This window comes from Rhamphochromis longiceps, linkage group LG7, assembly GCF_057381845.1.
Source record: "Rhamphochromis longiceps isolate RC_006_pf linkage group LG7, R_longiceps_female_GT1.1, whole genome shotgun sequence".
In the NCBI taxonomy this organism is placed as follows: domain Eukaryota; kingdom Metazoa; phylum Chordata; class Actinopteri; order Cichliformes; family Cichlidae; genus Rhamphochromis; species Rhamphochromis longiceps.
The window spans coordinates 33,988,553-34,060,641 of record NC_140563.1 but is presented as its reverse complement, the minus strand read 5'-3'; the positions used below and the strand labels follow the sequence as shown (position 1 = coordinate 34,060,641).

At 37.6% G+C, this 72,089-nt stretch overlaps 3 protein-coding genes and 1 long non-coding RNA gene across 20 annotated transcripts; 3 read left to right on the top strand and 1 right to left on the bottom strand.

The window, feature by feature from the left end:
* Positions 1–23,264: 23,264 nt before the first annotated feature.
* On the top strand, positions 23,265–29,771 carry LOC146665711 (uncharacterized). The gene is made up of 3 exons (XR_014912648.1): positions 23,265–26,049; positions 27,204–27,230; positions 28,735–29,771. It is a non-coding gene; the product is annotated as an uncharacterized LOC146665711 (long non-coding RNA).
* An 89-nt stretch (positions 29,772–29,860) lies between these two features.
* Positions 29,861–41,708, top strand: LOC146665710 (uncharacterized). Of its 13 annotated transcripts, XM_085413449.1 has the most exons (7): positions 29,861–36,908; positions 36,996–37,084; positions 37,277–37,375; positions 38,322–38,690; positions 38,875–39,011; positions 39,098–39,320; positions 39,405–41,708. In XM_085413449.1, exons 1-3 carry the CDS (start codon positions 29,978–29,980, stop codon positions 37,364–37,366), a joined length of 7,110 nt encoding a protein of 2,369 aa, XP_085269575.1. In that variant the 5' UTR covers positions 29,861–29,977; the 3' UTR covers positions 37,367–37,375; positions 38,322–38,690; positions 38,875–39,011; positions 39,098–39,320; positions 39,405–41,708. The 13 variants fall into 13 exon arrangements, with proteins under 13 accessions (XP_085269575.1, XP_085269571.1, XP_085269573.1 ...); XM_085413445.1 differs by having other exon boundaries at positions 36,996–37,375; XM_085413447.1 differs by having other exon boundaries at positions 29,861–37,084; positions 38,337–38,690.
* Positions 41,709–42,091: 383 nt separating this feature from the next.
* On the bottom strand, positions 42,092–47,581 carry LOC146665709 (uncharacterized). 2 transcript variants are annotated; one of them, XM_085413438.1, is made up of 5 exons: positions 47,488–47,581; positions 44,192–44,651; positions 43,416–43,484; positions 43,102–43,248; positions 42,092–42,437 (listed from the first exon to the last, which is right to left on the bottom strand). In XM_085413438.1, exons 2-5 carry the CDS (start codon positions 44,648–44,650, stop codon positions 42,219–42,221), a joined length of 894 nt encoding a protein of 297 aa, XP_085269564.1. In that variant the 5' UTR covers position 44,651; positions 47,488–47,581; the 3' UTR covers positions 42,092–42,218. The 2 variants fall into 2 exon arrangements, with proteins under 2 accessions (XP_085269564.1, XP_085269563.1); XM_085413437.1 differs by lacking the exon at positions 47,488–47,581 and adding an exon at positions 46,129–46,456.
* LOC146665708 (uncharacterized) lies at positions 45,161–51,920 on the top strand. Of its 4 annotated transcripts, none has more exons than XM_085413440.1 (3): positions 45,161–45,577; positions 50,831–50,906; positions 51,244–51,867. In XM_085413440.1, the coding sequence occupies exons 1-3, from the start codon at positions 45,200–45,202 to the stop codon at positions 51,285–51,287; spliced, it is 498 nt and encodes a 165-aa protein (XP_085269566.1). In that variant the 5' UTR covers positions 45,161–45,199; the 3' UTR covers positions 51,288–51,867. The 4 variants fall into 4 exon arrangements, 2 of the variants coding, with proteins under 2 accessions (XP_085269566.1, XP_085269565.1); XM_085413439.1 differs by having other exon boundaries at positions 51,300–51,862; XR_014912646.1 differs by lacking the exon at positions 45,161–45,577 and adding an exon at positions 47,607–48,190 and having other exon boundaries at positions 51,300–51,920.
* The last annotated feature ends 20,169 nt before the right edge of the window (positions 51,921–72,089 follow it).

Sequence of the window (72,089 nt, the reverse complement as noted above, 5' to 3'; positions counted from 1 at the left end):
TGTATTTTTGAGGAATAATTTTATTATTGAACAACAACCATGTTCTCAATGAACCCAAAAAACTCATTAATATCAAAGCTGAATGTTTTTGGAAGTAGTTTTTAGTTTTAGCTATTTTAGGGGGATATCTGTGTGTGCAGGTGACTATTACTGTGCATAATTATTAGGCAACTTAACAAAAAACAAATATATACCCATTTCAATTATTTATTTTTACCAGTGAAACCAATATAACATCTCCACATTCACAGATATATATTTCTGACATTCAAAAACAAAACAAAAACAAATCAGCGACCAATATAGCCACCTTTCTTTGCAAGGACACTCAAAAGCCTGCCATCCATGGATTCTGTCAGTGTTTTGATCTGTTCACCATCAACATTGCGTGCAGCAGCAACCACAGCCTCCCAGACACTGTTCAGAGAGGTGGATTGTTTTCCCTCCGGATGATGTGGACAAAATACTCATTTGCCTAATAATTCTGCACTCCCTGTAAAGTGATATAGTACAAATGTTTCTATATCCACAAAACACAAATAAAAACAAGATGTGATTAAATAAAAGCATAATTGTGGTTTCTGTTTTAGATTCATGGTCTTACTTAAAACCTCCTCCAACTTCACTGCCTTGGACTACAATTACTGACTTTAGCCTTTGCTCTGCACTGCTGATAGTGAGTTCAGTGTAGGGGTACCTGAACCCTGTGCTGCTTAAAGAGGCCACATAGCTTGCAGTGAACATCCAGAGCAGAACAGCTGGAGTTGGAGTCCATCAGACTACAGCTTTGACTCTGGAGAGCAGCTGATATCATGGATCATAACAGCAACCAGGTCAGGAGGAAACACGTGAAAACTAAATGATGGGAGCTTTGTTTGCAGACCATATGCATGAGGCCCTGAATTGTTGCTGATAAAACCATCAAATGATCTTTTAAGAGACATGTGACTATTTTAAAATATCGATGCATTTATTTTGAAATGGCATTTTATAAAAAGAAGAGGTGAACATAAATGACAGCAGTTTAAAGAGATCTTTCATTAAATGCTAAAGAGAGAGAGAGAACGTATCAAAGGCTTCGCTTAAAAACCTGTTTTTCAGACTCCCCTAAATAGTGAGACCTCATGAACTATAGGCTTCATCCCCAGTTTGTTTGTTTTTGTTAGTTTAAACAAATACAGTGTAAACAATGTCTGAATTTACAAAGACCCTTTTGGTGCAGAAAATGTGCATTACTCACCTCGATACGGCCAGAAGTCCCTGGAGTGGGAGCTCATCAAAAACCAAAAAGTAGGTGTACCTGAAATGTGTTCATCATGTCCTGTACTGGTACTCATTTTATTTTGATGGCTTTTAATCGCCTTTAAGAAGCATTTTCACAGGACTTTTTCTTTTTTTTTTAAATCCAAGAACTTCTTAGGCACTCCAAACTTTGCATGGCTGAATGTGTATTTTAGGATCTGCTTTCACGCCTCGTAATTCAAAGTGGACATTAGTGTCAGTATTGTTTGTCTTGAATGTGAAGATGAGATGTGGGTTAAACGGCTTTTATTAGTGTCCAACCAAACGCTTTACAAAAGCTTCACGCTTATCAAGCGATGGCTCATTGGACTGAATAATTTCCAGGCTTATTTGCATATTCATGTTGGTGACAGAGGTCAGAGTTTGAATTACTGTCAAGGTGCCTTACAACAAGTTTTATGGCGAGGACTGTCTGATTCAGTATTTCTTTCTGTGGACAGTCAAAGTTAATTTGTGACCTTGGAAGACAGCGAAAAGGCAAAACAAAAGCAACTGAGCAACAATCAGACTCAAAGTTACTTTGAATTCCTTTTTGTATGACTCACATATGAGCTTATTCCACAGCTTTATAATCTGGATCACATGGGCTCAAGAGGTTAAGCATACACAAGTGGAACACTTAAAGTTTTCAGAAAAATTCAGTGTTGTGACAAACTCCATTCACTGAGTGAGACAATGTAACACAAGTAAAAACAACAACTAGAGTTCTGAATATGAAGTACGACCAGCAGATTGCCCCGGTTGCCTGTAGTTTGTTGCCTGAACCCCATAAGCATGCTCTGCCTTTGCCCATCCATCCATCCATATGCTCTCAGTGCACTGTGTGGGGGCAGGTACACAGCAAATCCAGCATGTCCAAATTAACACTGTCGGATTTGATTTCAACACTATTAAAGTGTCTATATGGGTCCACACCAGAGAGTGTTAATTTAACTCTTTTTGGAGGGTTGGTACGTTAACTCTGATTTAGTGTTAAACACCAAATCTGTCTGGAGTTGATAATTTAACACTTGGTGTTAAGAGTTTATATATAAACTCTCAAAGAGTATTTTAGTTTAACTACGTAAGAGTTATCTTCTAATTCATTCTAAAAAGCGGGAATTTTACTGTTCTGAACTTCTAGAAATTTCTTTTGGAAATAAACATTTACTAAAAAGACGCAATGTTTTTTGAAAAACATTTATTCTGAACTGTGCGCCACAATTTCAAAACATTTTCTGAAAGATGTAACAGTGTACATATTCTCACTTTCATTAGAATTTTGTTTATCAAAAGGTCTGACATGGTAAATGCAAATAACAGCATTCTCATCACTTATTTCTTCAATACAATATGCATGTCCTTCAATCATCCTTTGTGGAACTTCAACGCACTTCTGCTCTCCCCCATATTCCATCTTTACAGGCATATCCTGTGCGGAGATTGAATAACAATTAGTTGACACTAATTAATGGCACAAATAATCCAGTAAACAATTGCAGCACAGTAAAAAAAAAAAAAAAGGAATCCTCTTTGAGCCATTACTTGTGTAAAGTATTTTTCCCAAAAGACAAGGACACAGGCAACAGGTAATACTGAACTAAATGTAAAACCTCAACCTTTTTAATTTTTACCTAAACCGTGTGCACAAAACTCTGGAGGGATCTATGCTAACGTAGAATCCAGTCAGGATGCCTGCTACTGCTGTTTGCTCGTTTTTTTTTTTATGGGAGATCGTTTTCAGGCTTCAAGCAGCACCATTATACCAACATTTCACATTCTAGACATTGTTTTAGGTGTATTTGACCAAAAGTTTGACTGAAAATTCACATCCAAGCTTTTTTTCAAGGCTGTGGTATTTGCCCGCAAACAATACCTTTCAGCTAGCTAAAACAGAATATTATGCTATCACCGAGCAACATGGCTAATGCCTTTCACACAGCTTTGTCTCAACTCCAAAGAGCCACAGAAGTAAAAGCTAATAATAATAATTGAAACAATCTTTGAAAAAATGACTTACCAAGCATGGCAAACAACTCAAATATGTAGAGCAAAATGTTCTGAAACGGCTTCACTTCAGCTTCGATTGGAGCCGTGCTGGGGGCGGAGTCTGTCAATTTACTCTATTGGTGTCATAGCCTCTGTAGGAGTTCAGAGTTAAGAGGTCAAGAGTTAATGTTTCCATTGTAACACCTCCAGATTTGACAGAGAAACGCTCATTTTTAACACTCGATTTTAATTACTATCATTTTACACCTCAGAGTTACATTAAAAGAATGTGACTCTACTTAGAGTAAAATTAACTCTACTTTTGCAAGAAGACTCTTAACACCAAAACATTTAACACTTTTGAATTTGCTGTGTATGCCTCTGTATATTCCAGTAAACATTTATACCAACTGTAGGGACTCTATTGCAGTTGAAATTATACAATTTGCAATACAAAAAAAAAAACACTTCTAAGAAGTTTCTGCTGTATAGCTCTATCACGTTGAGGTGGAGTGCCTACCTGCCTTCGATCACCTCAGGAAACACAATTAATTATGCTCTTATTCCCAGCCAGACGGCTCCATCTTTCTGATTTATCTGAAATGCTCTGAATAAGTTGTCACTCAGCCCTCTGACTCATGACTTTCACAAAGCAGCAGGTACAGATTCCCGATGGTTATGCCGGCTGTTAAGTACCCTTTTAGTCAGACAGGTGACCGAGCAACTGCCAAGAAAAAACGACTTTGCTCATTGTTTTTTAAATACATCTTTACATCTTAAAATTTATGAAAGAAATACCATGCTTGAAAAAAAATAGTATACAGTTTTTGTATTCAATATATCATATACTAGCCCTGTGTTTCACAAACCATACAAACTCTTTAAAAACTTTAAGACATAAAAAACAAACAGTTTCTTTTCTGATATGTCAATCAAAAAATGTCTGAATTACTTTGGGAGGCTGGAAAACCACGAAGAAGACTGAAATGTACACAGTCTAGGAGAGAGATCTGAGCTTATATCAGCCACAGAAGTTATTTTAAGTGATGACAGAGCAGCATTGTTTCTAATGCCTTTGATTAGGCCCATATCTTTTTCATATACCGAGAATAGACATGAGTCCCCCTCCCCAAAAAATATTGAATGATCATTACAGCTTTTTGTTAGCACTATCTCCGCATAGTACGACACCAGCCAGTTTAACCAACTGCTTGACTCAATAAAAGAAGAGCGCTTGTTTATTTTCTAATGCTGCTGTTTATTTTCTGGATAACAACAGAATATGCACCAGACAGGCAGATTGGCTCATTACAGAAGGCCCAAACACTCCACGCTGAGATTTGTGCTTCAGTTTTAGTGACTGACAGTATTTTATTAGTCTGTTGCTTAGCACTGATTAGTGGGTATTTGTCTCTTTCTCTGTCATAACTAACCAAATGCTTGGACTCAAAGGAGCTGAACCCAGAGACAGACTGCAGTTTAAAAAGGCTTCATTGCAGGAATTACTAGGAAAGAACTTGGAGTCGTTACAGGTAATTGTGCAGGTAAGTGTCTCTTTTACAGGAGCGAGACAGAGAGGAAACAAGAGGAGGTTTCGGCCCGAAGTGATTGCTTCAGAATTGATTTTGATAACGAGTGAATTTTGGTTAGAGTTCTCACTTGGATATTTCTTTGTTTGTGTGGAGGAGAGGTTAAGAATGGGCTGGGGAAGCAGAGAAGGACAGCAGTGGAGAAGTGTGCAGGAAGGTGAGTTAACATTTACATATTTTATAGGGCTTTGGAGTGTGATGCCACGGATTTTTGGTTGAGGCGCCATCTTCCTGGGCAAAACAAAGCTCAAGCGAAAGCACACACATCAGCCATGGTTCGTATTTGCTGTGTGGTCGGCTGTAATGTTTGATCGCACGACCGGCAAGGAAATAAGCTTGAGAATGGTATATCTTTTTATTCTTTCCCAACCTGGAAGCAACATGAGGGAGCTTGTATAGCGGACCTTACCAAAAGAAGGCGTCTAGCCTGGATAGCCGCCGTGAGACGAGCTGATATCCAGTTCTCTTCCATCTCCAAATATCGGTTGGTGTGCTCCAGACATTTTCATTCCGGTAAGTTCAATATATGTTCATATCACTCTTTATAGCTTAATAATTTTATTGTTGATGCGCTCGGAGGTTATAGAAATTGCGAACAAACATCGTATTGAGTGACTTTGCAGACATATGTGCTATGTAGAGATTTGCTAATTCTTTCGCACAACTGTAGGGAAGCTTGCCTATAAAATGGATCAAACAAATCCTGACTGGGTACCAACGCTACACATGGGGCAATCTGAAATTTGAACTTCACATTCTGACCGTCACAGACGGCGAACGCAACGACAGCAACAAAGAGCACTAGTCGGAGGTAAACACCACCCCCACCCCAACCAAAGGGTTTTAAGTAATATCTAACCGGATTATCAATGTAGTAGTTTGCATCTACTTTGCAATTATGGACACATAATATGACAACGAGATTTTTGCAATTCATTGATAAATATATAACATTAATTGTGGTGGGGGGTGGACAATGGCTATTATACTCGACGCACTCCAGCTGACTTAGCTTGGTTTGAATGACGACGTTCTCACAGGTTGGCAGCTTGAAAATAGCCAAATCTTGCATCCAGCCTTTAGTAAACTGGATGTGCGCCTCCAGCGATATGTAATTACGAAACTGGTTTGCCGTGTATGTGCTGACTCCACAAACAAGGTACGTAAAGATATCGGGGTAGGACAATGGCAGTAAGTTGTCTGGGTCTCTACTCCACTGGCGTATTTCATACGGGTCCACATTTGCGACGCACTCATTTTATGTGCATACATTTTTTGCAAGTACCGTCGCTTCGCCTCCGGACGCAATCGGTCTCTATACCGTCCTTTTTCTTTTGAGCTGCTTTTAAGCATGTTTCTTGCAGTCGTCCTTCCGACACAGTGTGTTTGTTTTGATTCGTGGCCCAGGAAAATGGCACCACGCTCCCACATTACCTTGCGGCGTGACATCAACTCCAAAGCCCTATTGTGAAAACTGTTGGCGGAACCACACTGAATTTAACCGGATGAATATTTTACATGGTGAGAGAGAGAGAGAGTATTCAAAGGGCTAATGCCCCTCTCCTCCCTGTGCAGCAAGCAGCAGACGCACCTCGTAAATGGAGGTCGCCCTTACTCCTCACAAATGGGCAATAGAAAACCTTTCGGTGCCCGTGCAGTCCCCAAAATCCGCTGGCATGATGTCGGGGCAGCATGGATGCAAGCAACTTTTTTTGCCAATGCCATGATGCCCCCCCTCCACGATGCTGCCCAGGGCAACCGCCCATGTCGCCCATATCAAAAACCGCCACTAGTCACTTGTGCATTGGTTCCCATTCCAATTGGCCTTCCAGGATCAGAACAGAGAGAGTAATGTGTTCCTCTACATGCTGCACAAGATCAACACATACCTGCAAGATCTATGATGCCTGTAGGAATCTTTTTTGAATATATTCCAGCACCTCATACTGAGAGATCCTGGGTAACAGATTTCCTGATAGAATATTCTCAGTTTGTTAGGTTGGGGAAAAGTTATAATACTGTAGATGGAGGCCCTCACAGGGCTGCAGAGCTGAGCAGTTCAGAAGGTCCTTTGTCCCCACTTAAATTCATTTTTATCCTTGTTCTTAATGCTATTTAAATATACAAATCGGATAGTGTAAATATAGATGTTTCTATATGAATGTTTACAGCACTTTGGCAAACCAATGTGATGAGGAATTAAGGTCACTCTGAAGGCAAAAGGAGGTCCAGCTAGAAAGAGGTACGTACTAAAGTTTAGGTGAAAAATAACCAAAGCTGAAACTTTCTGTGAAAAATACAGATTTTTCTGATCATTGAGAGCAGTTCCAAGAACTTCATGCTGATGTAAACATGTCCCCCAACCACACACTTATTACCGTGAATTAGTTTGAACAGCACTATATATACCTTAAACAAAGGTTTGATCATTTTTAAATGTTAACCAGGTTCTTGTTCATCATTCAAAGCTCATCACTCTCTAATAAGAATTGTAAAATCAGTCCTCATTATGTTAAAATGTTCTGCTCACTTGGCGAAAGAGGAGGGTTGGATCCAATCAAAATAAATATTTGGTAACTTTTTATCTGTGAATGCAAGGATGACTGGTTTTAAAGCTGTAACATGGGGAGTAAAACACCTTACTTATGGTTTTTATGAGATTATTTTTCTTTCAACATCTTAAATGATCATTTTATTGAAAATTGATAATCGCCTTTTTTTAGATGTCCCTAGTATTAACATCCTGCTGTGTTCTTGCAGCTGCGTTTCTAAAGACCGTTTGGTTACCCTCCTGTCTGAAAAGGCTGGAGATTTATACAACCTGTAATGATCAGGAATTTTCCAAGAAATACTAAATATTATATGGAAAGCTGCAAATTGGGGCCAGCAGGCCTCATTAGTTGAATCTCTCAAAACATCGTGAAGGCCAGTCATTTGAATTCTGGCTTCTCACACGTGTACCCACCATGTATGCTAAGTATTTCTGTGAAAACCAACCAACAGCAACAGTGAACTGCTGTTTATAGAGGATGATTGCAAAATGATTTAAAAAAAAAGATGATAATGTCAATGTGTTTGGTAAAATGCTGAGATTCTCAGCATCAATAATTAAGAAGGGTCGCCCCTGCTTCTGCTGGTTAGAATAATGGAGCCCTCCTCACGCGGTGAGTTTTTCATAAATCTTCAACAGTCTGCTTTATTTACCTGATATTTTATTCATATTGCCATGTGATTTAACTTCTCCTCCAAACCACACAATATCATCTGGAAATGTTGTAGTCCACAGAGACTCCTGTTTGACTTCACTTGTCAACCTGTCCATCACCACTGCAAACAAGAAGGAGCTCAGAGCAAATCCCTGATATTATTTCACCCCTACCTTGAACCATCTGTATCCCTGCACACCTCACCACAGGCTCTCTGTGTTTGAACATGTCCTGAACCACCTTTACGTACTTTTCTGCCACACTTTTGACTTTAGTACCATAGTTTTTCTCTTGACCTAACTTATGCTTTTACCAAAATATGAGCTCATATTTTAAACAGCATATATTTGGTTTGTTTGCTCAATGTCTTTATTTGTAAGTTCGTTGGTTGTTTTTGCAGAATTAGCCAAACGCAGGATTTAAAGCAGACAGTACAATGAAGAAAAAGCAAACAAACCTTTCGTTCAGGTTCAACATTCAATTTAAAATAAAGTCCAGCACAGGAACGAAGAGAAATCCAGAGCGTTCATGTGACAGATGAGGATGCCAGAGATGGAGGTAGATGATCCACTATATCAACCCCTAAAGGCAGCAGCCAAAAGAAGAAGAAGGAAGAGACCATAAACAACCACACTCAATCATTTAAAGGTTGTAAACACTTTCTTAAGCAACTTTCTTGGCTGTGTCCCTGCATGGGATGACCATATTAGGCCATAGCTGCTCTCTCTAACATCATAATGAGTAGGAAAAAGTATGACAGGCTTTTAAGGGAGCTGTCTCAACTACAGAAGGGTCAGCATAATGATGGTTATTGTCATTACCCTCAGGTTTTAAAAATCACTGTGCTTTGTAACACCCACTGAGGCGTAACACTGACTGCAATTATCTGTCCTCATCAGACACAACGTCTTGCTCTCAAACACAGACAGTGCTGTGCTCTCATGCACCTTTTTCCCAGCACATTTTGAATTTGCACACAGTACAACCTGAATAGAAATGTGACCAATCTGACAAATACCTGAACATTAAAAATGTACATATGACAGTATGTACATATTTATTTATGGTCACTAACTGAAAATTTGTTTAAAAAACTTTACGAAGCAAAGCGAGTTGCAAAGCAAAAAACGAACTGTTCATATGAACAGAGTTCCAATCAGGAACAGTGTAGATGGTAATTTTTGAATGGATTACATGTGATCATTCAAATTTTCTTCCATTCATCAGGTCATGCAGGCTCATCACATATTGTTTGCCCTGGTAGACAAAGTTGCCATATTTGCTGTATGCCAGAACAATTTTTCAGCGCTCAATTCCTGATTTTTTTTTTTGTTTTATTACAAACTAAACAGACTTTCTTTTTCTTGGATTATTTTTTTTTCTACTTTAACCAGACACAAACCAGAAAGATCACCTTTATCCTCACACACACATTCAACTGTCTAGTCTGCACGCGAGAAATCACTTAGGTATTTAAAGATGAAACTGCCATGGTCAATTAGATCAATTATTTGCGCGCAATGACTGACACAATCTCAGTCACGCATATCAGGTGTCTTTGATGAATCAGATACGCTTGAAATTTGCTTCACCTGACTGCTTAACGGCACTTGCACAACATCTTGGCATGTCTTGATGCATGCTCATTATTCCAGGTAAAGCTGATTCTGTTCATCTGGAAGTCGTTTTCAGTGGGACAAACGACTCATCAGTCTTCTGTCTCGGCTGATTTACTCCAGCCCTATAAAAGGACAACACACCAATAAAACAAACTTCAGGAGGCCTACCGGGCTGGTAAAACACACACGGATTATTATAAAAAGGTGAATAATTTAAAAATGAAGAAGCAAATAATTATTAGAGTGCAAGTATTCAAGTTACTAGAGCTGCAGCTGAGCAGTCAAAAGGGGGTTAGATCTTTTCTGAGTCACTTTTTCTTGACCTTGAAAGAAAACATCATGAGGTCAAGAAAGGGTCAGAGAGGTTTCATAATAACATTTGAAATGGAACTGCAGTGCTGAGAGGATCACTGCATAATAATACGATGGAATACAGTGAGTCTGCAAAGTTTAAACTATAAGTCAACAATGGACTACAAAAAGCAGATCTCTGACACTTTGGCCTGTGTGCTCTGATCATGCTTGACTTCATGCAGGCTGCATAAACATGGAGAATCTACTGAAAAATATCCCTCAGAAGACAGGAAACAGAAGATCATTTCTCTTCCTGATAAACCCTTCCTTTTTTTAAGACTTTTTTCTGAAGTTAATTAATGATAATTATAAAGAGACTCCAACACATAATATACCAAAACGAGGCCATAACCAGCACAAGCGGAATTTCACTTTAATAATTTGAATATTGCTAATTCTCCATGTACAGAATATTTTTTTAAACCCACCGACAAAACATGTTGTTGAATGTTCATAATGTATCTGCAGTGTATCCTGTGCATAGCCTATTATGCACAGGATGAAAGCGCGCGAAGATCAGAGTCACTAGTTTTTGAGGCTGGCATATATCCTAATATGGAGGTGAATGAGATTTTTGTAATTACATTAAGAAGCCTGCCCCATGAGATTTATATCTAGCTTCCTTTAATTCTCATTGTATTCAGTTAGTCAGGGAATTAGGAAGGTCACATTCAAATAAAACATGTCCTTTACATAATAAATGCCTATCTTCATTAGTAACACAAACATGCTCTGTGTTCCATATTTAGTTTGTTGGGTTCTGGTCACTCTAGTTTCAACTCACTGTTACAACCTGTCACTGAGCAAGAGCAAAAAGCAATGAAAAGAATTTTACTGAGCTCAACATTTGAGAACTTCTATTCTATTTTTCTTTAACACAGCCTGAACTCGCTCATGCATGGCTTCTTTAAGTAGTCTTCAGGAATAGTTCTCCAGGCTTCGTGAAGGACATTTAAAGCTATTCTTTGGATGTTGGCTGCCTTTTATTCTGTTTTCTGCCATGATGATCCCACTGCCATGCTGAAAAATGAAGCTGTTGTAATCGGCTCACTGTCGTACATCTCTCCCAAGCTCCTCTGTACACACTGATAAAGGTGAAGCAAACTTTTCAGCTGATTCATGACTTGTTCCACCGATTTTCAGTCCAACCCTTGTGTAATTTGGAACACCCCATCCTTTTTCTCTGTTTCCCTTCCTTAAGAGATTTTTAAAGATATGACTTTCAGATACTGTTCATCTGCTGTAGATTATTTTTTAGGCCTGCCACTTGTTCAGTTTCCTCAAATGTTTTTAAGGAGACTTTGCAAACCATGTCAATACATGCCTGATTTTTAGCTCACAGCTCTTTAAGAATCACCTTGCTGGTACAAAAATATTCTTTCATGTTTGTAAAACTTTATCATTTTTGTGATTTTTTTTCATAGATTCAGTGAAAGAGAGATTATGGGGTTTTCTGACAGGCTGCTACTAACAAAGAGCCCCTAGATACAATGTAAAATGAGTTCTTTGCTATATTGTCTGATGTGTGCAGACCCAACACTGGTTCATCCTTTGATTTCAAACCTTTTCATGCTGATTGATTCATAGAACAGGGACTTAACAAACATGTCTGAAGAAAGCCTGGAGAACTATTGCTCAAGATCACTTTAGAAATAATAAGAAAGGCTGACTACTTGGAAGCAAAATGACTCAATACTTTTGATCATTAATGTAACTTCTTGCTTTTTACCACCAAACACCATAAATGTATAAGGCTAAATAACATCCGTAATACAAACAGTCTTTTAACCTCTTAAGCCCCAAGCCTAACTGATCTCCTGCCTTTTGCCCCTGTATCAGGGGGCATTGGGGCTTAAGAGGTTAAAGTGTTGCATATGGTGATGCAAGAAGATAAAGAAAACAAACCAACTTCTCTGCACTTAGCTAATGACATCCATTCATTAAGAGCACTGCATTTAACATTCAGCCTTTTGCGCGTGCACACCATGTGGTGTTGTGCAGTGACACGTTCGGGCGACATCATCTCTGTGAGCATAAACATGAAAGACAGGCTCATTGAAGAGAAGATAGTTATCAGGCAGCATCGCACCCACACGGCCACTGATAGCTGCAATCAGCAGAAGAAGGAAGAAGGGGACTCGAGAGGGCAGCTCGTCAGCTCTGATAAGGCCTTTTGTATCACCTCTGATTGAGTTGGAATACTTAGAAGATGCACTGTAATGACAGTCATCTCGGCTAGTGCCTGTGCGGGCGTGTTGTCTGAAGATCTGAAGCCATTTTATATTCATACGTGAGCGAGGGAGAGAAACTGAAGATGCAGGGGCGTTTGTGTAAGTCAAGAGCTCGAGTGGGAAAATGTAAACACGACCAGGCCAGTCGTCCTCCATCAAGAAATTCAATCTGATGTCACGTTGGATAAAATGTGAATGCAATATAAAGACACTTACAGTGAGAACATTTCACTAAATAAACTAATATTGAGCATGACAGTAACTCCATTTGTGCAGTAAATGTAGTTCTCTGGCTGTCTTCTACTGACAGTTACTGGGAAATTACCTGGGAACCTTAAGTGATGAATATCTCTGTTGTTGAAGCCAATAAATGGAAAAAAGATGCTTCTCAGCAGGGACAGTAGAGTGATTTCCACATTTACAGCCGACAAGTAATTTTACCCCAAACATGGTGCACGTTCTTCTCCATTTCCCCCACTAATAATTACTACTTGAAATACTTCCAGTGCAAAAAAAAATTATGTTAATCAATAAGGCGACTAAAGCGACATCTGGAGTGATTCTAATGAAACACTGTAAGGAAGAGGACTCCCTTACTGCATTTATTTATATTGTATTGTCTGTATAGCACTTTAGAGCACACCTTTCACTTTATTAAAAGCACCTTATCAAGCACTTTATGAGCATTGCACTTTAAGCATGGATTTGCACACAAGAAGTTTAAATATTTATTGACTATTTATTGGGAATTTTAAAATCAGTTGGTGGCCTTGTTTCAGATCCTGCACAGCTGCTCCTCATCAAGGAATGTGGTGGTTGTCTGTCAGGAGAGAAGAATGGTGATTGAGATTGTGATTAAAGTTTACCAATAAGGAAAACTAATGCAAATGTGTGTGTGAAATCTAGGGATAAAAGTGGTGCAAATAAGTGTTTGTAAGTTAATGATTACTCACCTTTCTTGCCTGTGTCCTCTTCAAGGTGTTTGGGCAAATGTTTCCCCAGGGGTCCAGACACCATTTAAAGGTTCCGGGAGAGACCATTGGTAAAGAGAGTGTGGTGAATCTTTTTGTGCTTGGGTTTCTGGGTTTTTATAATATTGGGTTTTGTGTAACATTAAAGTGTGAAATATTTATTAATATGTAAATGTGAAGATGTATTTATGTATTTATTTATTCTTATTGATATATTGTATACTGTGGTGGAAGGTTGGGATTTAAGAATTTACCTGAGAGTGGAATAATGGTTAAGTCTGTGACAGCTGAACATATTTAAGGCTGCCAGTTGTCATTAGAGGATGGATTTTTGTGCTGTGAAGAAGCTCGACAAGTTAATTGTTTTAAGGAGAGCCATATAGCAAATAAATACTTTGTTCCACTACACTTGCCTTGGTCTGTCTCACTGTGTTTCCAGCCGCTAAGGGCTGCACTGTTACAAACACTGAAATTATTATGTTTTTAAATGTGGCAAAAAAATCTGTTTAAATATTTCCTATATAAGTCAGTTTTCTATATAAGAATCACCAAGCGATTCTATCTATACTGTGCACAAAGCAGAAACTAAAATATCACTGGGTAACATGAGTTACATTCACAGCCATATAGACTCAAAGATTAAACAGCAAAATCGTCTGTAGAATTAATTGTGTGGATGCTTTAAGCATCCACACTATTGAGTTCCTGTTTCTCTTTATTGTGTGGATGCTTTAAGCATCCACACTATTGAGTTCCTGTTTCTCTTTATTCTTTATTATTGTGTGGATGCTTTAAGCATCCACACTATTGAGTTCCTGTTTCTCTTTATTCTTTATTATTCTTAGGACTTCCGTACACTTTTCGCCGTGGAACTACTTCCACAATTTTTGTGCTATTTTCACCGTTCAAACTTTAAACTATTCTCCTATTTTTGCTCTTTCCGGCTATGACTTTTGGTATTTTATACTATTATACTTTTTAAAATATTCCACTTTTTTCCTTTAATTTGTCCCATTGAAATGAATGGGAAACTTCTGCAATTCTGCTAAAATTTGCTTGTTTTTGAAACTTAACTACTTCCTCATATTTTCACCTAGAACAACCATTCAAACTTTAAAATGTTCACAAATTATTGGGCTATTCAGGTATGATTCAGCTTTTTCAAATCTTTTACTGTTTTACTTTTATGCCTCTTAAAGTTTTGAGTTGCAAAATTGTGATTTTTCACAAAATACATGCGTTGTTATGGTTGCTATGCTCTTGGCTTCCAGTGTGACACTGAAGCTTTTGCAGTCTTCTCTTCATGTCCGAACAACTGTTTGCTACTTGCTCAATTTTCACTCAACTTCCACAAATTATACATCAAAACGTAGGTATTTTTGCTGGCTTTCAGAAAACGTCACTATCATTGTTGTGGTATTCATAGAACTTTCGCAAATCTCCTCAGACCAACACAATGTCAGAAAACTCTCCATATAAAGTCAATGGAGAGTTTGTTCAAAATCACCGCTGCATTTCTGTAATGAGAGGCATATTCGAATCGTCATATCTCCTTAACGAAGCAAAGTTAAGACATGAGGCTTGTCCCCGAATATCTTCAGACACCCCTGACGCTCACAATTCAAGAATTTCTTTCTCACCTATTACCGTTCTGAAATGAGTTGGACTTGTTTGAGGGTAGGAAATTTGTCCTTCGCTCAGATTTCTTCAGATTTCAAACCCTGGAAATGAACCACTTTTTTCTCTCGTCATAACTTTTTTTTGGATTTCCACAGAGACCTGAACATTTCCATGACTGTTCACCAAAGCCTGCTGTCTCTTACGGTGAAAGAATGATATCGATACTCCAAATAGATTTCGAGTTACAAAGCGTTGTTTGAGGGCAAGTCAAGGCAGTTTTTGCTTCGCTCTACTCAGTTATGGTGCATTAGAAGTCAAATATCTTTAATAATTCATATTTTAATGATAAATTGTTAACACTGGAAGATTCTCCCATCTCTTCTGAACAAAACGGTGTAAGAATGACCGTTCTAGCCCCTACGGTTAGGAAATTATGGTCATTTGTTTGAGGGGAGTCGTCACTATGAGAAATAGACTGCAATAATCCTGTGCCTCTCTGTGCTGCGTGTGTAAAAAGATGCACCTTTTTTGGCGGGAAAACATAAACAGCCACTCTGATTGGTGGATTCAAATTTAGCAGCTCCCAGGCTGACCTAGAAACTTACTTCTCTCTCCCTGTGTGTGTGTGTGTGTGTGTGTGTGTGTGTGTGTGTGTGTGTGTGTGTGTGTGTCTGTGTGTGTGTGTGTGTGTGTGTGTATTTAGTGGGAGAGAGAGAACCCTGCCCATATTTGGCAGCATGTCATTGTAGGATTTAAATTGAACATAGTTAGACTGGTTGACTGGATTAGAGCCTGTGTTTGTGTGTCCCTCTGTGCATTTGTGTTTCAATAAGTTATTACTATTCTGCTAAATCATAGTATTTCTGGTACTTTTCGGTACTTGTGCTAAATACAGTATTTCTGCTAAATCATACTATTTCTGCTTTTCATAAGATTTGTGCCTAATATAGTATTTCTGCTAAATTATAGTATTTCTGCTTTTTATAGGATTTGTGCCTAACATAGTATTTCTGCTAAATTATACTATTTCTGCTTTTTATACTATTTGTGCCTAAAATAGTATTTCTGCTTTTTATAGGATTTGTGCTTAATATAGTATTTCTGCTAAATTATAGTATTTCTGCTTTTTATAGGATTTGTGCCTAACATAGTATTTCTACTAAATGTAGTATTTATGCTTAATCATACTATTTCTATATATTTCTGCCAGGTCCCCAGGCAGCCAATCCTCTGTGAGGACTGAGACATTCAAATTTTCAAATCAGGGCCTGCACGGCTTCCCAGCCAATCATATATGTGTCCTGAGGCATTCAAATTTGCATATTGGGGCCTTCATGGCTTCTAAGCCAGCCAATCATATCTGAGGGCTGAGGAATTCAAATCCACAAATCAGGGCCTGCACAGCTTCCCAGCCAGCCAATCATATATGTGGCCTCAGGCATTCAAATTTGCATATTGGGGAATTCGTGGCTTCTAAGTCAACAAGTCATCCATGTCATATATCTCTAAAAATTCATATTTTAATGATAAATTGTCAACACTTGAAGATTCCCCCATCTCTTCTGAACAAAACCGTGTAAGAATGACCGTTCTAGCCCCTACGGTTAGGAAATTATGGTCATTTGTTTGAGGTGAGTCGTCATTATGAGAAATAGACTGCAATAATCCTGTGTCTCTGTGCTGCGTGTGTAAACAGAAGCACCTGTTTTGGAGGGAAAAAGTGCACAGGCTCTCTGATTGGTGGATTCAAATTCAGCAGCTCCCAGGCTGACCTAGAAACTTACTTCTCTCTCCCTGTGTGTGTGTGAGTGTGCGTGTGTGTGTGTGTGTGTGTGTGTGTGTGTGAGAGAGAGAGAGAGAGAGAGAGAGACAGAGAGAGAGAGAGAGAGAGACTTTTAATGGGATGATCTCATTGTAAGATTCAAATTCAATATATTTAGACTGGTTGACTGAATTTGATCTTGTGTGTGGGTCTCTCTGTGCATGTGTGTTTCCTCATGTGTACATATTTGTAATTGTGTGGCTGTCATAAATTTTTTTGCAGATTTTTGTCATTTAACAAGTATATTTGAGGGACCCTCAGCATGTTCATCATTTTTTCAGCTGTCCATTTTGCTTTTCCAATTTTTCTGTTTAAGTTATTACTATTGTGCTAAATCATACTATTTCTGCTTTTTTATAGGATTTGTGCTTAATATACTATTTCTGCTTTTTATAGGATTTATGCTTAATCATACTATTTCTATATATTTCTGCCAGGTCCCCAGGCAGCCAATCCTCTGTGAGGACTCAGACATTCAAGTATACAGATCACAGCCTGCACGGCTTCCCAGCCAGCCAATCATATCTGAGGTCTCCCGTTTCCTCTCTCGTCATATCTCAGCGACAGATGTACAGAGAGCAATGAAAATCGCAGTCAAAGTACACCAAAGTCCGCTGATTCAGCCAGTAGAAGAATTATGCTTCTAGTCCACCTAGTTTTTGAGTTACACACTGTTTTGTAACTCCAAAAATGGCATTTTTCGCCTCTCACCGCGATCTAATTCTGACTCCTCATCAGCCTGTTTTTCAAAACGCCTGCTCTCTTTCCCAGTGGCGCAGTTGGTAATGACACGGGTCTGCAAGCCAAAGATCGTGGGTTCGATTCCACCTTGGTCAACATGTTTTTTTTTCCCTACAAATTAATACACTGTCACAGACCAGTAATTCATATTCATCATTTATTACAATTCTGCAAACTTTTATGATTTTACCAGCTTTTCTAATATAGACCTCACATTCTTGTTAACACTCCATGGCACAAATACTCTTCCCTTTACGCTTTGTGTATGTGTGTGTGTGTGTATCAATATTTCTCCCATTTTAAAGTATTACTCCTCCATAATTGTATTTCTGTTAAATCAAAGTACTTTTATTACATCTTAGTACTTCTGCTCAATCATAGTATTTCTGCTACTTTGTGGTACTTGTGCTAAACACAGTATTTCTGCTAAATCATACTATTTCTACTATATTATATTTTTCTTTCTAAATATAGCATTTCTGCTATATAATAGTATTTCTGCTATGTTATAATATTTGTGCTAAACCAGAGTATTTGTGCTGAAACATAGTATTTCTGCCAAATGATAGTATTTCTGTCAAATTATAGTATTTGTGCTAAAAAATAGTATTAATTTAAAATTACAATATTCATAGTTCATCACAGTGTCTCTGGTAAATCACAGTATTTGTGCTATGTTGTACTATTTTTCTAAATCATAGTGTTTCTGTAATGTTTAAGTATTTTTGGCTAAATATATTCTTTCTGTTATCTTATACTATTTCTCCTAAATTCTTGTATTTTTGAGAAGTTATGTTTCTGGCAAGTTACAATATTTCTGCTAAATTCTGCTATGCTATTGCATTTCTGCCAAGTATTATGTTTCCTCTAAGATATTGCAGTTCTGCTAAGTTATTCCATTTTAGCAAAGTTGTTTTGCTTCTGCAAAGTTTTTACAATTTCTGCAACTTTTCAGCTTTTTCAGCTACTTTTTGCATTCAGCTTTAAGCATCCACACTGCATTTTCGCAGGAAATGCAAATTTTTCTAGTTGTGTGGATGCTTTAAGCATCCACACTATTGAGTTCCTGTTTCTCTTTATTCTTTATTATTATTCTTCAAGTTGCTTCCGTACACTTTTCGCCGTAGAACTACTTCCACAATTTTCAGCCGATTTTCACCGTTCAAATTTTAAACTATTCAGCTATTTTTGCTCTTTCCGGCTATGACTTTTGCTATTTTTTGCTATTATACTTTTTAAAATATTAAGCTTTTTTCCTTTAATTTGTCCCATTGAAATGAATGGGAAACTTCAGCAATTCTGCTAAAATTTGCTTGTTTTTGAAACTTAACTACTTCCTCATACTTTCACCTAGAACAACCATTCAAATTTTAAAATGTTCACAAATTATTGGGCTATTCAGGTATGATTCAGCTTTTTCAAATCTTTTACTGTTTTACTTTTATGCCTCTTAAAGTTTTGAGTTGCAAAATTGTGATTTTTCACAAAATACATGTGTTGTTATGGTTGCTATGCTCTTGGCTTCCAGTGTGCCACTGAAGGTTTTGCAATTTTCACTTCATGTCCGAACAACTTCCTGCTACTTGCTCAATTTTCACTCAACTTCCACAAATTATACATCAAAACGTAGGTATTTTTGCTGGCTTTCAGAAAATGTCACCATCATTGTTGTGGGATTTATATAATTTTGGCAAATCTCCTCAGACTAACACAAGGTCAGAAAACTCTCCATATAAAGTCAATGGAGAGTTTGTTCAAAATCACCGCTGCATTTCTGTAATGAGAGGCATATTCGAATCGTCATATCTCCTTAACGAAGCAAAGTTAAGACATGAGGCTTGTCCCCGAATATCTTCAGACACCCCTGACGCTCACAATTCAAGAATTATTTTCTCACCTATTACCGTTCTGAAATGAGTTGGACTTGTTTGAGGGTAGGAAATTTGTCCTTCGCTCAGATTTCTTCAGATTTCAAACTGTGGAAATGAACCACTTTTTTCTCTCGTCATAACTTTTTGTTGGATTTCCACAGAGACCTGAAAATTTCCATGATTGTTCACCAAACCCTGCTGTCTCTTACGGTGAAAGAATGATATCGATACTCCAAATAGATTTAGAGTTAGAAAGCGTTGTTTGAGGGCAAGTCAAGGCAGTTTTTGCTTCGCTCTACTCAGTTATGGTGCATTAGAAGTCAAATATCTTTAATAATTCATATTTTAATGATAAATTGTTAACACTGGAAGATTCCCCCATCTCTTCTGAACAAAACGGTGTAAGAATGACCGCTCTAGCCCCTACGGTTAGGAAATTATGGTCATTTGTTTGAGGGGAGTCCTCACTATGAGAAAAAGGCTGCAATAATCCTGTGCCTCTCTGTGCTGCGTGTGTAAAAAGAAGCACCTGTTTTGGCGGGAAAACGTAAACAGCCACTCTGATTGGTGGATTTAAATTCGGCAGCTCTCTCCCTCTGTGTGTGTGTGTGTGTGTGTGTGTGTGTGTGTGTGTGTGTGTGTGTGTGTGTGTGTGTGTTTAGTGGGAGAGAGAGGACCCTGCCCTTATTTGGCAGCATGTCATTGTAGGATTTAAATTGAATATAGTTAGACTGGCTGACTGGATTAGAGCCTGTGTTTGTGTGTCCCTCTGTGCATTTGTGTTTCAATATGCCTCCATATTTGTAATTTTGTAAGTTATTACTATTCTGCTAAATCATAGTATTTCTGGTACTTTTCGGTACTTGTGCTAAATACAGTATTTCTGCTAAATCATACTATTTCTGCTTTTCATAAGATTTGTGCCTAACATAGTATTTCTGCTAAATTATAGTATTTATTCTTTTTATACGATTTGTGCCTAACATAATATTTCTGCTAAATTATAGTATTTCTGATTTTTATACTATTTGTGCCTAATATAGTATTTCTGCTTTTTATAGGATTTGTGCCTAATATAGTATTTCTGCTTTTTATAGGATTTGTGCTTAATATAGTATTTCTGCTAAATTATAGTATTTCTGCTTTTTATAGTATTTGTGCTAAAACATAGTATTTCTACTAAATGTAGTATTTATGCTTAATCATAGTATTTCTATATATTTCTGCCAGGTCCCCAGGCAGCCAATCCTCTGTGAGGACTGAGAAATTCAAATTTTCAAATCAGGGCCTGCACGGCTTCCCAGCCAATCATATATGTGTCCTGAGGCATTCAAATTTGCATATTGGGGCCTTCATGGCTTCTAAGCCAGCCAATCATATCTGAGGGCTGAGGAATTCAAATCCACAAATCAGGGCCTGCACAGCTTCCCAGCCAGCCAATCATGTATGTGGGCTCCAGGTATTCAAATTTGCATATTGGGGAATTCGTGGCTTCTAAGTCAACAAGTCATCCATGTCATATATCTCTAAAAATTCATATTTTAATGATAAATTGTCAACACTTGAAGATTCCCCCATCTCTTCTGAACAAAACGGTGTAAGAATGACCGCTCTAGCCCCTATGGTTAGGAAATTATGGTCATTTGTTTGAGGGGAATCCTCACTATGTGAAATAAACTGAAAGAAGCAGGTCTATGTCTCTGTGCTGCGTGTGTAAAAAGATGCACCTGTTTTGGCGGGAAAACGTAAACAGCCTCTCTGATTGGTGGATTCAAATTCAGCAGCTCCCAGGCTGACCTAGAAACTTAGTCCTCTCTCCCTGTGTGTGTGTGTGTGTGTGTGTGTGTGTGTGTGTGTGTGTGTGTGTGTGTGTGTGTGTGTTTAGTGGGAGAGAGAGGACCCTGCCCTTATTTGACAGCATGTCATTGTAGGATTTAAATTGAACATAGTTAGACTGGTTGACTGGATTAGAGCCTGTGTTTGTGTGTCCCTCTGTGCATTTGTGTTTCAATAAGTTATTACTATTCTGCTAAATCATAGTATTTCTGGTACTTTTCGGTACTTGTGCTAAATACAGTATTTCTGCTAAATCATACTATTTCTGCTTTTTATAGGATTTGTGCCTAACATAGTATTTCTGCTAAATTATAGTATTTCTGCTTTTTATAGGATTTGTGCCTAACATAGTATTTCTGCTAAATTATAGTATTTCTGCTTTTTATACTATTTGTTCTAAATTATAGTATTTCTGCTTTTTATAGGATTTGTGCTTAATATAGTATTTCTGCTAAATTATAGTTTTTCTTCTTTTTATAATATTTGTGCTAAAACATAGTATTTCTACTAAATGTAGTATTTATGCTTAATAATAGTATTTCTATATATTTCTGCCAGGTCCCCAGGCAGCCAATCCTCTGTGAGGACTGAGACATTCAAATTTTAAAATCAGGGCCTGCACAGTTTCCCAGCCAATCAAATAAGTGTCCTGAGGCATTCAAATTTGCATATTGGGGCCTTCGTGGCTTCTAAGCCAGCCAATCATATCTGAGGGCTGAGGAATTCAAATCCACAAATCAGGGCCTGCACGGCTTCCCAGCCAGCCAATCACATATGTGGGCTCCAGGCATTCAAATTTGCATATTGGGGAATTCGTTGCTTCTAAGTCAACAAGTCATCCATGTCATATATCTCTAAAAATTCATATTTTAATATTAAATTGTCAACACTTGAAGATTCCCTCATCTCTTCTGAACAAAACGGTGTAAGAATGACCGTTCTAGCCCCTACGGTTAGGAAATTACGGTCATTTGTTTGAGGGGAGTCGTCACTATGAGAAATAGACTGCAATAATCCTGTGCCTCTCTGTGCTGCGTGTGTAAACAGAAGCACCTGTTTTGGCGGGAAAAAGTCCACAGGCTCTCTGATTGGTGGATTCAAATTCAGCAGCTCCCAGGCTGACCTAGAAACTTACTTCTCTCTCCCTGTGTGTTGCGTGTGTGTGTGTGTGTGTGTTTAGTGGGAGAGAGAGGACCCTGCCCTTATTTGGCAGCATGTCATTGTAGGATTTAAATTGAATATAGTTAGACTGGTTGACTGGATTAGAGCCTGTGTTTGTGTGTCCCTCTGTGCATTTGTGTTTCAATAAGTTATTACTATTCTGCTAAATCTGGTACTTTTTGTTACTTGTGCTAAATACAGTATTTCTGCTAAATCATACTATTTCTGCTTTTCATAGAATTTATGCCTAATATAGTATTTCTGCTAAATTATAGTATTTCTGCTTTTTATAGGATTTGTGCCTAACATAGTATTTCTGCTAAATTATAGTATTTCTGCTTTTTATAAGATTTTTGCCTAATATAGTTTTTCTTCTAAATTATAGTATTTCTGCTTTTTATAGTATTTGTGCTAAAACATAGTATTTCTACTAAATGTAGTATTTATGCTTAATAATAGTATTTCTATATATTTCTGCCAGGTCCCCAGGCAGCCAATCCTCTGTGAGGACTTAGACATTCAAATTTTCAAATCAGGGCCTGCACGGTTTCCCAGCCAATCACATATGTGTCCTGAGGCATTCAAATTTGCATATTGGGGCCTTCATGGCTTCTAAGCCAGCCAATCATATCTGAGGGTTGAGGAATTCAAATCCACAAATCAGGGCCTGCACAGCTTCCCAGCCAGCCAATCATGTATGTGGGCTCCAGGCATTCAAATTTGCATATTGGGGAATTCGTGGCTTCTAAGTCAACAAGTCATCCATGTCATATATCTCTAAAAATTCATATTTTAATGATAAATTGTCAACACTTGAAGATTCCCCCATCTCTTCTGAACAAAACGGTGTAAGAATGACCCTTCTAGCCCCTACAGTTAGGAAATTATGGTCATTTGTTTGAGGGGAGTCGTCACTATGAGAAATAGACTGCAATAATCCTGTGCCTCTCTGTGCTGCGTGTGTAAACAGAAGCACCTGTTTTGGCGGGAAAAAGTCCACAGGCTCTCTGATTGGTGGATTCAAATTCAGCAGCTCCCAGGCTGACCTAGAAACTTACTTCTCTCTCCCTGTGTGTGTGTGAGTGTGCGTGTGTGTGTGTGTGTGTGTGTGTGACAGAGAGAGAGAGAGAGAGAGAGAGAGAGAGAGAGTGAGAGTAAGCCTTTTAATGGGATGATCTCATTCTAAGATTCAAATTCAATATATTTAGACTGGGTGACTGAATTGGATGTTGTGTGTGTGTCTCTCTGTGCATGTGTGTTTCCTTATGTGTACATATTTGTGATTGTGTGGCTGTTATAGATTTTTTTGCTGATTTTTTTTCATTTAACAAGTATATTTGAGGGACCCTCAGCATGTTCAGCATTTTTTCACCTGTCCATTTTGCTTTTCCAATTTTTCTGTTTAAGTTATTACTATTGTGCTAAATCATACTATTTCTGCTATTTTATAAGATTTGTGCCAAATATAGTATTTCTGCCAAATATACACTCAACAAAAATATAAACGCAACACCTTTGTTACTGCTCCCATTCCTCATGGGATGGACGTAGAGACCTAAAATTCATTCCAGATACACAATATAACCATCCCTCCCAAACAGTGGTCACAAATCAGTCCAAATGTGTGGTAGTGGGCACATCTGCTATATTGAGGTAATCCATCCCACCTCACAGGTGTGCCACATCAGGATGCTGATCTGACATCATGAGTAGTGCACAGGTGTACCTCAGACTGCCCACAACAAAAGGCCACCCTTTTCTGCAACTTTTCAGCTTTTTCAGCTAGTTTTAGCAGACAGCTTCAGCTTTAAAGCAATTCAGAATTCATATGATTACAACCAATATGTATTGGAGTAAAAGAAACAAATGTGCAATGAACATGTCAGGAGTCGCTGTTAAAAAGTCTCATGGCAGTGGGGTTAAGGGACCTCCTGAACCTCTTGAGTCCTGCAGTGGAGTGAGATGAGCCTCTGCAGCTCCTACTGTGAGGATGCTTAGGCGATCACCAACACCAGCTCCTTGGTGTTGGTGTTCAGAAGAAGACTGTTCTTATTACTGCAGTCAGTTAAATAAATCTATCATAATAAAGTACATTTTAACATAATGACCTTGTGTTTATTTATGTCTTTTAACCATTATTTCAAATTCAAAGAATCCCATTTGAAACATTTATTAAACTTATAGAATTAAATTAAAAGTTGTTTTTTGTTGCAAAAAAATCTAGTATAATAATATTTAAATTTACATATATTTTCACGTTTTCCATGCCAATTTTGTGTAATTGCGGAGTTTCCCACTTTTCCCACTACTCGTGAATGCCTCCTTTTTTACGTCTCCGCCTGACTCCTGAATCTCCGTCCACTCTCAGCTCAATCCGTGCCGGTAAGTGCTGCTTCTCTGTCTCTCTTATCTGAAATGAAATGTCTATAAGCTGTATGAGGGATTTACCCAGTTGTTGTTAGTGACTTATGAAGCCAGTCGAAGTATAAGTCATGTTAAAGTAACACAATGGCTGCTTTTTTAGTGAAACGTTGTAATTTTACTATTTAAAAGGAGTGTTTGGTATGCTAGCCCTAAGTGCTAACGCCTAGCCTAGCTGCTATAGGCCCAGTGTGAAATTAATATGGTTCATTTGATTGTTTATTACAGTTATTGTGTTGTATTTGGTTCATTCGGTGTGTTAGTGTTTCTGAGTCTGTTAGGGAAGCTGAAGTTAGTTCTCTTCACAAATCAGTCAGTTAAAAACTGCCTCATTCTTTCGGTTGTGAGGTAATGAGCCGTCATTTTAGAACCACTGATTAGCTGCTGAAGCAGCAGGGTCGGCAACTTCAAAGGAGCCATTTTACCGCCATTAGCTGTGTCCCAAAACGTCGGCTGCATCTTTCGGAGGACCCAGCTTTCGCGGTCTACGTGGACCGAGAAGGCTGTGAAACTGGACGGTCTAGCCTTCAGATTTGCGTCACCGCTGTCTCGCTGGAGTTTAATAAACTCGGCCGTCTGCTCCTTGCTATTTAAAATATAACAGGACACTGGCGTAAATTCTCGACCGTTTAACGTTTATTGAGCTGTGTGAAAATCCCGGAGGACCCACCGGATGGATTAATAAAGCTTTATTTAATCTAATAATCTAATAACTTTGATCTTAGTTTTTCACTTTGTGAAAAACTAACGAAATATAAAAAAGTCCACCTTCAAATAAATAAAATGCAGCAGTGCACCATTAATATTATAAATATGATATGTAGATATTTAAAACAACAGCATATTAAATGATACTGTGTGCAGGTGATAATATTTTTAGGAAGCAGAATTTGAATGCAGAAGAACTCAAATGTTGAAGCCTACAAAAATAACATCCAAGCTTTCATTTATGATTGTTCATGCTTTGAAATTGTGATGTCAGAATTTGATAAAGTGTGCAGAGCTAGGTGTAGCAAATCATTGCTTATTAAATCTACTGTGTTATCTAATAGCACCAAACTAATAGAGCTATCACATAACTGAGAAACGTGTGTGGCTTATTACAAATGGATGAAACCACATTTTACCTTAATGAAGACGTAATCTTTAATAAGGTGTAGAAAAAAGAGGAGAGTTGTTTGTTGCTGTGGTAAACAAAGAAGTGTACTGAATCTTTTGGACTACACAGAGTGATGCAGTATTGACTGTGATGCTGATTTGAGTTGTCTCATTCTGTATTTTTGTGCTTTGTCTTTTGTTACACAGAGTGAAAGAGATCTTTGGTTTTGCCTTTGCTGGTAAGTAAACAGTGATTGTAACTGAAGCAGTATGAACCTGGCATTGCGTAGCACATGTGGCAACTTACATACAGTAGTTTGACTTTTTGTGATATGTTTCCATTTACTGATTGGCAAAAACACAAAGTCAGGATTTATTACACGTAGCAGCAAAGTCCTCACACGGGACCTCTGACTGTCCCTGAAAATGTCCCTGAAGTTTAATAGCCCATTTATGTATGATTTCAATTTCTTATGGCTTATCAAATCCAAACATACAGCTAAATGTCAGTTGTTCATTTTCTCCTTATGTTTGTGGATTTAAGTAGCAGACAAAACAATGAAAGTGTTTTAGGGGAGTCGGTATAAGTGGTTGCTCAAACACTTAAGAGCTGCACAGTGATTGATTCATATTGTCTCTCAAATTCTGCTGATGTGTTACATTAAAGTCAGAACACTGTAGAAGTGTTTTGTACAGTTAAGCAATAATGAAAAACTAAGAGAACCAGAGGTGTGAGTGGACATTGTTAGGTACATTACAGCCAGTGTGTCTAATTAGTTTATCACTTATTTGGTGAATATGTGTTTTAAAATTTAATAGAAAAGTTGCCAAAAAGGTGACTGCAAAATACATAAATATTCCTAGCAACAGGTATAATGAAAGGGCTTTTTAGTGTAAAAATTTAAGACATTTAATTTTAATTACAAAACATGGTGCACCTCTGCTATTGTAACATGTCAATATTTAAAGGTATATTCATATCAGACATGATGAGGTTTTCTGTTGCTTCTGATTTATATAATTACTTTGTATCTAACATTTTGAAAAGTTTTGGCTTTCACACTTTACTAGTACTGACCTGTTGTAGAAAATGTTGGAGCCACAAAGCTTCTGTTTAGGAAATATTTGGTATATCCTGCACTTGTGCCAACAAATATTGGTACCTATTCTTTTTACTTCTGTAGTAATGAATGCCTTTATTACACTTGCTACAGCCATGTGAGACGCTGCAGTTCATTTATCTCCTCTTTAGACTACAGTAAGCTCATAAAGCCTTAAATAAATTAAGAATTTTACTAGTTAATTTTTGTCACAGTAAATTGGATTGTGTGGGAAGAGGCTCAACAGTCTGAATCATCAAACAGTGATCTGATGAATTGTTTCCTTTCTCTAGACTGCTGATCTGATCGTCTCAAGTCTGGTAAGTAAAGGTGTCTGAGGTGCAATGGTGAGAAATGTTTCTCATTATAGGAGATTCAGTGTAGTGCTGTGAGTGAGCACAGCTATTGGTGATCATCAAAAGTCATCAAATCCTAGAAAAGTCTGTGTAAACATTTCCAGACCTACAGAGGTCGGTAGGTTATTGTAGCAGCGCATATTTTTTCACATTAGAGCAGCTCATGAACAGCAGTTTAGGTACAATTAAGTCTTCAAGTAGGGCCTTGTGGATTTCCAAAGCTTCTTTCTCTTCATTAAATTAAGTCACTGTCTGAAAACTGCTCTTTGAATTAGTCTTTTAATTAAAGATTTTGTTGATGACTGGAAAAAATCAAAAGCACAGATACAGCACTCATTTCTGTATTTTATGATTAAATGATCTACAAAGAAATTATCGTCATACTACATTTTTAATTAGGCCTTTAAATCGACCATTATAAGTGCGTCCTAGATTTAGTGGAGTGCTTATGGCTGTGCATTAAACATGTGACTGAAATATGTAGAAACTGCTTTGTAGGAACCATCCATCTCCAAATTTCTCATTTTGTCAAAAGTCATTCTGAGTAAAGTATTGTTTACTTTTATGTTAACGGATCTCAAATCCCTGTTTCTGTGTGCCCAGATATTATCATGTACTGTTGTCACAGGTACTTTGGGGATTAAATAACCTGTGATGTGGCATAAATTTTAAGCAGGTGGTCTGAAACTGTCTGCTCTAACCTCAATGTGTGGGTTTTGTTGGACCATATGATATTTACAGTAGGTTATTGTAGCAGCACATCTTGGTTTATAGACACTGTTTGTTTTTATTGTGTTAATAGAATGTAAAAATTTCTTTAGAACACTTCCACCACCATTTTTGAGCATTTTCAATCAGTTCAGTCCAATAATGTACTGTGGAACTCTTCAATATGTAAAGCCCTGTATGTACTGTATTTTTTGGATTATAAGGTGTATGCAGCTAACCAAATATTCAGACAACTCAAACTATTCAACTCATTCACAATAACTCTCAACATTTTTCACTGGTAACACAGAACAGTACACTCACTTTCTCTTTTCAGTCCTCTTCCACAAATCTATCAAATTCTTCATGGATTGATCGGTTTTGAAATCTGCTTCGTACGCATGTCTGTAAACAGATGCCAGGTCCTCATACACACACCATAATATTATGTTTAAGGACAATACGAATTACTCGGCGAGGCTCCTGACTACTGTAGCTGTAATGCTCCAACAATCCATCAAGCGCTGCAGCTTTGTAGCTTTCCAAAGTCATACCTAAAACATTTTGACAGATGTTTGAGCGCCGTGTAGCACATAAAATTGGGTTGAGGTCAGTAAGCACAGCCAGAATTAATACATAAGGTAAACTGTTGATTTTTGAGAAAACTAAAGGATTTCAAGTGTGACTTATAGTTTGAAAAATACTGGAAAGCCATGTTTATTGGAAATATGCCTAATTCCAGTCCCTTTTTGTCTTACAGGTGACCTGCTGCAGAAAACCCTCTCCCTCTATCTTTGACAAGCCATTAACAAGCAATTTCAGTCTGTCCTATCACTCTCCCTCTCCCTGCTCCATCTTTTTTGACAAGGGATTCTATCTTCTATCATTTCTCCGCCATGAACTCTATCTAATTTTGACAAGCATAAGCCCTAGTTTGACAAGAAACCAAGTTTGACAACAAACCAAGGTTGACAACAAACCAAGTTTTTGGAAATTGAAGTTACCGCAACTTCGACGATCTGTTTTCAGAAATCTGAGAGATCTCTGCTCTCACTGCTCCATCTTTCCTGTCGTTAAACTCTCTCATATCCACTCATTTTTTTGGAAATTACAAGTAAAAAGTTGAATATACAGTACAGTAGAACTCACTGTAGAAACTACTTACAGAGCCCTACATTTGTCATTTTAATTTTGCATTACACTTTGAAATAAACAGTGATAGTTTGGCTTACAGGTGCAATTACTTTGAGAAATTATATAAAATATACACCTCTTAAAGGTTTATTTGTAATAAGACAATCTGGTTATTTTGTAATATATACATTCAGACTGCTCTATTTAGATAAATATTAAATTAGATTCAAATACATTTTTCAAGTCTGTTTCACTGGCTATAACATTTGACTACAAGTTTAAACTATTATTATTTAAGGACAAACCCTTTTTTTGTCACTCAGTGTAAGTATTCAGTTACAATTGTCATCTAGAGGCTGCCCTGAGAACCCAGACTTCCTGTTTCCTGACTGCTGCAGAACATCCAGCTGAAGAATCCTCATCGCCTGTCATCTGATCACTACACCACCACAGCTCCTTATATTTGCTTTAGATTTTAGATATCTGAAAGATTTACACAAAGTCTACTTTAAAACTAAGAGTTTTATTATAGCCTGTTGATTGATTGTTGAGATTTATTCTGCATATTACTTCACAGAAGTATAGACCTATTCATTAACCAGTCTGGTTAAAAAAAAAAAGTATAATATACAGTTTTTGAAAAAGCTACAATAAAACTTTTTAAAGATCTTTCAATAACTTTTATATTGAGTTTGTATTTAAGTCAGCCTTTTACATCAATTAAACAGTTATAAGAACACTTTACCATTTGTATAGTTTTACATTTATCCATTTAATAGAAACTTGAGGAGTTTTTCAGTGTTTACAGGTTGATTTTTGTATACATTTGTGTATAAATACATATAAGGTCCAGTTTGTACTTGCACAAAATGCCAAGGAAAGGTCAAAGGTCACAGTCCCAGAAGCTTAGATGGCAAAAGCAGAAGGAACAGGTAAATCTTTCTCAGACCGGTGAGCAGGTAAAGGTGTCTGTTACAAGTATTCCCAGTCCAGAAGTGCAGCTCAGCGTTCAGACAGCCGCAGTGTCTTATGCAGATGTGGTAAAGAGAGGTGTTTGCTCATCATCGGTGCCAAATGCTAAAGTACAGCAGGTAATCCAGACTGAACCCCAGCTAACTGTGCAAACGCAGCATGATGGAGAAGCTCCAGGACCGTCTCATGTACAGGTTACAAACAGTGAAAGTCGTCCACGAGTGAGTAGCATCTGTGCATCCCGAAGCCAGGCCAATGCTAAGTATGGAAAGTACCGGAATCAGCAATGCATGGCGAACAGTTTGGTTTTCCTGTCATTCTTACACGAGGATGAATTCATTACCAGAGCAGATCTTAACCGTGTGTTGGACAAAGGCCATGCCGTGTATTCAGATGCCAGAAAGAGGTTTGTGAACAGCGTGTTTCTAGCCTGTGATGAACTTCCCACTGTGATCATCAGCCGCAGACACGAGTATCAAGTCGACATGTCTCAGTTTGCTCTTTATGGCACATTTGACGGTACAGATCATCTTCCGAGCCTTGAACAGGGACTACAGTGTTTGGCTTCAGACATTTGCTATGCTTTGCTAGTCATGGGAGGAACAGCCATTGCAGTTTCCAGGCTGACTTCAGGTGAATACGCATATTTTGATCCTCACCCACGTAAGTCTACAGGAATGCCATTGTCGCTGAATGTAAGTGGTGGAACTGCAGTGATGTTAAAATTCACACGTCTTAACGACATGATTGACAGGATCAAATGCTTGTACCGAAAGTTTAGCATCGCACCAACCTGTACCTATGAGCTACAGCCAATCGAGTTTCACAGTCAAAACGCTCCTTACCAAAGAGATGCTGATCAAACCACCGAATACAGACGAACCGCTGCAAGTGTTCCAGCCGCAGCTTTAAATGAACCTGTCCATGAATTAAATTCCCAAACAACCACTGAGCAGACACGGAAAACTGTTACGGAGACTGTAATCACTGAAGTGACATCATCCAGGGTGGATTCTTCAGATGAGACAGCTGCTACTGAAAACAAGAATCGTGCTTCTGATTATTTACAGAAAGAAACATCTGCATCTTCTGTGAGAGAAACTCAGGTAGTATCAGATGCTGTTCCTCAGAATGATTCAAACACTGCCTCCTGTTCAACTAAGGCAACACAGGAAGTGCCACATAAAATTTTGAAACGTAATAAACAGGAAGCACAAAAAATGAGGAGAAGGTCAGTGGCCCAACAGAAATTACCACAAAGAAAGGAAAATCAGAAAAGGAAGGAAAGGGAGATGTACACTTTTGATGAAAGCTTTAAGGCAAAGAAAAGAAATTCCAGTAGAAAGTCTAATGATCCAAATCACAGACAGAAAAAGAGAGTATACAAAAATAATCTGTATAAAGTAAATGCTACATATAGAGAGAAACAGACAGAACATTTGAGAAAGATCTATAAAGAAAGAGATGATTTTAAGGAAAAACAGAAGGAGCAAATGAAAAGGCTGTATAGAGAAAGTGCTAAAATTAGAGAGAGAAAAAGGGAATGTGTCATAAGGACATACAAAGACAATCCTATATTCCGAGAAAAGCAGAAAGAACGTATAAGAAGAACATATAGAGAGTCTTCTATATTCCGAGAAAAGCAGAAAGAACGTATAAGAAGAACATATAGAAGTTCTGTTGAATTCAGAGAGAAACATAAAGCCTGCATGAGGTCATATGTATATAAACTATATAAAGAAAGTGAAGAATTTAAAAAGAAAAAAATATCTTACATCACCAAACGTTATGGAGAAGAGAGACAATTTCAGCAACAACACAAAGAGAATATGAGAGAACGAATGAGAGTAAAATATTGGAACAGTTTTTCTTTCAGACAGATGCATAATATCAGATGTGCAATGAACATAAAACGAAAATATCGTCAGATGCATCGACCAGCTGAAAGTTTACAGTGTCATCCAGATAACAGTTTAATGAATGAGGCCATATCTCGTTTCAGATCAAACATTAAGTCAGCACCATCTTATGTTTGTACTGTTTGTCTAAAAGCTTCTTTTCCTAATCAGGTGAAAATCTGCAAAAGAGAAAATTACTCAAAACACCAGACTGTAGCTCAGCAGTGTCTAACTGGTAAATTTGTTCATGTGTGTGATGAAGCATGTCATGATCACTGCAGCTTTCCCGTTGAGAGAAAAAAGGAGTATATCTGTCACACGTGTCACAGTTCCCTCAAAAGTGGACGCATGCCAAGGCTTGCTGCTGTCAATGGTTTAGAACTGCAGGATATTCCAGCTGAACTTTGTGATCTCAACATTCTGGAGAGACATCTGATTGCCAAATGCATACCTTTTGCTAAGATTATTCCACTTCCAAAGGGCAGACAGAGACTCATACGTGGTAATGTGGTGTGTGTACCATCTGAAGTCCAACAAACAGTTGACTCTCTACCGAGGCTCAGAAACCATTCACAGATAATCAGGATAAAGCTGAAAAGACGACTGTGCTACAAAGGCCATCAGCTGTTCCAGACTGTCACCTGGTCTAAACTCATTGAAGCCCTGCGTAAACTGAAACAAATTCATCCACAGTACACAGATATTGTTATTAGAGATGATGCATTGCTTTGTGATCCAACGTTACCTGATGATGACAGCAGTGATGAAGCCAGCATGGCAAGTGATGATTATAATGAAGAAGATTTAATGGAAATTGACAACTATGAAAAAGATGCCCTTTTGTGCGAAAACGAGTCTGAAATAGAACAAGATATTAATATGGCATCCTGTGATGAACAACCAGAGGAACAAAATCCAGAGGAACCAGAAAGTGATTTGAACAATGGAGGTTTTGCTCTAGAAAGTTGTCTGCAGCCTGTAGACATTTCAGAAGAGATTCTCTGTTTCAGTGATAACACATATTGTGTGGCTCCTGCAGAAAGAAACAATCCTGTTAGCTTCTTCAGAACTCCTCATTTGGAAGCCATGGCATTTCCTGTGCAGTTTCCTACTGGTCAGAATACACTGGATGAAAAGAGACTTCTTAAACTCACACCAAGTGCTTACTTCAAGTCAAGGCTTTTCAACACTGATGCAAGATTTGCTAAAGACACAAATTACCTGTTTTTCTCACAGTTTGTCACTGAAATACATTTGGCTAATTCCAGCATGACAATACAGCTAAGGAAAGGTAAAACTATGACCAAAGATGGACGCAAAATCACATCAGGAATGTTACAAAGTAAGACAGAAGTAGAGAAGCTGGTAAGAAATAAAGATGCAATCAGATTTATGCAGCCACTCAGAGGAACTCCAGCTTACTGGCAGAAAACTACCAAAGATTTATTCAGTATGATTCGTCAAATAGGAACACCTCAGTTCTTTGTCACTTTCTCTGCTGCTGAGATGAGATGGCCTGAAGTGATTCAAGCAATAAAGAGACAGCAAGGTGAAGAGGTTGATTTTGAAGCCCTGGACTGGTCAGAAAAGTGTGAAATTCTAAGATCAAATCCAGTAACTACCATGCGAATGTTTGATAAACGTGTTGAGGCTTTGTTCAGAGATTTGCTTTTTTCTCCTGCACAGCCCCTTGGTGAGATCATTGATTACTTTTACAGAGTTGAGTTCCAGCACAGAGGTAGTCCGCATATACACATGTTGCTGTGGATTCAAGAAAAGGTAGAAGTAGATGTGGATGACGACCAAACTGTCTGTGACTTTGTGGACAGATACATCTCAGCTCAACTCCCTGATCCAGAAAAGCAACCTGAACTGCACAAAAAAGTCACTGAACTACAAAAGCACAGCAAAAACCACACAAAAACATGCTTTAAGAGTGTGAACTCTGGTTGTAGATTTGGGTTTCCCAAACCACCAGCCACAAGAACAATGATTGTGAGACAGGATGAGGATTCAGACACTGAAGCTGCAAAAGCCAAACTCAGACCTTTGATGAACCTGCTGAAGGAACCTGAAGCTGCTTTGCTCACCATAGAGCAGATTCTGTCACGATGCAACTTGACAATGAATGAGTATGAACAGTGCCTCCAGAACATAAACAAGAAAACAGCTCTGATTCTGAAACGTGACCCAAAGGACTGTTGGATCAACAATTACAACTCAGACCTGCTTGAAGCCTGGAACTCTAATTTAGATGTCTCATTCATTTTGAATGCCTATTCATGTGTAGAATACCTCTGTAAATATATAACGAAGAAAGAATCTGGCCTCTCTGAATACCTGAAGACAGTTATCGATAACTCTGATAAGAACACCGTCAATGAATGTGATGAAATGAGAGCTGTGATGCAGGCTTACTCAAAAAAGAGAGAGATCAGCGCACAGGAGTGTGTGACTCGAGTCTGTGGCCTAAAAATGAAAAAATGTTCCCGCAGTGTTGTATTTGTACCAACAGATGATAACCCAGTAAAAATGAGTCGGCCCATGAGCTTCCTGGAAAGCACAACACATGACAGCTGTAATATTTGGATGACAAGTTTGAGTGATAAATACAAATGCAGACCTGAGACCCCAGAATATGAGGAAATGTCGCTGGCTGATTTTGCTGCCCTGTGCCGGTTGGTGAGTGGTCCAAATGAAGGAAAAGATGTGCTTCCTCTTCTAAACCAGCTTGGATTTGTACAAAGGCGAAAGAATGATAAACCAGCTATAATCAGATATTACCACTGTTCACAGGAAAAAGATCCTGAGCAATATTATGGTCGACTGTTGAGACTTTACCTTCCACACAGATCAGAGCAGGAACTGAAACCACAAGGGTTCCAAACCTATCAGTCCTTCTACAACTCAGGTTTTGTACGACTTCCATGTTCAGACCACAGTGAGTCTGTGAAAAGGGTTGTGAAAAGAAATAAAGACAAGTATGAGAAGAACTCTGAGGATATTGAGAGTGCACTGGAAGAGTTTGAACAAAATAGGGATGTTGTGATTGATGAATGGTGTAATCTTGCTCCTGAATCTGAAGTTGTGAGGCTGCAATGTGATGAGAATCTTCCTGAGAGACATTCTGATGATGAGAACGAACAGGAAAATGTCCCTGACTACAGTCGTCAGTCTGATGCTGTAACAGAGATCAGAGCCATCAGAGAACAACCTGCAGTAGATCCAGCCGTGGTACGTGTAATGTATCAGAATCTGAACCAGAAGCAGGCCTGCGTGTTCTATACTATAAGAGACTGGTGTATTCAGCGAGTTTGTGGTTTGAACCCAGATCCATTTTTCTTCTATATCAATGGTGGTGCAGGAACTGGAAAGTCACATCTGATTAAATGTATTCACTCTGAAGCATCAAAGATCCTGAGCAGACTGCCTGCTAATGCAGAAGAAGCTGACATATCAAATCCAACTGTTTTACTTACTTCATTTACCGGGACAGCAGCTTTTTCTATCAATGGCTCTACATTACATTCTCTACTGAAACTACCCAGGAGTCTGAAACCACCCATTCAAGGACTTGGTAACCAACTGGATGAAGTCAGATCTGAGCTGATGAATGCAGAAATTATTGTTATTGATGAGATTTCAATGGTTTCAAAACCCCTTTTTGCCTATGTGGATGCAAGACTGAAACAAATCAAAGGCACTCAGAGACCTTTTGGTGGAATGTCAGTTTTAGCTGTTGGAGATTTTTACCAGCTGCCACCAGTGCGACAGTCTAAACCTCTCTGTGTTTACGATCCAGAACAGATTGACCTATGGCAGGAACATTTTCAGATGATCACTCTAACCGAGATCATGCGTCAGAAAGATGATGTGGCCTTTGCAGAGATGTTGAACAGGATTAGAGTCAAAGAAAAGACAGAAGAGCTTTCTCAGTGCGACAGAGATTTGTTGTCACAGGCTGTGACTGCACCAGAAGAATGTCCAACTGAGGTCTTACACATTTATGCCACCAACAAGAATGTGGAATCCCACAACACAGATACCCTGAAGAAGCTTCATTCAAACATCATAATCATCACTGCAGACGATTTCCAGAAGGATAAACGTACAGGCAGAATGGAACGAAGAGACAAACCATTTACAGGTGGGAGAAATGATTTACCTGACACTCTGAATGTTGCTGAAGGAGCTCGAGTCATGCTGACCAGAAACTTGGACACACTAAACGGTTTAGTCAACGGTGCTTTTGGTATACTGGTAAAGGTGGTGAGATCTGAAAATGATGGACACATAATCAAACTGGGGCTCAGAATGGACAACCGGCAGCCTATGAGACACAACCGCAGTGCTAATGCAGCATCTGATGATCTGGTTTACATTGAGAGAGCAGAGGAGAGTCTGAAGTTTAAAGGAGCGGTACGCAGACAGTTTCCTGTAAAGCTAGCATTCGCCTGCACAATTCACAAAACTCAGGGTCTTACAACACAGACAGCTGTAGTTTCAATGAAGAACATTTTTGAACCAGGTATGGCTTATGTTGCTCTCAGCAGGGTGACGTCTCTCAGTGGACTCTATTTGCAGGACTTGGATGAGAAAAAGATTTACTCCAATCCCGAGGTAACTGCAGCGCTCCAAACCATGAGACAAGCCAGCGTTGAGGAAATGATGCCTCTTCTTCAGGTCAGAGAAACAGCCAGCAGACTTGACACTCTTACACTGATCCATCACAATACGGAGGGTTTGCCATCTCACATCAGTGACATCAAGAGTCATCATGAAATGTGTTTAGCAGATGTTTTGTGTCTCACAGAGTCTCACCTCCAAGGCTCCTTTGTTGCAGACAGTCTTCATTTGGATGGCTACACCATGTTCAAACGCAACAGACATGTGTCCTACACAAACTTTCCTCACATGGCCAGCAGAAGTGGTGGGGGAGTTGTTGTGTATTTGAGGAATCATTTTCAGGTTCAGGTAAAACAGTATCTGCATAATGTCACTGATCTTGAGTTTTTAGTGTTGAAGGTTCAGGCTCCATTCCCTGCACTCATTGCGGTTGTGTACAGACCCCCTGACTACAGTTTGACACCATTCATGCAAAACCTGGTAAGTCTTTTAGATTCCCTTGAAATCATGGACTGTCACCCAATCATTGTGTGTGGAGATTTTAATGAGAACCAGTTGCAGAGTGGAAGAAAACAGATTCTGGAGCAGTTTCAGTCTAGAGGGTATTCACAGCTGATCTCTTCTGCCACTACAGACAAGAACACCCTGCTTGACCTCATTTTTATTTCTCAGCCACAGAAATGTCTGCAGTCAGGTGTTCTGAGGACATATTACAGTTACCACAATCCTGTCTTTTGTGTCCTGTCCTCGAGCCAATCATGAAGTCGTCTGGTGAGTTTTGAAACAATTACAGATCATGTTTGTTACAGATTTTACTGATTGTAGAGTATGAAAAATATTTTTCATTGGAAAAAATTGTCTTCCCTACTCTGTCTGTAAGAAGACCCTTTCTTATTGCAATGTTATTAATCATTTCACCAAATCATGGCTGTACTTCATGTAGAGCCGGGAGATCTGCTTTCTGTTATCATGCACCTCAGATCTGAAATATACTGCATTAAACGGACATAATTTATTTTTTATTCTCATGTTTTAAATGACTAAATCTACTTATACATTTTTTCATGGATGTTTATTGTCATCTCCTTTTTTGATACTTTTTTTACTCTGACGTATGTATCTCAACAAACGAGATCTTCCCCTCCAAGATGCTTTCAAATATGAAATAGTAAATAAATAAATCCCAGATAAATGCAGGTATTTATTATGGGTCACGTGAATAAATACAGACAATTATATTTTCTTGATTATAGTAAATTTTGTAAAATCAAATGTTTTTGGGATGAATGAGGTTTTGCTTATCATGTTTTACAGGTAAAAAATGTTAAAAGTTTTAAACTATCTTTAGGCTACCAGAGATGTCTATAATTATACATTATGTAGAGAAAAACATTTTTACAGGTTACAGAATTTGTATAAAAACTGATTTAGAAGTACATGGAAAGTTTCTGCATCCATTTTCTGACTTGGCCTTTATCCGGGTGGGTTTGGGTTTGGGTGGATAAAGGCCAAGTCAGAATTCTCTGAGCAGCTGGAAAAAGCTGCTAATAAACAAAGACATCAGAAAGCGGGGGCTTTAGGTGTAGCCCCCGCTTTCTGACGCACTAATTAGATTTAGTAACTGACACCCCATACCAGCATTACATAGACACTTGCGGGGCTGAGATGGGTGGGTATGGGGGGGTGGGTGGTGTTAAAAGCACTTTATGTTTTGTAGATGTATTTTTTTCAGACAGGGCACACACAGTCCTGTTTCCTTTGTGGGAAAACCTTCAAACTTCACCATCCTCAGCTGAAACAACAACATCTTAACACCATCTTCATGAACTGCTGAGCCAAACCTGATCCATCAGTGCTGGACTGCACAGATAACTACATGCCACACAGAGACTGCTGTGTTATGAACTGCCATACCAGTATGTCTTCAATGGAGAAGATGACACACCCATCACCTGACCTCCTGCCTGATCTGGAGACCATCATGATGCTGCCACACTACACACCTCTGAGACCATGAATGATGACTCCTACTGAGGAAACTGTATTTCCTGTCAGAGATGCTCAGTGATCCTCAGAGCAGAGAGAGGTATCATTCTTTATCTTTGATAAAAAAAAATGTCAGTGTTTTTAATTCAATTAATATATTAAAATCCTGTTTAGTGCATAAATAATTCCACACTCAAATGATTATACTTGTTGACACTTTTTGAGTTTTAATTCACATTATGGATTACAAATCTATGCTTTTTCTACTCTGTCTCTCTGTGCAGGTATTGCTGTCTTTTGAGTTCTTCAGTGTCCCAACTGGGACATTCAAACCTCATTGCAGAGCTCATGTCTTTCCTCACCATCATGCGAGTGTGAGATTGCTCTGGATTCTGGTTATGTGGCCTGCAGCACCTATAAGGTATTTCAACATTGTTCATTGTATAACTTATTTGTAGTTTTTAGGCCTTAACACAAATAAAATGTTCCTTTTTCTGTATTTTTTAGAACAAGCTCGTCCAGTGTGCCTGCATTCCAGCTTCTTAGACTCTACTCAAGTGGACAGAGTATCAGTGTTTGGCCACTCTTACAGACACCAACTTCTGTCAACTCACTGCTACTGATCAGGCACCTCACTCCAGGAAGACAGAGGGCTGCAAGCCTGTCATCGTTTCCAGTGTGACTTTGCATTCTTGGGGTAGCATCAGATTTTTCCCACAAATATTCAACGGTAACACTTATTTTGAGCTTATTTATTAAATCAAAAGGCTTCCATTGTGTAAATTATATTTGATATGTTTTTGTCTTCTTTTAGATTTAGATGCAGTGATCGGATGTGCTGGAGCTTTGTTAACTGCGTGGAAAACATCTGTTTGTGATGGTATTTAAAGTGAGGCTTTAAGGTGACAGTTTCCTTGTGATTTCAGTCCTTTTACTAAACAAAAACATTTTTAATTAACATATTATTTTTTTTAGCAGCACATCATTGTTCAAAGGTAAATAGAGCCACATGTCACACCAACAATGAATTTTTGCCTCTGTTTGTGTCACCAGATTTTACAAACAATATCGGATATATAAAACTGAACTTTGGATTAATGTGCACATATATTGTTTTGTATTTTTGATTGTTGAATAATTATGTTGTAGAAAAACCACAATCTATTTACCCAAACAACGTAACTTGTTTGGGTAAATAGTGAATTACTGTAATTTTAGTCTATAAGTATAGCAACCTGAATTCATACAAACACACAGCTCTAACTCTTGAATTGTAGGCTGCACAATAATGATCATTTGATTACTATGGACATTTAAATCAGAATCTATTGAACCATTACACATATTCTTTATAGAGATTACACAATCTCAAAAAAAGAAAGTGTTTAAGAGGATAAGTAAAGAAAGCTTAAAGTGTGTTTGTATGAATATTGTCTTAGTATGGGGTGTCAGTAAGTACATGAGTATAGAATAGGTGTAACAGTGGTTTTCCACATCTGTGCTTAGACTGCTCTAAAACAGCGGTCCCCAACCCCAGGGCCTCGGACCGGTACCGGTCCGTGAGTCGTTTGGTACCGGGCTGCGAGAGTTGAGGCTCAGGTGTGAAATGTATAGTTTTCAGGATTTTTATTGGTTTTCAGCGTTATTTTGTCATCGTTTTATCGTTAACTCGGTTTTCCTGGGTCTTTTCACGTGTGTTATGAATAAATCTTCTTTTTTTTCGGTACCGGTACTAGTTTTATTTTGTTGTATTTATTCGCGACACCTTATAGGCCGGTCTGTGAAAATATTGTCGGGCATGAACCGGTCCGTGGCGCAAAAAAGGTTGGGGACCGCTGCTCTAATATATATAGATAATGGGTCAGACATATAGTTTGACCCATTAAGTCTGTTTGAAAAGTTCATGAAGGTCTCATCCAGTGCTATGTGTTTCTGTTTATCATTTTATGAGGTCACACAGCTGACATGAGTCAAAGTAGAACCATAACATTCATGTTAATGATTCTACTGTTTATAGCTTCTTCATGATGACTTTCATCCTGGTCACAGTACTATGTGAAAAGCTGTAAGAGGTAAAGTTAACCCAAATATTATCTGATCATAAGTCACTCTCTAACATTGATTATTTTTCAATATAATTTATTCCCCAACAATGTTCTTTATTTTATCCCTGTTTCTTTAAATATGCACATCAATTGTTCAGCTGTGTGACTCTCCATACCTAAAATATATCACAATGTGAACTTCATTTCAACAGTATTCCTTAGTTTGGTACCATATTCATCATCAAATTAGGAAACTGTAAACTAATTGAAAAAAGAAGCTTTTGAAAATTTTAATGTGGCATTTGAATATGTTGTTTATCCTTGCCACACGGTATGTGCAAAAAACTCCAACAAATCAGAAAACATATTTTGTTTCTCACTTCCCATGTATAAATATATATATATGTATATGTATAAATTTTTAAAATAGCCTGTGAACATAAACATGGCAAACAAGGATATATTCACAATTCCAACGGATGCTTCAATTGTTGGACAGTGGATACTGGACTACCTCACAGAACGCCCACAGTATGTGATGACACAGGGCTGTGTCTCTGATACACTGTCTACAGTACGGTGGCCTCACAGGGAACTGTGATGGATCTGTTCCTCTTCACCTCCTAGACTGCAGACTTCTCCATCACCTCCCCACGCTGCCACCAACAGAAGTTCTCTGACAACTCTGCCATAGTTGTCATCACCACAGGTCTGTACTGAGTCCACTGGTTTCAGGAGAACCACCTGCTGATCTACACCTATGTACATTACTTTTCTCAGTTTATATATATATACACCCACTTATTGGGAGTTATATGTCTACTTTTTAATGCACAAGTACGATACACAATCTGCAGTTTTCTAATTCTAAATATTCCTAACTATTTAAACATTTTTCAGTATCCTGCTCTGTTTGCACTCGATCTGTACTCAAATTTTAACAACTGTACTGTACTCTGCTTTGGTAACTATTGTCCATGATGTAAATATGTAACAATTGTTTCTGTTCTGTGTCCTGTTCTGTTTGTATATGTGGGGTTTTTTTTTGTGCTGCTGATACAAGCACATTTCCCCTTGTGGGACAATTAAATGATTATTCTAATCTATTCTATTCTAATTGATATCATATTCACCCAGAAATCTCGAGTTCATCATTTTGCCCTACCACAATTATTTGAATTAAAAATTAAAAGAGCAGGAATGTTAAAATCAATAATGGAAGGAATTTGTTGGCTTTTTCAAAAGGTACAAATCAAATATTGTTTATAGACCTGCCCCCTTTATTATCTACAAAATTCAACATTAAGCCTTGATCAGTTCTGTTATTCTTCTTTTTTTAAAAACATTTTATAGACTTCCAGTGTTCCAAAAATTACAAACAAACACAAATATAAGATTATTATGTAGAATTTTTAATATATAAATACTTAACACTGGAAAATACTAAAACTGTTAACTATAGTAGAGAACTTAACAAAATGTCATTAAAAATTATAAATACTGATAGGAAAAAAAATTCATACTTTTTAAGTTATAAAATACAATCACATTTCTGAACAAAGGAACGGTACGTTTTGTTTAAACTATTCGTATTGATATTTTTGAATATGTACAATATGGTTTCCCTTTATTTTAACTGTGACTTTGATTGCTGCCTCCTCCAGTTCCTTGTCAAAGGGACTCCACAGCTCATTTTGAATGTAAAGGGTCTTTCCATCCTCCAGTAACACCTCCAGGTGGTTTGGCATTTCTGCCGTGGCCACACCAATGATGAGAATTTCAGCTCGCTCCTCGACTTTTGTCTGTTGACACAGCATAGGCACACATTTAGCCCAGAAAACGTTGGGTTTCTTTATCCAACAAGAAAAAAAGAAAACCTATGGTCATCACGTGGTTTCACTAAGTCACCAAGACACATACATACACACATTATGTCTTGATGCATGCTCAATCATCCAGGTAAGTAAATTCCAAAATGCTTAATTATGTTCACCTGGAGAAAAAATACCCAGCACGCCCCTGCGGGCGGTCAATCCTTCAAGCTCGGGTCCTCTACTAGAGGCCTGGGAGCTTGAGGATTCTGCGCAATATCTTAGCTCTTCCCAGGACTGCGCACCACTATGTCCGGTTGGTTAGCCAACCGGACATAGTGGTGCGGGATCTCTGTCCAGAAAAGTGCAGTTCTAGGAACAGCTAAGATACTGCGCAGGACCCACAAGCTCCCAGGCCTCTGGTAGAGGACCCGAGCTTGAAGGATTGACCACCCGCAGGGGCGAGTGGTGAATTTTTCTATCTATCTATCTATCTATCTATCTATCTATCTATCTAGTGTTTGTGTGTGTGTGTGTGCGTACGTGCGTGCGTGTGTGTGTAAGATAATAAAATATATATAATGTTATGTCAAATTTGAAAACATAGTTTTAAACATTTGTTGATAAGACAAACAAAGGTTTAGCTTCTTCATACCTCAATCTTTGTAAATGTTGTACTCTGAAGATGTATGCCATAAGACGACTGTCTATGCTTAACGTGAGAGACGCTGATGTGGTCTCCCACGTTGAAGTTATTGGCAGCTGCCTCCCTCCAGAGGCAGATTGTCATGGCAAAACCATCCTGAAATCACAAACATGACAGAATTAAAGATTCATTAATTAATTAAATGATAACAAGTCCAGTAACTAGAAAAAAAGCTCACAGCCTCATACATTCTGTACCAGCAATGTCAAATTTGTCACATTAGTTTAACCATTTTCAATATAAAACTTAAATTCCATCATTACCTCCTTCAGCTGCAGATTTTTAAGGGGAACGTATTCTTTTCCCGACAGCACCTTCTTTACAGCAGAAACCTGAAAAGTAAATTGAAATTTAATGTCAGTAATAGTCAGTGTAGTTATCTGTGATAGGTTTTTATTTCTTCAGTAATCTGTTTAGATTATGTTATGGTTGTTGTTAAGTATTCTGCCATTTATCTTATCAGAAGCAGTTTTATCTGTATCGGTCATTAGGATGATTTTCATATACTGTGATTATGAAACAGGTTGTAGGAAATCCTTCTATAAACAATACATTTTGCAACTTAGTTTAAGTGACAGCAACATAAATGAAAAGTTTGCCAGTTTCAGGTATATAAAATCTACTTGTTTTCCATTATGTCCAATTCAGGGTACTTTCTGACCATTTCTGTTGTATCTGCTTTTATTTTTATTATAAAGGATATATTTAGATTAAGACTTTTGTGCGAATTTATATACAGAAGTGTATAAAATAATTATTCTGTTTTAAATAAATAATTATTTATCAAGTAGAGACTGTTCATTAAAATCTAGCCCTTACAACACAAATGTACGTAGGCACAATGCAAATTGGCTGCAAAAATGCCAGAAATGCTCTGAGGAAAATATTTTTTAAAAATTGTGCTTAACAATCTTAACAGAATTTAGTCTCTGCTTGACAGCAAAAACCCAAATTATTTTCACTGTAAAAAATACTGGCAATAATGGCTTATTTGGAAACCTAAATCCATGTAAATTCTGATGGAACCACAAATACTTACCTCCACCACCTCCCCTTGAACTGTCATGAGTCCGTCATTTGTGGAGCTCATGTTGAGTGAGGTGAGAGGAGCAAGAGGATGCAGAAGATCCTCTGCTTGTTTTACTAGACCTTCCCTCACACTTAGGGTCGGTGCCCTAAAAAATTGTGTTCTGGGTGTGACACTAATGTTGTAAGGGGGGCCTGTGCCACTGAGTTCATGGCCTCTCATAATAAATGACCCCCCCTGCTGGACTTTAGAGGCATGTGCTTCAAATATTGTGACCTTTGTCACAGTCTGGCCATCGGTGATCGCCGCAATGGTGTTCGTCTTTGTCATCAGGGGTTTTGGTGTTGCATCTTTGAAGTCCCAGCTAATGACTTTTAGCTGGTCACAGGACTTTAAAATTTTTATGTGCAGTGGGGGTGGCCGGAAGTATGGCGTGTCAGGGCGGTTGTTGAGAAGTTTTGTCAAAGCCATTCTGAAAAAAAAGCAACACAAAAAAATATTAAGGGGTTAATACATTTCTATTATAGCAAGGGTCATATAATATGGTAACACGTGTAGCTTTTGTGCAGTCTTTTTACTTTCTGATGTCAAACAAAACTCATAAATACCTTTCTGAGGTTCCTGCTTAAAAATGACAGGCCAAAAACACAGGCCTGTCTAAAAGTTTTTTTTTGATATACAACGTTGGTTTTAAAATAAAGCTGACAGTTCTAAGACTTCTATGAATTAATCTAAATATTACAGCAAAGACAAGTTGGTGAAAGTAATGTTTTTTCTCACCAAATTGTTATTCATTTATTTTTTGTATTTTCTAGCATATAATCTCCTTTGAAAATACTGACAATAAACAAGAAATCATCATATGAAGATTGTCTGTGCAAAGATTGATGCTGCTGAAGTGAAACAGTGAAATTACAGTTCTATTCACAATTTGGTCTGTGGCTTTGAATTTCTAAAGAGCAGAGATGATTTAACTTTATTGAAATGCCTAAATAGTTGGGTTGCGGTCACGTGGTTCTGATGACGTGCGGAGGCAGCGCGATTTTTGAGTGGAGGGCGGAAGTAAACATGGAGGACACTGTGGAGAGTCAGGAGAGCAGCTATTGTGCAACTTTAGACCCCGTTTCTCGGGAGAGATATAAACAGATAGTTAAAAAATATATCGGACGTGATCCGTATTCTTTGAAAATGTCCGAATACACCACAGAAGTAAAGGATTTGCCTACTATCGAGGCTGTGGATATCACCAACTACTTGGTCCTCCAGACTTCTTACTACACTAGGCAGCAAATGAAAGCTTTCAAGAGTCTGGAGGCGTACAATTTTTTTGTCAGCGGGTGGGTCCACAACCTTGGAACAAAACGTCTCCGTGATGGATACAGTTTGGTGTTTGCAAGGGTGAGTGTTTGTTCTTATATTGCTTTTTAAACACGCTAACAGTTAGCGGTAGCGGCTTTAACGTCAACAAACATGCCACATCCTTAGGACTTCGTTAGAGTGACAGTTGTTTGTTTCAAGGTAAACCATTCTCAGCGGTCTAACGAGACACCTCTGAAGACTTGGGTAATTGCAAAGGAGGATGGAGAAGTGATTGCAGCTCATTGCAATTGTATGGCAGGGTTAGTAGCCTATTCTCCACTGTCACTAGGCTCAAATCCGGGCTCTCAGCCGTCTGTTGCATTATCCAAAATCGCCTCTGCACATCGATGCTGTTCTGCCTTAAGCTTCATTCTTTTCTCTCGTTTGAGAACTGATTCCGATCTGGGTTTTCGTTCGTAGCCGAGATTGACCGTCGGAGCCCAGTCCTCCGACTCTACGTCATCCAAAGCACTTGGGCAGCCTATAGTCCCAATCAAGTCAATATTAGACTACTAACTTAAAAGCACTAAGTAAACGAGAATTTAACGACAACCTAATGCTAATAAGTTCGTTTGCAAACATAACATTACCTCTGACGAAGTGGTCGCTGCAGACACGGGCATTGGCAGACTCTGCTCCTCCCGACTGTAAACGTAAATTTAAAATCCATTTTTTCCTACGTTTTTCGGTTAGAATTTTCCATTTTTCTCCTCTTCGTTGGGCTATTTTTGGTACCCTAAAATACCGTTTATCAGTTTCTCTGGTCGACCTACTGGAGCATCCGTAAACACAACAGGACATAGGCATTTTGCGTACTGTCTGTCTGTGATTTTGCGCTTATCTTTTTCACTTCCGACCGCCAGTCAAATTTCGCGCTTTACGTCGACGTCACGTCTACGTCAAATGAAACCTAGCTATTGTTCGTTGTTTCAGTATACATTCTCTCCCCCCCCCCACACACACACACACACACACACACACACATAAACGTGGCTCTTTCTATTGGTCCCCTGTGTTAATCATTTGTGCCTCTCTCTATTGGTCCCCTGTGTTAATCATTTGAGCCAATAGAAAGACAGTAATGTACCCTGTTTTCACTTCAGTCTCACCCTCTGTAAGAAAATGGCTTTTTTGACGAGAGGCATTGTGGGAGATGAAGTTATTCAGAATATGGTTTCCATTAGGTTTTTGTTTAACTCTTTTAGCTTAATTCCTATTGGTTATTCAGTTTTTGTATAGCTTAATTGAGAAAGTGCTAGAAAGTGTTGTTGCCAGGGCAGAGTGCCAGCCTTAAGCAAAGTTAGAGACTCACAGCTCAAACTTAACATCTTAAAGTTTATAAAACTGTTATAGATCTTGAAGATTTGTCAAATTCGTTAAGATCTTAATATTTCATATAAAAAATTAGGACTGAAATTATTTTTCATTAATACATTTAGATCTTTTTTTCAATTAAATACCCATGAGACAATAAGTTCATCAACTATGACACCCACTAATATATTACTGTCAATAGTAAATGTGAATTTATTGATAATGAATTTCTCTGCAATAGAAACGTAACATAGGAAAAAGAAAGAAAAGTCAGATTAAGTTTTGGTACTTTGACAGTCTTTATATTGACAGCAAGTTAAATGGCTAGATCTTGTGTCTTGCCCTATATTATAATATATATATATAATATAATATATAATAATATATTGTATTAAGGGTAGTAAAAAACACCCTCAAAATTCAATCCGGTTGTTCTAGCCGTGTCTGGAACTAAACTCCATATATCAAACGATCACTATGGCATTACTGAGAGCTGAAAAACTGTCTAAAGTCTTTCATCTTTAATAAAACGATCAGCGTTCTGCTCTACCAGGTGTAACAATTGAGTTTAACATCCAGGCATCCATGAAAACGGAATTCATGACATTTAACGGAGTTAGAAGTCAGATACTTACGTTTTATACAGTAAAAGCCGTCTGTGTCCCTCGAAGTATCTTAGAAAGATTCGGAAAGATCCAACAAGGTTCCCGCCGGTCTTTAAGTTACAACTTGTGACGTAATCTGTTGTCACCCGCTCTGATTGGCTAACTACGATTGTGTTTCGTGATTGGACTGCCTTGTAATGATTTTATGTTATCACTGTTTTGGGTTATTTTTGTTTGTTAACTCGTCTAATTTTAATTATGGAATTATCATTACTATTTTATAAGTTTCAAACGTAAAATTTGAGATTTATAAAATCTGTTATAGGGCTTTGGAGTTGACGTCACGCCGCAATGCATTGTGGGAGCATGTCACCATTTTATCAGGCCACGAATCAAAACAAACACACTCGTTTGGACGGAAGATACAAACCGTACTTAAAAGCAGCTCAAAACAAAAAAAAAACTTTATAGATTCAGATTATGTCGGATGCGAAGAGACGGTACTTGCAAAAAATAGCGTGCATTGGAAATGTGGACCCGTATGAAAAAACGGCAGTGGAGCAGAAGCCCCGAAGCCTGATATATTTCCGTACCTGTGGAGTCAGCGCATACACAGCGAACCATTTCGCAATTATAAATGTCTGGAGGCGCACATCCGATTAACCAATGGTTGGTTACAAGATTTGGCTATTTTTAGACTCCACGTTGTGAATACCTCATCATTCAAACAAAGGTAAGTCAGCTTGAGTACTGCGAGTAAAATGCGTTTGATTTCCCTCCGAACATTCAGATTAGTGCAGCATAAATTCATTCATGAGGGGAAATTACAGTGAGAACATGTTGAGGCTGTTAGATGGATAACATAGTGAGTTCAGTGCACTGATATGACCATTGTCCTGAAGGATTTAGTCATTCTCTATGGTTAAAGAAATTGCACTAATGAATCCATATTTATTATATGTAATTCTAATTACATGTCTTGCTTCCGTGTTTGTGTGCTGTGTAACTAAAATACATTTATTTTAGTTTTATATATTGATTAATGACCTGCAGATTTGATCATCACTTAAGTTGAACTTTATGTGTTGTCTTATAAATCATACACAAAATGCCACATTGAAAAAAGGTTTTATTATCATTTTGACACTTGAATTAAATTTATTTCCAGAAATAACTTTTAAAATTGAATATCAGTTACCTGTATTCTAGTGCTATTTATTAAAATTACATTTTAAATAAAGGTATGCTATTTGGGTACTCTGTCGGACACTGAGAAAGGTCAGAGAAATTATACTCTGAGAGACTTGGTAAACAATGCATGCATGGTTGTTCAATTCAGTTCAGTGTTGCTGTTTGTCTACTTGTAAAAAGATAAATTCACAGAATTATAAATGACTCTGACTAACTCAAGCTTCATTTTGAGTGCCATCATCTAGCCCTCTTTGTACCTGGTGGATGTCACAGGCCTCTGCCTCTCAATTATTTTATAGCCATTGTGTGTAATGCTGGGCTCACACTGTGCGATTTTTGGCCCATTTTGAGCCGATTTTTGAGTCGTGCGACCGTTTTGGCGATCGGCCCGATTTTGGCCTTCATCGTGCGTCGTGCATCGTGTAGTATACGTGGGGTAACGACAAGCGATTGACACCTCACGACGAGCTCCCGATCATCAATCGCTTGGTCGTGAGGATTTCAAACCTGTTTGAAATCCTCGCGACCGTCGTGAGGGTGTCACCGCAGTTTGTCACACTGCGCACGCGCAAACACAAATGTCAGCGAAAAAGACGGAGCAGCACGGCTGTGCAGCGTGTGATCTGGACACAAGCGGTGGAGGCACAACTTGTAGAACTTTGGCAAGCTCATCCGAGCCTTTTCGGTGTGGCCTCACAAAATTATCACGACCACAACAACCGTGAAAATAGTTGGATCGACACTGCTGCTCAATCACAGCTGCCTGATCAATGTTTTTCATTAGCAATTTAGCAAAGTTGATGGTGGTGGTGTGTCTGTGTGAGTGAAAGACAGAGAGAGCGAGCGACAGAATTTCTGTTATAACCTTCATTTTATGCACGCACAGTGTGAGCACTCAGGTCGCATCAGAGCATCGGGTCGTATAGTGTGAGACCCTGCACCGTGACCTATGAACTTCTAACCCCTGCGAGTAAATCGCACAGTGTAAGCCCAGCATAAGACTGCCTCTCTGCTGGGCAGACACTGCGACTTTTTTCGGCCCGATTTTGGCCTGCCTCGTGCATCGTGTAGTATACGTGGGGTAACGAGAAGCGATTAACACCTCACGACCAGCTCCCGATCATCAATCGCTTGGTCCTGCCTCGGGACTGTCCTGAGGGTGTCACCGCAGTTTGTCACACTGCACACGCGCAAACACAAATGTCAGCGAAAAAGACGGCACAGCACGGCAGTGCAGCGTGTGATCTGGACACAAGCGATGGAGGCACAACTTGTAGAACTTTGGAAAGCTCATCCGAGCCTTTTCGATGTGGCCTCACAAAATTATCACGACCACAACAACCGTGAAAATAGTTGGATAGACATTGCTGCTCAATCACAGCTGCCTGACGTTTTTCATTAGCAATTTAGCAAAGTTGATGGCGGTGGTGTGTCTGTGTGAGTGAAAGACAGACAGGGAGAGCGACAGAATTTCTGTTATAACCTTCATTTTATGGACACACAGTGTGAGCACTCAGGTCGCATCAGAGCATCGGGCGGTATAGTGTGAGACCCTGCATCGTGACCTATGAACTTCTAACCCATAGGTGTCAAACTCTGGCCCGCAGGCCAAATTTGTCCCGCAGCCTAATTACATTTGGCCCGCGAAGCCATACCAAATTATTATTAGAGCTGGCCTACTGGTATTATCCAGCTTATATATATATATATTGTTTAGTATTAAACTTTGCTTGTTCCATATTCAGTTTTTCAGCAAAACTTGTTTGAGTCCATAAGAACAGATTCATTCTTAAATCTGGAGGAAGATTTTTTTTTTCAATAAATATTAATGTTAGCCCGCGACTTTGTTCCAGTTTTGAATTTTGGCCCTCTGTGTATTTGAGTTTGACACCCCTGCTCTAACCCCTGCGAGTCAATCGTACAGTTTGAGCAGGAGCTGAATCACGCGACTGACAAAATCGCACAGTGTGAGCCTTGCTCTTTCAATCAGAAATGAAGCTGAAGGTTGTCTCTTCACACCTACACCAAGACAGAGCAACCGTGAGACAAACCCAAACAGCACTGAGATTCATATTAAGGCCTCACCCTTTAATGTTCTTTTCTAACCTGCAATAAATAATATGTTATATGCTTGTTTGATAAGTATTTTTTTTTTAAAATATTTGTTATTGCTTTTTTTCAGGGGTTGGAACCAGGGCCAGCTATTAAATGGTCATCAGCAGACCAAGGCTCAATCAAGTCGTGGAAGGAGGAATCAGGTGAGATAGTAAGCTGCTGTTACATACAATATTAGTGTACAACAGTCAGGTAACATGCTCCAAGCACAATAGAAAGTGCAATGTTTAAATATAATTAATATGATTATATATACATCCTACAGCAGCTATTCACAAAAGTAAAGACAAATAAACATAAACAGTAAAACTTGTAAACAGACCAAAAACTGTCAGACATTGATAATCCAGTTAAAAGTGATTTAAGTGATGAATAAAGTGCTCAGGTGCAAAACTATTGTGTGCGGGGTAGTTTTTAAGTGTATATATTGTTGTTATTATTATTATTGATATTATTATTATTATTGTCATTATTACACAGATGACTTTCACAGTGCCTCATTTTACCCTCATATTATTATGTGAGGCATTTAACAGAAATAAACTGTACAACGACTTGGCTGGTGACCCACTTCACATCTCCTTGCTAAACACTGGAGAATCATGCAAAGACTTTGATGTAATAGATTGACCTCTAACAGCAACCATGGGCATCAGTGATGAGAAAACCTGTGTTGAGACAGCATTGGTGAGTGTTCTTTGTTACCAGCAGCCCAAATTAGCCACAACATCTGTAAACATTTACCAAGATCCTCTTCTTTACCTGCCACTGCTACTCTACACTGTGAGTACAGGCTGGACCCCACAGAGTGTGTGTGTGTTTAGTGGGAGAGAGAGGACCCTGCCCTTATTTGGCAGCATGTCATTGTAGGATTTAAATTGAATATAGTTAGACTGGTTGACTGGATTAGAGCCTGTGTTTGTGTGTCCCTCTGTGCATTTGTGTTTCAATATGCCTCCATATTTGTAATTTTGTAAGTTATTACTATTCTGCTAAATCATAGTATTTCTGGTACTTTTCGGTACTTGTGCTAAATACAGTATTTCTGCTAAATCATACTATTTCTGCTTTTCATAAGATTTGTGCCTAATATAGTATTTCTGCTAAATTATAGTATTTCTGCTTTTTATACTATTTGTGCCTAATATAGTATTTCTGCTTTTTATAGGATTTGTGCCTTTATTCTTTCTGTTATCTTATACTATTTCTCCTAAATTCTTGTATTTTTGAGAAGTTATGTTTCTGGTAAGTTACAATATTTCTGCTAAGTTCTGCTATGCTATTGTATTTCTGCCAAGTATTATGTTTCCTCTAAGATATTGCAGTTCTGCTAAATTATTACATTTTAGCAATGTTCCTTTGCTTCTGCAAAGTTTTTACAATTTCTGCAACTTTTCAGCTTTTTCAGCTACTTTTTGCATACAGCTTCAGCTTTAAGCATCCACACTGCATTTTCGCAGGAAATGCAAATTTTTCTAGTTCTAGTTGCTTCCGTACACTTTTTGGCACTTAACTACTTCCACAATTTTCAGCCGATTTTCACCGTTCAAATTTTAAACTATTCTGCTATTTCTGCTAATTTACGCTACGATTTTTGCTATTTTTAACTATTATACTTTTTAAAATATTAAGCTTTTTTCCTTTAATTTGTCCCATTGAAATGAATGGGAAACTTCTGCAATTCTGCTAAAATTTGCTTGTTTTTGAAACTTAACTACTTCCTCATATTTTCACCTAGAACAACCATTCAAACTTTAAAATGTTCACAAATTATTGGGCTATTCAGGTATGATTCAGCTTTTTCAAATGTTTTACTGTTTTACTTTTATGCCTCTTAAAGTTTTGAGTTGCAAAATTGTGATTTTTCACAAAATACATGCGTTGTTATGGTTGCTATGCTCTTGGCTTCCAGTGTGCCACTGAAGGTTTTGCAATTTTCACTTCATGTCCGAACAACTTCTTGCGACTTGCTCAATTTTCACTCAACTTCCACAAATTATACATCAAAACGTAGGTATTTTTGCTGGCTTTCAGAAAATGTCACTATCATTGTTGTGGGATTTATAGAATTTTTGCAAATCTCCTCAGACCAACACAAGGTCTCAAAACTGTCCATATAAAGTCAATGGAGAGCTTGTTCAAAATCATCGCTGGATTTCTGTAATGAGAGGCATATTCGAATCGTCATATCTCCTTAACGAAGCGACTTTAAGACATGAGGCTTGTCCCCGAATATCTTCAGACACCCCTGACGCTCACAATTCAAGAATTTCTTTCTCACCTATTACCGTTCTGAAATGAGTTGGACTTGTTTGAGGGTAGGAAATTCGTCCTTCGCTCAGATTTCTTCAGATTTAAAACTCTGGAAATGAACCACTTTTTTCTCTCGTCATAACTTTTTTTTGGATTTCCACAGAGACCTGAAAATTTCCATGACTGTTCACCAAAGCCTGCTGTCTCTTACGGTGAAAGAATGATATCGATACTCCAAATAGATTTCGAGTTACAAAGCGTTGTTTGAGGGCAAGTCAAGGCAGTTTTTGCTTCGCTCTACTCAGTTATGGTGCATTACAAGTCAAATATCTTTAATAATTCATATTTTAATGATAAATTGTAAACACTGGAAGATTCCCCCATCTCTTCTGAACAAAACGGTGTAAGAATGACCGCTCTAGCCCCTACGGTTTGGGAATTATGGTCATTTGTTTGAGGGGAGTCCTCACTATGAGAAATAGGCTGCAATAATCCTGTGCCTCTCTGTGCTGCGTGTGTAAAAAGAGGCACATGTTTTGGCGGGAAAAAGTACACAGGCTCTCTGATTGGTGGATTCAAATTCAGCAGCTCCCAGGCTGACCTAGAAACTTACTTCTCTCTCCCTGTGCATTTTTTTGCTGATTTTTTCATTTAACAAGTATATTTGAGGGACCCTCAGCATGTTCAGCATTTTTTCAGCTGTCCATTTTGCTTTTCCAATTTTTCTGTTTAACTTATTACTATTGTGCTAAATCATACTATTTCTGCTATTTTATAAGATTTGTGCCTAATATAGTATTTCTGCTAAATTACAGTATTTCTGCTTTTTATACTATTTGTGCTAAAACATAGTATTTCTACTAAATGTAGTATTTATGCTTAATCATACTATTTCTGCTTTTTATGGGATTTGTGCCTAATATAGTATTTCTGCTTTTTATAGGATTTTTGCTCAAACATAATATTTCTACTAAATGTAGTGTTTATGCTTAATCATCCTATTTCTGCTGTTTATAGGATTTGTGCTTAATATAGTATTTCTGCTAAATTATAGTATTTCTGCTTTTTATAGTATTTGTGCTAAAACATAGTATTTCTACTAAATGTAGTATTTATGCTTAATCATAGTATTTCTATATATTTCTATATATTTCTGCCAGGTCCCCAGGCAGCCAATCCTCTGTGAGGACTTAGACATTCAAATTTTCAAATCAGGGCCTGCACGGTTTCCCAGCCAATCATATATGTGTCCTGAGGCATTCAAATTTGCATATTGGGGCCTTCATGGCTTCTAAGCCAGCCAATCATATCTGAGGGCTGAGGAATTCAAATCCACAAATCAGGGCCTGCACAGCTTCCCAGCCAGCCAATCATGTATGTGGGCTCCAGGTATTCAAATTTGCATATTGGGGAATTCGTGGCTTCTAAGTCAACAAGTCATCCATGTCATATATCTCTAAAAATTCATATTTTAATGATAAATTGTCAACACTTGAAGATTCCCCCATCTCTTCTGAACAAAACGGTGTAAGAATGACCGCTCTAGCCCCTATGGTTAGGAAATTATGGTCATTTGTTTGAGGGGAATCCTCACTATGTGAAATAAACTGAAAGAAGCAGGTCTATGTCTCTGTGCTGCGTGTGTAAAAAGATGCACCTGTTTTGGCGGGAAAACGTAAACAGCCTCTCTGATTGGTGGATTCAAATTCAGCAGCTCCCAGGCTGACCTAGAAACTTAGTCCTCTCTCCCTGTGTGTGTGTGTGTGTGTGTGTGTGTGTGTGTGTGTGTGTGTGTGTGTGTGTGTGTGTGTGTTTAGTGGGAGAGAGAGGACCCTGCCCTTATTTGGCAGCATGTCATTGTAGGATTTAAATTGAATATAGTTAGACTGGTTGACTGGATTAGAGCCTGTGTTTGTGTGTCCCTCTGTGCATTTGTGTTTCAATAAGTTATTACTATTCTGCTAAATCATAGTATTTCTGGTACTTTTCGGTACTTGTACTAAATACAGTATTTCTGCTAAATCATACTATTTCTGCTTTTCATAGGATTTATGCCTAATATAGTATTTCTGCTAAATTATAGTATTTCTGCTTTTTATAGGATTTGTGCCTAACATAGTATTTCTGCTAAATTATAGGATTTCTGCTTTTTATAGGATTTGTGCCTAACATAGTATTTCTGCTAAATTATAGTTTTTCTTCTTTTTATAGTATTTGTGCTAAAACATAGTATTTCTACTAAATGTAGTATTTACGCTTAATAATAGTATTTCTATATATTTCTGCCAGGTCCCCAGGCAGCCAATCCTCTGTGAGGACTGAGACATTCAAATTTTCAAATCAGGGCCTGCACAGTTTCCCAGCCAATCAAATAAGTGTCCTGAGGCATTCAAATTTGCATATTGGGGCCTTCGTGGCTTCTAAGCCAGCCAATCATATCTGAGGGCTGAGGAATTCAAATCCACAAATCAGGGCCTGCACGGCTTCCCAGCCAGCCAATCACATATGTGGTCTCAGGCATTCAAATTTGCATATTGGGGAATTCGTGGCTTCTAAGTCAACAAGTCATCCATGTCATATATCTCTAAAAATTCATATTTTAATATTAAATTGTCAACACTTGAAGATTCCCCCATCTCTTCTGAACAAAACGGTGTAAGAATGACCGTTCTAGCCCCTACGGTTAGGAAATTACGGTCATTTGTTTGAGGGGAGTCGTCACTATGAGAAATAGACTGCAAAAATCCTGTGTCTCTCTGTGCTGCTGCGTGTGTAAACAGATGCACCTGTTTTGGTGGGGAAAAGTGCACAGCCTCTCTGATTGGTGGATTCAAATTCACCAGCTCCCAGGCTGACCTAGAAACTTACTTCTCTCTCCCTGTGTGTGTGTGTGTGTGTGTGTGTGTGTGTGTGTGTGTGTGTGTGTGACAGAGAGAGAGAGAGAGAGAAAGCCTTTTAATGGGATGATCCCATTGTAAGATTCAAATTCAATATATTTAGACTGGTTGACTGAATTGGATCTTGTGTGTGTGTCTCTCTGTGCATGTGTGTTTCCTCATGTGTACATATTTGTAATTGTGTGGCAGTCATAAATTTTTTTGCTGATTTTTGTCATTTAACAAGTATATTTGAGGGAACCTCAGCATGTTCAGCATTTTTTCAGCTGTCCATTTTGCTTTTCCAATTTTTCTGTTTAACTTATTACTATTGTGCTAAATCACACTATTTCTGCTATTTTATAAGATTTGTGCTTAATATACTATTTCTGCTTTTATAGGATTTGTGCTTAATATAGTATTTCTGCTTTTTATAAGATTTGTGCTTAATATAGTATTTCTGCTAAATGTAGTATTTATGCTTAATCATACTATTTCTGCTTTTCATAGGATTTGTGCTTAATATAGTATTTCTGCTAAATTTAGTATTTCTGATTAATTATAGTCTTTCTACTAAATCATAGTACAGTATTTCTGCTTTTTATGGGATTTGTGCTAAAACAAAGTATTTCTACTAAATGTAGTATTTATGCTTAATCATACCATTTCTGCTTTTTATAGGATTTGTGCTTAATATAGTATTTCTGCTAAATTATAGTATTTCTGCCAAATTATAATATTTGTGCTAAAACATAGTCTTAATTTAAAATTACAATATTCATAGTTCATCACAGTGTCTCTGGTAAATCACAATATTTCTGCTCTGTTGTACTATTTTTCTAAATCATAGTGTTTCTGTAATGTTTAAGTATTTTTGGCTAAATATATTCTTTCTGTTATCTTATACTATTTCTCCTAAATTCTTGTATTTTTGAGAAGTTATCATGTTTCTGGTAAGTTACAATATTTCTGCTAAATTCTGCTATGCTATTGTATTTCTGCCAAGTATTATGTTTCCTCTAAGATATTGCAGTTCTGCTAAGTTATTCCATTTTAGCAAACTTCTTTTGCTTCTGCAAAGTTTTTACAATTTCTGCAACTTTTCAGCTTTTTCAGCTACTTTTTGCATACAGCTTCAGCTTTAAGCATCCACACTGCATTTTCGCAGGAAATGCAAATTTTTCTAGTTATTATTATTATTATTCTAGTTGCTTCCGTACACTTTTTGGCACTTAACTACTTCCACAATTTTCAGCCGATTTTCACCGTTCAAATTTTAAACTATTCTGCTATTTCTGCTAATTTACGCTACGATTTTTGCTATTTTTAACTATTATACTTTTTAAAATATTAAGCTTTTTTCCTTTAATTTGTCCCATTGAAATGAATGGGAAACTTCTGCAATTCTGCTAAAATTTGCTTGTTTTTGAAACTTAACTACTTCCTCATATTTTCACCTAGAACAACCATTCAAACTTTAAAATGTTCACAAATTATTGGGCTATTCAGGTATGATTCAGCTTTTTCAAATGTTTTACTGTTTTACTTTTATGCCTCTTAAAGTTTTGAGTTGCAAAATTGTGATTTTTCACAAAATACATGCGTTGTTATGGTTGCTATGCTCTTGGCTTCCAGTGTGCCACTGAAGGTTTTGCAATTTTCACTTCATGTCCGAACAACTTCTTGCTACTTGCTCAATTTTCACTCAACTTCCACAAATTATACATCAAAACGTAGGTATTTTTGCTGGCTTTCAGAAAATGTCACTATCATTGTTGTGGGATTTATAGAATTTTTGCAAATCTCCTCAGACCAACACAAGGTCTCAAAACTCTCCATATAAAGTCAATGGAGAGCTTGTTCAAAATCATCGCTGGATTTCTGTAATGAGAGGCATATTCGAATCGTCATATCTCCTTAACGAAGCGACTTTAAGACATGAGGCTTGTCCCCGAATATCTTCAGACACCCCTGACGCTCACAATTCAAGAATTTCTTTCTCACCTATTACCGTTCTGAAATGAGTTGGACTTGTTTGAGGGTAGGAAATTCGTCCTTCGCTCAGATTTCTTCAGATTTAAAACTCTGGAAATGAACCACTTTTTTCTCTCGTCATAATTTTTTTTTGGATTTCCACAGAGACCTGAAAATTTCCATGACTGTTCACCAAAGCCTGCTGTCTCTTACGGTGAAAGAATGATATCGATACTCCAAATAGATTTCGAGTTACAAAGCGTTGTTTGAGGGCAAGTCAAGGCAGTTTTTGCTTCGCTCTACTCAGTTATGGTGCATTAGAAGTCAAATATCTTTAATAATTCATATTTTAATGATAAATTGTAAACACTGGAAGATTCCCCCATCTCTTCTGAACAGAACGGTATAAGAATGACCGCTCTAGCCCCTACGGTTTGGAAATTATGGTCATTTGTTTGAGGGGAGTCGTCACTATGAGAAATAGACTGCAATAATCCTGTGCCTCTCCTTGCTGCGTGTGTAAAAAGATGCACCTGTTTTGGCGGGAAAGCGTAAACAGCCACTCTGATTGGTGGATTTAAATTCGGCAGCTCTCTCCCTGTGTGTGTGTGTGTGTGTGTGTGTGTGTTTGTGTTTAGTGGGAGAGAGAGGACCCTGCCCTTATTTGGCAGCATGTCATTGTAGGATTTAAATTGAATATAGTTAGACTGGTTGACTGGATTAGAGCCTGTGTTTGTGTGTCCCTCTGTGCATTTGTGTTTCAATATGCCTCCATATTTGTAATTTTGTAAGTTATTACTATTCTGCTAAATCATACTATTTCTGCTTTTCATAAGATTTGTGCCTAATATAGTATTTCTGCTAAATTATAGTATTTATTCTTTTTATAGGATTTGTGCCTAACATAGTATTTCAGCTAAATTATAGTATTTCTGCTTTTTATAAGATTTGTGCCTAATATAGTATTTCTGCTTTTTATAGGATTTGTGCCTAATATAGTATTTCTGCTTTTTATAGGATTTGTGCTTAATATAGTATTTCTGCTAAATTATAGTATTTCTGCTTTTTATAGGATTTGTGCTAAAACATAGTATTTCTACTAAATGTAGTATTTATGCTTAATCATAGTATTTCTATATATTTCTGCCAGGTCCCCAGGCAGCCAATCCTCTGTGAGGACTTAGACATTCAAATTTTCAAATCAGGGCCTGCACGGTTTCCCAGCCAATCAAATAAGTGTCCTGAGGCATTCAAATTTGCATATTGGGGCCTTCATGGCTTCTAAGCCAGCCAATCATATCTGAGGGCTGAGGAATTCAAATCCACAAATCAGGGCCTGCACAGCTTCCCAGCCAGCCAATCATGTATGTGGGCTCCAGGTATTCAAATTTGCATATTGGGGAATTCGTGGCTTCTAAGTCAACAAGTCATCCATGTCATATATCTCTAAAAATTCATATTTTAATGATAAATTGTCAACACTTGAAGATTCCCCCATCTCTTCTGAACAAAACGGTGTAAGAATGACCGCTCTAGCCGCTATGGTTAGGAAATTATGGTCATTTGTTTGAGGGGAATCCTCACTATGTGAAATAAACTGAAAGAAGCAGGTCTATGTCTCTGTGCTGCGTGTGTAAAAAGATGCACCTGTTTTGGCGGGAAAACGTAAACAGCCTCTCTGATTGGTGGATTCAAATTCAGCAGTTCCCAGGCTGACCTAGAAACTTAGTCCTCTCTCCCTGTGTGTGTGTGTGTGTGTTTAGTGGGAGAGAGAGGACCCTGCCCTTATTTGGCAGCATGTCATTGTAGGATTTAAATTGAACATAGTTAGACTGGTTGACTGGATTAGAGCCTGTGTTTGTGTGTCCCTCTGTGCATTTGTGTTTCAATAAGTTATTACTATTCTGCTAAATCATAGTATTTCTGCTTTTCATAGGATTTATGCCTAATATAGTATTTCTGCTAAATTATAGTATTTCTGCCAAATTATAATATTTGTGCTAAAACAAAGTCTTAATTTAAAATTACAATATTCATAGTTCATCACAGTGTCTCTGGTAAATCACAATATTTCTGCTCTGTTGTACTATTTTTCTAAATCATAGTGTTTCTGTAATGTTTAAGTATTTTTGGCTAAATATATTCTTTCTGTTATCTTATACTATTTCTCCTAAATTCTTGTATTTTTGAGAAGTTATCATGTTTCTGGTAAGTTACAATATTTCTGCTAAATTCTGCTATGCTATTGTATTTCTGCCAAGTATTATGTTTCCTCTAAGATATTGCAGTTCTGCTAAGTTATTCCATTTTAGCAAAGTTCTTTTGCTTCTGCAAAGTTTTTACAATTTCTGCAACTTTTCAGCTTTTTCAGCTACTTTTTTTGCATACAGCTTCAGCTTTAAGCATCCACACTGCATTTTCGCAGGAAATGCAAATTTTTCTAGTTATTATTATTCTTAGGACTTCCGTACACTTTTCGCCGTAGAACTACTTCCACAATTTTCAGCCGATTTTCACCGTTCAAATTTTAAACTATTCAGCTATTTTTGCTCTTTCCGGCTATGACTTTTGCTATTTTTAACTATTATACTTTTTAAAATATTCCACTTTTTTCCTTTAATTTGTCCCATTGAAATGAATGGGAAACTTCAGCAATTCTGCTAAAATTTGCTTGTTTTTGAAACTTAACTACTTCCTCATACTTTCACCTAGAACAACCATTCAAATTTTAAAATGTTCACAAATTATTGGGCTATTCAGGTATGATTCAGCTTTTTGAAATCTTTTACTGTTTTACTTTTATGCCTCTTAAAGTTTTGAGTTGCAAAATTGTGATTTTTCACAAAATACATGCGTTGTTATGGTTGCTATGCTCTTGGCTTCCAGTGTGCCACTGAAGCTTTTGCAGTCTTCTCTTCATGTCCGAACAACTGTTTGCTACTTGCTCAATTTTCACTCAACTTCCACAAATTATACATCAAAACGTAGGTATTTTTGCTGGCTTTCAGAAAATGTCACTATCATTGTTGTGGTATTCATAGAACTTTCGCAAATCTCCTCAGACTAACACAAGGTCAGAAAACTCTCCATATAAAGTGAATGGAGAGCTTGTTCAAAATCACCGCTGCATTTCTGTAATGAGAGGCATATTCGAATCGTCATATCTCCTTAACGAAGCAAAGTTAAGACATGAGGCTTGTCCCGGCATATCTTCAGACACTCCTGACGCTCACAATTCAAGAATTTCTTTCTCAACTATTACCGTTCTGAAATGAGTTGGACTTGTTTGAGGGTAGGAAATTCGTCCTTCGCTCAGATTTCTTCAGATTTCAAAGTCTGGAAATGAACCACTTTTTTCTCTCGTCATAACTTTTTTTTGGATTTCCACAGAGACCTGAAAATTTCCATGATTGTTCACCAAAGCCTGCTGTCTCTTACGGTGAAAGAATGATATTGATACTCCAAACAGATTTCAAGTTACAAAGCGTTGTTTGAGGGCAAGTCAAGGCAGTTTTTGCTTCGCTCTACTCAGTTATGGTGCATTAGAAGTCAAATATCTTTAATAATTCATATTTTAATGATAAATTGTAAACACTGGAAGATTCCCCCATGTCTTCTGAACAAAACGGTGTAAGAATGACCGTTCTAGCCCCTACGGTTAGGAAATTATGGTCATTTGTTTGAGGGGAGTCGTCACTATGAGAAATAGACTGCAATAATCCTGTGCCTCTCTCTGCTGCGTGTGTAAAAAGATGCACCTTTTTTGGCGGGAAAACGTAAACAGCCACTCTGATTGGTGGATTTAAATTCGGCAGCTCTCTCCCTCTGTGTCTGTCTGTGTCTGTCTGTGTGTGTATGTGTGTGTGTGTGTGTGTGTGTGTGTGTGTGTGTGTGTGTGTGTGTGTGTTTAGTGGGAGAGAGAGAACCCTACCCTTATTTGGCAGCATGTCATTGTAGGATTTAAATTGAATATAGTTAGACTGATTGACTGGATTAGAGCCTGTGTTTGTGTGTCCCTCTCTGCATTTCTTTTTCAATATGCCTCCATATTTGTAATTTTGTAAGTTATTGCTATTCTGCTAAATCATAGTATTTCTGGTACTTTTCGGTACTTGTGCTAAATACAGTATTTCTGCTAAATTATAGTATTTCTGCTTTATTATACTATTTGTGCTAAAACATAGTATTTCTACTAAATGTAGTATTTCTGCTTTTTATACTATTTGTGCTAAATTATAATATTTCTGCTTTTTATACTATTTGTGCTAAATTATAATATTTCTGCTTTTTATACTATTTGTGCTAAAACATAGTATTTCTACTAAATGTAGTATTTATGCTTAATCATACTATTTCTGCTTTTTATAGGATTTGTGCCTAATATAGTATTTCTGCTTTTTATAGGATTTGTGCTTAATATAGTATTTCTGCTAAATTATAGTATTTCTGCTTTTTATAGTATTTGTGCTAAAACATAGTATTTCTACTAAATGTAGTATTTATGCTTAATCATAGTATTTCTATATATTTCTGCCAGGTCCCCAGGCAGCCAATCCTCTGTGAGGACTTAGACATTCAAATTTTCAAATCAGGGCCTGCACGGTTTCCCAGCCAATCATATATGTGTCCTGAGGCATTCAAATTTGCATATTGGGGCCTTCATGGCTTCTAAGCCAGCCAATCATATCTGAGGGCTGAGGAATTCAAATCCACAAATCAGGGCCTGCACGGCTTCCCAGGCAGCCAATCATATATGTGGCCTCAGGCATTCAAATTTGCATATTGGGGGAATTCGTGGCTTCTAAGTCAACAAGTCATCCATGTCGTATATCTCTAAAAATTCACATTTTAATGATAAATTGTTAACACTGGAAGATTCCCCCATCTCTTCTGAACAAAACGGTGTAAGAATGACCGCTCTAGCCCCTACGGTTTGGAAATTATGGTCATTTGTTTGAGGGGAGTCCTCACTATGAGAAATAGGCTGCAATAATCCTGTGCCTCTCTCTGCTGCGTGTGTAAAAAGATGCACCTGTTTTGGCGGGAAAAAGTACACAGGCTCTCTGATTGGTGGATTCAAATTCAGCAGCTCCCAGGCTGACCTAGAAACTTACTTCTCTCTCCCTGTGCATTTTTTTGCTGATTTTTTCATTTAACAAGTATATTTGAGGGACCCTCAGCATGTTCAGCATTTTTTCAGCTGTCCATTTTGCTTTTCCAATTTTTCTGTTTAACTTATTACTATTGTGCTAAATCATACTGTTTCTGCTATTTCATAAGATTTGTGCTTAATATAGTCTTTCTGCTTTTAATAGGATTTGTGCTTAATATAGTATTTCTGCTTTTTATAGAATTTGTGCTTAATATAGTATTTCTGCTTTTTATAGAATTTGTGCTTAATATAGTATTTCTGCTTTTTATAGGATTTGTGCTTAATATAGTATTTCTGCTAAATTATAGTATTTCTGCTTTTTATAGTATTTGTGCTAAAACATAGTATTTCTACTAAATGTAGTATTTATGCTTAATCATAGTATTTCTATATATTCCTGCCAGGTCCCCAGGCAGCCAATCCTCTGTGAGGACTTAGACATTCAAATTTTCAAATCAGGGCCTGCACGGTTTCCCAGCCAATCATATATGTGTCCTGAGGCATTCAAATTTGCATATTGGGGCCTTCATGGCTTCTAAGCCAGCCAATCATATCTGAGGGCTGAGGAATTCAAATCCACAAATCAGGGCCTGCACGGCTTCCCAGGCAGCCAATCATATATGTGGCCTCAGGCATTCAAATTTGCATATTGGGGGAATTCGTGGCTTCTAAGTCAACAAGTCATCCATGTCGTATATCTCTAAAAATTCACATTTTAATGATAAATTGTTAACACTGGAAGATTCCCCCATCTCTTCTGAACAAAACGGTGTAAGAATGACCGTTCTAGCCCCTACGGTTAGGAAATTATGGTCATTTGTTTGAGGGGAGTCGTCACTATGAGAAATAGACTGCAATAATCCAGTGTCTCTCTCTGTGCTGCGTGTGTAAACAGAAGCACCCGTTTTGGTGGGGAAAAGTGCACAGCCTCTCTGATTGGTGGATTCAAATTCAGCAGCTCCCAGGCTGACCTAGAAACTTACTTCTCTCTCCCTGTGTGTGTGTGTGTGTGTGTGTGTGTGTGTGTGTGTGTGTGTGTGTGTGTGTGTGTGACAGGGAGAGAGAGAGAGAGAGAGAGAGAGAGAGAGAGAGAGAAAGCCTTTTAATGGGATGATCTCATTGTAAGATTCAAATTCAATATATTTAGAATGGTTGACTGAATTGGATCTTGTGTGTGTGTCTCTCTGTGCATGTGTGTTTCCTCATGTGTACATATTTGTAATTGTGTGGCTGTCATAAATTTTTTTGCAGATTTTTGTCATTTAACAAGTATATTTGAGGGAACCTCAGCATGTTCAGCATTTTTTCAGCTGTCCATTTTGCTTTTCCAATTTTTCTGTTTAACTTATTACTATTACTATTACTATTTCTGCTATTTTATAAGATTTGTGCTTAATATACTATTTCTGCTTTCATAGGATTTGTGCTTAATATAGTATTTCTGCTAAATGTAGTATTTATGCTTAATCATACTATTTCTGCTTTTCATAGGATTTGTGCTTAATATAGTATTTCTGCTAAATTTAGTATTTCTGATTAATTATAGTTTTTCTACTAAATCATAGTACAGTATTTCTGCTTTTTATGGGATTTGTGCTAAAACAAAGTATTTCTACTAAATGTAGAATTTATGCTTAATCATACCATTTCTGCTTTTTATAGGATTTGTGCTTAATATAGTATTTCTGCTAAATTATAGTATTTCTGCCAAATTATAATATTTGTGCTAAAACATAGTCTTAATTTAAAATTACAATATTCATAGTTCATCACAGTGTCTCTGGTAAATCACAATATTTCATGCTCTGTTGTACTATTTTTCTAAATCATAGTGTTTCTGTAATGTTTAAGTATTTTTGGCTAAATATATTCTTTCTGTTATCTTATACTATTTCTCCTAAATTCTTGTATTTTTGAGAAGTTATCATGTTTCTGGTAAGTTACAATATTTCTGCTAAATTCTGCTATGCTATTGTATTTCTGCCAAGTATTATGTTTCCTCTAAGATATTGCAGTTCTGCTAAGTTATTCCATTTTAGCAAACTTCTTTTGCTTCTGCAAAGTTTTTACAATTTCTGCAACTTTTCAGCTTTTTCAGCTACTTTTTGCATACAGCTTCAGCTTTAGGCATCCACACTGCATTTTCGCAGGAAATGCAAATTTTTCTAGTTCTTTATTGTGTGGATGCTTTAAGCATCCACACTATTGAGTTCCTGTTTCTCTTTATTCTTTATTATTATTATTATTATTATTCTTAGGACTTCCGTACACTTTTCGCCGTAGAACTACTTCCACAATTTTCAGCCGATTTTCACCGTTCAAATTTTAAACTATTCAGCTATTTTTGCTCTTTCCGGCTATGACTTTTGCTATTTTTAACTATTATACTTTTTAAAATATTCCACTTTTTTCCTTTAATTTGTCCCATTGAAATGAATGGGAAACTTCAGCAATTCTGCTAAAATTTGCTTGTTTTTGAAACTTAACTACTTCCTCATACTTTCACCTAGAACAACCATTCAAATTTTAAAATGTTCACAAATTATTGGGCTATTCAGGTATGATTCAGCTTTTTCAAATCTTTTACTGTTTTACTTTTATGCCTCTTAAAGTTTTGAGTTGCAAAATTGTGATTTTTCACAAAATACATGCGTTGTTATGGTTGCTATGCTCTTGGCTTCCAGTGTGCCACTGAAGCTTTTGCAGTCTTCTCTTCATGTCCGAACAACTGTTTGCTACTTGCTCAATTTTCACTCAACTTCCACAAATTATACATCAAAACGTAGGTATTTTTGCTGGCTTTCAGAAAATGTCACTATCATTGTTGTGGTATTCATAGAACTTTCGCAAATCTCCTCAGACTAACACAAGGTCAGAAAACTCTCCATATAAAGTGAATGGAGAGCTTGTTCAAAATCACCGCTGCATTTCTGTAATGAGAGGCATATTCGAATCGTCATATCTCCTTAACGAAGCAAAGTTAAGACATGAGGCTTGTCCCGGCATATCTTCAGACACTCCTGACGCTCACAATTCAAGAATTTCTTTCTCAACTATTACCGTTCTGAAATGAGTTGGACTTGTTTGAGGGTAGGAAATTCGTCCTTCGCTCAGATTTCTTCAGATTTCAAAGTCTGGAAATGAACCACTTTTTTCTCTCGTCATAACTTTTTTTTGGATTTCCACAGAGACCTGAAAATTTCCATGATTGTTCACCAAAGCCTGCTGTCTCTTACGGTGAAAGAATGATATTGATACTCCAAACAGATTTCAAGTTACAAAGCGTTGTTTGAGGGCAAGTCAAGGCAGTTTTTGCTTCGCTCTACTCAGTTATGGTGCATTAGAAGTCAAATATCTTTAATAATTCATATTTTAATGATAAATTGTAAACACTGGAAGATTCCCCCATGTCTTCTGAACAAAACGGTGTAAGAATGACCGTTCTAGCCCCTACGGTTAGGAAATTATGGTCATTTGTTTGAGGGGAGTCGTCACTATGAGAAATAGACTGCAATAATCCTGTGCCTCTCTCTGCTGCGTGTGTAAAAAGATGCACCTTTTTTGGCGGGAAAACGTAAACAGCCACTCTGATTGGTGGATTTAAATTCGGCAGCTCTCTCCCTCTGTGTCTGTCTGTGTCTGTCTGTGTGTGTATGTGTGTGTGTGTGTGTGTGTGTGTGTGTGTGTGTGTGTGTGTGTGTGTGTTTAGTGGGAGAGAGAGAACCCTACCCTTATTTGGCAGCATGTCATTGTAGGATTTAAATTGAATATAGTTAGACTGATTGACTGGATTAGAGCCTGTGTTTGTGTGTCCCTCTCTGCATTTCTTTTTCAATATGCCTCCATATTTGTAATTTTGTAAGTTATTGCTATTCTGCTAAATCATAGTATTTCTGGTACTTTTCGGTACTTGTGCTAAATACAGTATTTCTGCTAAATTATAGTATTTCTGCTTTATTATACTATTTGTGCTAAAACATAGTATTTCTACTAAATGTAGTATTTCTGCTTTTTATACTATTTGTGCTAAATTATAATATTTCTGCTTTTTATACTATTTGTGCTAAATTATAATATTTCTGCTTTTTATACTATTTGTGCTAAAACATAGTATTTCTACTAAATGTAGTATTTATGCTTAATCATACTATTTCTGCTTTTTATAGGATTTGTGCCTAATATAGTATTTCTGCTTTTTATAGGATTTGTGCTTAATATAGTATTTCTGCTAAATTATAGTATTTCTGCTTTTTATAGTATTTGTGCTAAAACATAGTATTTCTACTAAATGTAGTATTTATGCTTAATCATAGTATTTCTATATATTTCTGCCAGGTCCCCAGGCAGCCAATCCTCTGTGAGGACTTAGACATTCAAATTTTCAAATCAGGGCCTGCACGGTTTCCCAGCCAATCATATATGTGTCCTGAGGCATTCAAATTTGCATATTGGGGCCTTCATGGCTTCTAAGCCAGCCAATCATATCTGAGGGCTGAGGAATTCAAATCCACAAATCAGGGCCTGCACGGCTTCCCAGGCAGCCAATCATATATGTGGCCTCAGGCATTCAAATTTGCATATTGGGGGAATTCGTGGCTTCTAAGTCAACAAGTCATCCATGTCGTATATCTCTAAAAATTCACATTTTAATGATAAATTGTTAACACTGGAAGATTCCCCCATCTCTTCTGAACAAAACGGTGTAAGAATGACCGCTCTAGCCCCTACGGTTTGGAAATTATGGTCATTTGTTTGAGGGGAGTCCTCACTATGAGAAATAGGCTGCAATAATCCTGTGCCTCTCTCTGCTGCGTGTGTAAAAAGATGCACCTGTTTTGGCGGGAAAAAGTACACAGGCTCTCTGATTGGTGGATTCAAATTCAGCAGCTCCCAGGCTGACCTAGAAACTTACTTCTCTCTCCCTGTGCATTTTTTTGCTGATTTTTTCATTTAACAAGTATATTTGAGGGACCCTCAGCATGTTCAGCATTTTTTCAGCTGTCCATTTTGCTTTTCCAATTTTTCTGTTTAACTTATTACTATTGTGCTAAATAATACTATTTCTGCTATTTTATAAGATTTGTGCCTAATATAGTATTTCTGCTAAATTACAGTATTTCTGCTTTTTATACTATTTGTGCTAAAACATAGTATTTCTGCTTTTAATAGGATTTGTGCTTAATATAGTATTTCTGCTTTTAATAGGATTTGTGCTTAATATAGTATTTCTGCTTTTTATAGAATTTGTGCTTAATATAGTATTTCTGCTTTTTATAGGATTTGTGCTTAATATAGTATTTCTGCTAAATTATAGTATTTCTGCTTTTTATAGTATTTGTGCTAAAACATAGTATTTCTACTAAATGTAGTATTTATGCTTAATCATAGTATTTCTATATATTTCTGCCAGGTCCCCAGGCAGCCAATCCTCTGTGAGGACTTAGACATTCAAATTTTCAAATCAGGGCCTGCACGGTTTCCCAGCCAATCATATATGTGTCCTGAGGCATTCAAATTTGCATATTGGGGCCTTCATGGCTTCTAAGCCAGCCAATCATATCTGAGGGCTGAGGAATTCAAATCCACAAATCAGGGCCTGCACGGCTTCCCAGGCAGCCAATCATATATGTGGCCTCAGGCATTCAAATTTGCATATTGGGGGAATTCGTGGCTTCTAAGTCAACAAGTCATCCATGTCGTATATCTCTAAAAATTCACATTTTAATGATAAATTGTTAACACTGGAAGATTCCCCCATCTCTTCTGAACAAAACGGTGTAAGAATGACCGCTCTAGCCCCTACGGTTAGGAAATTATGGTCATTTGTTTGAGGGGAGTCCTCACTATGAGAAATAGGCTGCAATAATCCTGTGCCTCTCTCTGCTGCGTGTGTAAAAAGATGCACCTGTTTTGGCGGGAAAAAGTACACAGGCTCTCTGATTGGTGGATTCAAATTCAGCAGCTCCCAGGCTGACCTAGAAACTTACTTCTCTCTCCCTGTGCATTTTTATGCTGATTTTTTCATTTAACAAGTATATTTGAGGGACCCTCAGCATGTTCATCATTTTTTCAGCTGTCCATTTTGCTTTTCCAATTTTTCTGTTTAACTTATTACTATTGTGCTAAATCATACTGTTTCTGCTATTTCATAAGATTTGTGCTTAATATAGTATTTCTGCTTTTTATAGAATTTGTGCTTAATATAGTATTTCTGCTTTTTATATGATTTGTGCTTAATATGGTATTTCTGCTAAATTATAGTATTTCTGCTTTTTATAGTATTTGTGCTAAAACATAGTATTTCTACTAAATGTAGTATTTATGCTTAATCATACTATTTCTATATATTTCTGCCAGGTCCCCAGGCAGCCAATCCTCTGTGAGGACTGAGACATTCAAATTTTCAAATCAGGGCCTGCACGGTTTCCCAGCCAATCATATAAGTGTCCTGAGGCATTCAAATTTGCATATTGGGGCCTTCATGGCTTCTAAGCCAGCCAATCATATCTGAGGGCTGAGGAATTCAAATCCACAAATCAGGGCCTGCACAGCTTCCCAGCCAGCCAATCATATATGTGGCCTCAGGCATTCAAATTTGCATATTGGGGAATTCGTGGCTTCTAAGTCAACAAGTCATCCATGTCATATATCTCTAAAAATTCATATTTTAATGATAAATTGTCAACACTTGAAGATTCCCCCATCTCTTCTGAACAAAACGGTGTAAGAATGACCGTTCTAGCCCCTACGGTTAGGAAATTATGGTCATTTGTTTGAGGGGAGTCGTCACTATGAGAAATAGACTGCAATAATCCAGTGTCTCTCTCTGTGCTGCGTGTGTAAACAGAAGCACCCGTTTTGGTGGGGAAAAGTGCACAGCCTCTCTGATTGGTGGATTCAAATTCAGCAGCTCCCAGGCTGACCTAGAAACTTACTTCTCTCTCCCTGTGTGTGTGTGTGTGTGTGTGTGTGTGTGTGTGTGTGTGTGTGTGTGTGTGAGAGACAGGGAGAGAGAGAGAGAGAGAGAGAGAGAGAGAGAGAGAGAGAGAAAGCCTTTTAATGGGATGATCTCATTGTAAGATTCAAATTCAATATATTTAGACTGGGTGACTGAATTTGATCTTGTGTGTGTGTCTCTCTGTGCATGTGTGTTTCCTCATGTGTACATATTTGTAATTGTGTGGCTGTCATAAATTTTTTTGCAGATTTTTGTCATTTAACAAGTATATTTGAGGGACCCTCAGCATGTTCAGCATTTTTTCAGCTGTCCATTTTGCTTTTCCAATTTTTCTGTTTAACTTATTACTATTGTGCTAAATCATACTATTTCTGCTATTTTATAAGATTTGTGCTTAATATACTATTTCTGCTTTTATAGGATTTGTGCTTAATATAGTATTTCTGCTTTTTATAAGATTTGTGCTTAATATAGTATTTCTGCTAAATGTAGTATTTATGCTTACTCATACTATTTCTGCTTTTCATAGGATTTGTGCTTAATATAGTATTTCTGCTAAATTATAGTATTTCTGCCAAATTATAATATTTGTGCTAAAACATAGTCTTAATTTAAAATTACAATATTCATAGTTCATCACAGTGTCTCTGGTAAATCACAATATTTCTGCTCTGTTGTACTATTTTTCTAAATCATAGTGTTTCTGTAATGTTTAAGTATTTTTGGCTAAATATATTCTTTCTGTTATCTTATACTATTTCTCCTAAATTCTTGTATTTTTGAGAAGTTATCATGTTTCTGGTAAGTTACAATATTTCTGCTAAATTCTGCTATGCTATTGTATTTCTGCCAAGTATTATGTTTCCTCTAAGATATTGCAGTTCTGCTAAGTTATTCCATTTTAGCAAAGTTCTTTTGCTTCTGCAAAGTTTTTACAATTTCTGCAACTTTTCAGCTTTTTCAGCTACTTTTTGCATACAGCTTCAGCTTTAAGCATCCACACTGCATTTTCGCAGGAAATGCAAATTTTTCTAGTTGTGTGGATGCTTTAAGCATCCACACTATTGAGTTCCTGTTTCTCTTTATTCTTTATTATTCTTAGGACTTCCGTACACTTTTCGCCGTGGAACTACTTCCACAATTTTTGTGCTATTTTCACCGTTCAAACTTTAAACTATTTAGCTATTTTTGCTAATGCCGGCTATGACTTTTGCTATTTTTAACTATTATACTTTTTAAAATATTCCACTTTTTTCCTTTAATTTGTCCCATTGAAATGAATGGGAAACTTCTGCAATTCTGCTAAAATTTGCTTGTTTTTGAAACTTAACTACTTCCTCATATTTTCACCTAGAACAACCATTCAAACTTTAAAATGTTCATAAATTATTGGGCTATTCAGGTATGATTCAGCTTTTTGAAATCTTTTACTGTTTTACTTTTATGCCTCTTAAAGTTTTGAGTTGCAAAATTGTGATTTTTCACAAAATACATGCGTTGTTATGGTTGCTATGCTCTTGGCTTCCAGTGTGTCACTGAAGGTTTTGCAATTTTCACTTCATGTCCGAACAACTTCTTGCTACTTGCTCAATTTTCACTCAACTTCCACAAATTATACATCAAAACGTAGGTATTTTTGCTGGCTTTCAGAAAATGTCACTATCATTGTTGTGGGATTTATAGAATTTTTGCAAATCTCCTCAGACCAACACAAGGTCTCAAAACTCTCCATATAAAGTCAATGGAGAGCTTGTTCAAAATCATCGCTGGATTTCTGTAATGAGAGGCATATTCGAATCGTCATATCTCCTTAACGAAGCGACTTTAATACATGAGGCTTGTCCCCGAATATCTTCAGACACCCCTGACGCTCACAATTCAAGAATTTCTTTCTCACCTATTACCGTTCTGAAATGAGTTGGACTTGTTTGAGGGTAGGAAATTCGTCCTTCGCTCAGATTTCTTCAGATTTAAAACTCTGGAAATGAACCACTTTTTTCTCTCGTCATAACTTTTTTTTGGATTTCCACAGAGACCTGAAAATTTCCATGACTGTTCACCAAAGCCTGCTGTCTCTTACGGTGAAAGAATGATATCGATACTCCAAATAGAT

Bases quoted from the DNA above. Each gene is read 5' to 3' on its own strand.
- LOC146665710 (XM_085413442.1), top strand. From the start codon at position 29,978: ATGCCAAGGAAAGGTCAAAGGTCACAGTCCCAGAAGCTTAGATGGCAA.
- LOC146665708 (XM_085413439.1), top strand. From the start codon at position 45,200: ATGACGTGCGGAGGCAGCGCGATTTTTGAGTGGAGGGCGGAAGTAAAC. The intron at 45,578-50,830 runs GTGAGTGTTTGT...GCTTTTTTTCAG, and splicing joins ACAGTTTGGTGTTTGCAAGG to GGGTTGGAACCAGGGCCAGC. The intron at 50,907-51,299 runs GTGAGATAGTAA...GGCATTTAACAG, and splicing joins GTCGTGGAAGGAGGAATCAG to AAATAAACTGTACAACGACT.
- LOC146665709 (XM_085413437.1), bottom strand. From the start codon at position 46,208: ATGGATTTTAAATTTACGTTTACAGTCGGGAGGAGCAGAGTCTGCCAA. The intron at 43,485-44,191 runs GTAAGTATTTGT...TTTACTTTTCAG, and splicing joins TTCAAGGGGAGGTGGTGGAG to GTTTCTGCTGTAAAGAAGGT. The intron at 43,249-43,415 runs GTAATGATGGAA...TTGTGATTTCAG, and splicing joins AAAATCTGCAGCTGAAGGAG to GATGGTTTTGCCATGACAAT.